Source organism: Macaca mulatta, chromosome 7 (genome assembly GCF_049350105.2).
Source record: "Macaca mulatta isolate MMU2019108-1 chromosome 7, T2T-MMU8v2.0, whole genome shotgun sequence".
Lineage (NCBI taxonomy): Eukaryota > Metazoa > Chordata > Mammalia > Primates > Cercopithecidae > Macaca > Macaca mulatta.
In genome coordinates this window covers 136,789,010-136,860,773 of record NC_133412.1, presented here as the reverse complement: position 1 = coordinate 136,860,773, position 71,764 = coordinate 136,789,010, and the positions used below count along the sequence as shown (strand labels likewise).

Sequence of the window (71,764 nt, the reverse complement as noted above, 5' to 3'; positions counted from 1 at the left end):
GTGCTGAAACTGCCTTTGCAAAATTATGACTGAGACAGTGAAAGAGATCTAACTTAATTGACTCCATCTTGCTTCTAACCTCCAAGTTGTCCTGTTCATTCCTAGGCGTAGGCTTAACTAACTTTGGGAGAAAGCTAGTTTATAGTTTAAAACAAAGATAACAGCCCTTTCCCAAAGCAGACCTTCTTCTTGCCTGGGGACTAGACTGCCTTTGTAGGACTAACATTAGCCACAAGATTAGAAATTATGGTTTCAGGAGTCTTGCAGCTGGAGCCTACAAGATTCTCACCCTTGCTAAACTGCTCCTAAGATCAGTGCTTGAAATATTTTGCAAGACCCTGTGCTTGGTCAGCTGGTACCACCCAGATCAATAAACTGGCTCATCTGATCTTGTGTTGCCCTCCTAGGAACTGACTCAGCCCAAGAAGACACCTTCGACTCCCTATGACTTCATCCCTGACAAATGGGCACTCCTGGCTCACTGACTTTTCCCCATCCACCAAGCTGAATGCTCAGTGAGAACAATTTGAGTAAATAATAAAACTCTGGTCTGCTGCACAGCTGGCTGTTCGTGAATTGCTCTTTCTCTATTGCAATTCCCCTGTCTTGATAAATTGGGTCAGTCTAGGCAGTGGGCAAGGTGAACCCATTGAGCAATTATAGCTCACTGCAACCTCAGATTTCTGGGCTCGAGCTATTCTCTTGCCTCAGCCTCCCATGTAGCTGGGACTACAGGCAGGTGCTTCCATGCCCAGCTAATCATTATTTTTTGTAGAGATGGATCTTGCTGTGTTACCGAGGCTTGTCTCATACTCCTGAGATCAGGTGATCCTCCTGCCTCAGTGCCCTAAAGCCCTGGGATTACAGGTATGAGTCACTGTGACCGGCCTTGTACTATCATTCTTATTGGATATTTTAATCTTTTTACTATCCTACATAAAATGTTCTGATTATGCAGTATATAGGGCAATGTAAGTAAATCAATCAGTACTTAAATCTCATTCCAGTTCTGCCACTGACTTCCCTCAACTATAAAATGGTGATAATTTATTTCAGAAATATTGTAAAGATCAAATGAAATAATGTATTCGATTTTATGAAAATGTATTACATAAACTATGAAGTATCATTATTCTTTGGCATTCTGGTATTCTTGGTAATTCAATGTATAAATGTATTTCATTTAACTTCCTTATCAGTTAAATATATTTTTTGAAGCAAATGTATTATAAAGCACCTACTTTTAAAAATCTAAAGTGGCTGGAAGTAGTGGTAAAGTAAAAAGATAGCAACAATTGGAATTATGAAGTTAAGAGATTATTCTGGTCATTGTGGATAGTAAGTAGAAATGGTACGAATTTATAGCACTCATCATTTATACATGAAAATAAATAATCAGGTTTACCAAATCAAAACAATGTGAAAAAGAAGAAAAAAACCAATAGTAACCTGTTATTGAAGTAATATCACACTTCTCGATATGTACATATTCTTGTTGTGGATATGATGTCTGTCTCTTGATTTGATGGTTGAAATAATCAGCTTTTGGCCAGGTGTAGTGGCTCACGCCTGTAATCCCAACATGTTGGGAGGCTGAGGTGGGAGGATCCCTTGAGCTCAGGAGTTTGAGACCAGCCTGGGCAACATGGCCAAACTCTTTTTGTATTTAAAAATACAAAAAGAAAATTAGCCAGGCATGGTGGTACACAACTATAGTCCCAGCTACTCAGGAGGATCACTTGAGTCCAGGAGTTTGAGGCTGCAGTGAGCTGTAACGTTCCTATTGTACTCCAGCCTGGGTAACAGAGCAAGACCCTCCCTCAAAAAAAAAAAAAAAAAACAAAAAAAAGTAAAAAATACAAAAAAAAAATTAAAAGTTTTCTTACTGAAAGATATTAAAGGGCTGGGCACGGTGGCTTACACCTGTAATCCCAGCACTTTAGGACGAGGTGGGCAGATCACCTGACATCGGGAGTTGGAGACCAGCCTGACCAGCATAGAGAAACCCCAACTCGACTAAAAATACAAAATTAGCCGGGCGTGGTGGCGAGCACCTGTAATCCCAGCTATTTGGGAGGCTGAGGCAGGAGAACTGCTTGAACCCAGGAGGTGGAGGTGGCAGTGAACCGAGATTGAGATGGCGCCATTGCAGTCCAGCCTGGGCAACAAGAGCAAAACTCTGTCTCAAAAAAAAAAAAAAAAAAGAAAAGAAAAGATATTAAATAAGACTTTGTTTTAAAAATCCAGGTGAGGTTTCTTATTCAATAAAATAAATAAATAAAATTAGCCATGTGTAGTGGTGAAGTGGCATCGTTATTTGGGGCAAATACCTGCAGTTACTCGTCTTGCGTCAAGAAGATTAAGGACATGGACACACACAAGGAGTGAGTTTAGGAGTTTAGGAGCAGAGGTGTAATAGGCAAAGAAAGAGAAAGGAGAACAGCTCTGTCTCTTGCAAGAGACAGGGGCCCCCGAAAGGGAATTCTGGGCTGGAATGGGAGTGCACCGAATTTTATAGGCAGGCTGGAGAAGGCAGTGTCCGATTTACATAGGGCCCACAGATTGGTTATACCAGGTGTAATGTTTACATAGAGCACGGGGAAGGCTTGCCACTGCACCCTAATCTTATTATGCAAATTGACTTTCCACTTGGCCGGCGCCCTGTTGTCCGCTCCTTTTTGTACACGTGACTGGCAAAGAGAAGGGAACATGGAGCCACCATTCTGAACATGCCTAGTCCCAGGTAGCCTTTTCCTATTGGCACAGCTGCTGGCATTCACCTGTGCAAGCTTCCAGCTTGCTTGTCTATGTCTGCAGCTCAATTTTACAGGCTGCTCTTTGTTAGAAAAGAAAATTATTTTGGGGCTGCCTTTTTTTTTTTTTCTGAGATGGATTTTCGCCCTTGTTGCCCGGGTTGGAGTGCAATGACTCAATCTCAGCTTATTGCAACCTCCGCCTCCCGGGTTCAAGCGATTCTCCTACCTCAGCCTCCTGAGTAACTGAGATTACAGGCATGCACCACCAAGCCTGGCCAAGTTTTTGAATTTTTAGTAGAGACGGGGTTTCTCCATGTTGGTCAGGCTGGTCTCAAACTCCCGACCTCAGGTGATCCACCCACCTGGGCCTCCCAGAGTGCTGGGATTACAGGTGTGAGCCACCACGCCCGGCAGGGCTGCTTTTCATTAAAAGGGAAACCTTACGGAGGACTTCCTTACCCTCACTATCTGCCTAAAAAATTTCTTTTTAACTCCTACATCAGTGGTGCACACCTGTAGTTCCAATTACTTCGGAGGCTGAGGTGGGAGGATTACTTGGGCCCAAGAGCTGGGGGCTGCAGTTGAGACTCTGTCCCAAGAAAAAAGAAGAAAAAAATAACAGCTTTTTCTAGCCTTAAGTTGAGAAACATCTAAGGTTGCTTCCCCTTGTTATCCTAAATTAGTAACATTAAAACTACAGTTTCCAAACTGCTGATTTGAAGCATATCTTCTATTTGCATAACCTAAGTTCTTCCACTTGCGGTATACTTTTCAGCAACAATATGGCAACCACTTCTGTTCCATAAATGTAAAAATACTAGAGTCCTTGTCCTATCACTGAATGTGAGTGTGTCAGAGTGAATGATGACACCTGGGTGTTGAAATGAAACTTAAATAGTGTTGCCATTGACGCCCAAAGAATACTAACACTTTTACTCTAATGGGAATCTGAGTATAAAATAAGGCCATTTTATTTGACAATGTTGAACTCAACCTGAAGGTTTAGGAAATCCCTTCATCTTTTTGTGTTCTAAAAAAATAGCTACTCCCCCATATGAGTTAGATAAGTTAGATAAGACTCAGGGATGCCTGCCTTGTTTAGCTATGACAGTGCCAGACACAGGCTCTCCAAATCTCCATCACAAATAACTAGCTGAAATGTTTTGTCCTCACTGATCGACAGAAACAAAAAGTGTTTATTTCAGCCTGGCCAACATGGTGAACAATCCCGTCTCTACTAAAAATACAAAAATTAGCCAGGCGTGGTGGCACGCCTGTAATCCCAGCTACTCAGGAGGCTGAGGCAGGAGAATCACTTAAACCCAGGAGGCAGAGGTTGCAGTGAGCCAAGACTGTACCGCTGCACTCCAGCCTGGGCAAAAAAGCAAGACTCCATCTCAAAAACAAACAAACAAACAAAAAAACTAACAGCTATTTACATAGCATTTCCATTGTATTAGGCATTATAATAAACTAGCAATGATTTGAAGTACATGAGGATGTGTGTAAGTTGTATGTGAATACTACACCACTTTATATCACAGACTTCAGCATCCGCAGATTTTGGTGTGAAACCAACTTTTTCAAAACTATGACAGTAAGAGAAATCTGACATAGACCACTCAGCCTTGCTTCTGACACCATGGTCGCTCCTGGGCATGGGCCAAGCTAACTCTGAGAAGAATTTATACTTTAACTTGAAAGCAAGGACAGTAATAGTCCTTCCCTAAAACTAATGCCCTCCTTGCTCAGGGACTAAAACCTACCTTTGTAAGACTAATGAAAGACCACAAGAATAGGATTGTGGGAGGGGCTTGAACTCTGCTATGCTTGAACTCTGCTAAAATGTAGGCGTAGTTTCCAACCCCCTACTGCTCAGGAGTCACTTGGCCAGAGGTCACAAGATTTGTGACTTCCGCAATTGCTTCTATAGATAACATCACTGTTGTAGAACCTCAGATTGGTTTTATTTTTAGATGTTTTTCAGATGGACCCCACCTGTACTTGTGACTCATGACTCAACTGCTCCTGTGGCCCTACCCAGAGGTGGACTCAGTGCATGAGGACAGTGTTCCTTACAAGTATGATTTCATCCCCAACCAGTCAGCAGCACCCATTTCCTAGCCCCCATTGCCCAGCAAATTGTCCATAAAAACCAGAGCCTCTGAGCCTTCTGAGAGACTGATTTGAGCGACAACTCCAGTTTTTTCCCATATGGGTCAGCCTCGTGTCAGTTATACTCTTTCTCTACTGCACTGCTGCAGTCTCACTGAATTGACTGTGTCTGTGCAGTGGGTGATTACAAGGTATGAGGGCAGTTGGGAGGGGGTACTAGAACCAATCCCCCATGGATACTGAGGGAGGACTGCAGCAGTCTTCTCCCCACCATAATAATTCTAATGGATTTGGTTTTTAGTTGGCATAGTCTCTTTGTATGTAGAATTCTAAAAATTGATTGTATATTATTTTATTCTAAAAGGAGATATTTTCCAAATACCCTACCTCTGCCTCTCCTATCCCTTGCCACTCCTCTTGTTTAGGACCTTATTAACCTCATCTTTCCCCATTACATTACTATCTAGATTCCTCAGCTCCCATCTTAATTTCTCCTTCCTTCCTTCCTTCCTTCTTTCCTTCCTTCCTTCCTTCCTTGCTTCCTTCCTTCCTTCCTTCCTTTTTTCCTTCCTTCCTTCCTTCTTCTCTCTCTTTCTCTCTCTTTCTTTCTCTTTTCTCTCTCCTCTCTCTCTTCTCTTTCTTTTTTTTCTTGTTGCTCAGGCTAGAGTGCAATGGTGTGATCTCGGCTCACTGCAACCTCCACCTCCTGAGTTCAAGCAATTTTCCTGCCTCAGCCTCCCAGGTAGCTGAGATTACAGGCATCTGCCACCATGCCTGGCTACTTTTTGTATTTTTAGTAGAGATGGGGTTTCACCATATTGGCCAGGCTGGTCTGGAACTCCTAACCTCAGGTGATGCTCCCTCCTCAGCCTCCCAAAGTGTTGGGATTACAGGCATGAGCCACCGCACCTGGCCTAATTTTTCTTATTGCTAGCAAATTAGTCTTCCTAAAGATTACTATGCCAATCCCAGCATTCTTTCATCCTCTTTTTGTTCCTTTTTGTAGCTCTCTGTTGCCAAAGAATAAAGTGCAATTTTGTAGCATCGATTTTAAATTTTTCTGCAATGAGGTTTAACTTCATCTCTTTCTCCCATGAACACTTTCAGCTGTTTTAAAAACCTACCTAGCTATTTCTAGTCTCACCATTGTTACCCTAATTAACAGAGGTTCTCTAAACAAAAATTATATTTATTTGGGAATAGGACATATTCCCTATGTGCCATAGTAATGTGCCATAGTAAATGATGCATAGATGTATATTCAAGGAGGTAAAGGAAGACAAAGGTTTTTGTTTTTGTTTTTGTTTTTTTTTAAACATATCTGTGCTTGGAAAAGATTTTTGTTTTTAATTTTTAAAATTTATTTTATTTTGAGACAGGGTGTCACTCTGTTACCCAAGCTGGAACTCAGTGGTGTGATCTCACCTCCCTGCAACCTCTGCCTCCTGAGCTCAAGCAATTCTCCCATCTCAGCCTCCTGAGTAACTGAGACCACAGGCACTCATCACCATGTCCGGCTAATTTTTTTGTATTTTAGTAGAGACGGGGTTTCACCACGTTGCCCAGGCTGGTCTCGAACTCCTGAGCTCAAGCCATCCATTTGCCTTGGCCTTCCAAAGTGCTGGGATTACAGGCATGAGCCATCATGCCTGGCTATTTTATTTTATTTTGAGACAATCTCACTCTGTCGCCCAGGCTGGAGTGCAATAGCATGATCTCAGCTCACTGCAACCTCTGCCTCCTGGGTTCAAGTGATTCTCCTGCCTCAGCCTCCCAAGTAGCTGGGATCACAGGCATGCACCACCATACCTGACTAATTTTTATATTTTGAGTAAAGATGGGGTTTCGTCCTGTTGGTCAGTCTAAGCCACCGCACCTGGCCCGTTTTGTTTTTTAAAACAAGTGATCGCATATTGATTCTAACAACTTCAACACTGTGTTCACTCAATCTCCTTTTCTATGTCTTGAATGGTTTGCTTCCAAAATTTCCCCTCTGGGCTGGGCACCGTGGCTCACACCTGTAATCCCAGCACTTTGGGAGGTGGAGGTGGGTAGATTGCTTGAATTCAGGAGTTGGAGACCAGCCTGGCCAACATGGTGAAACCCTGTTTCTACTAAAATACAAAAATTAGCTGGGTGTGGTGGTGAATGCCTGTAATCTCAGCTAACAGGGAGCCTGAGGCAAGATAATTGCTTGAACCCAGGAGGTGAAAGTTGCAGTGAGCTGAAATCGTGCCACTGCACTCCAGCCTGGGCGACAGAGTGGGACTGTGTCTCAAAAAACAACAACAACAACAAAAACCCCAAATTTCCCCCTCTAAATTTCTATTCAACACAAATGCTATTTCTTCCCTGTTTGGGAAATAATGTCTTTGATTATTCTATTATTATGCCCCTGATACTGTGGCTGTACTTCCATTAAAGCTTTTTTCTTTCTTTTTTTTTTTTTTCTTTTTTTGAGACACGGTCTCACTATGTTGCTCAGGCTGGTCTCAAACTCCTGGGCTCAAGCGATCCTCCCACCTCAGCCTCCCAAAGTGCTGGGATTAAAAGCATGAGCCACTGCACCTGGCCCATTCCCTTAAAGTTTTAACACAGTTGTTTTTCATTACAGTATGCTGTGTATATTTTTAATCTGCCCTTCTGATTAAGAGCTTCTTGAGGGCAAGACAGTGTCTTATTCCTCTCTGTATCTTCTCTAGCCCTTACCCTAAACTTTGCACTTGGTAAGTGTTCAATATTTGTTCTTTTCATTAAAATGAATGGAAAACAATTTCCTATTTGGCCTCACATAACATTTTGTGTAACATATGTTTATTATATCTAAGCTAAATATAATGTGAAAGTTCAAGACTCAGAAGTCAGTTGAATGTTGTTTGCTGTAAGGCAGAAGATGGAATTTCCTAAAATAGTGGTTACAAGTGAATAGAAAATATTGAACAGGTACTCTTAAGAATTCTCAGGAGTTGGCTAAGCTTGGTGACTCATCCCTGTAATCCCAGCACTTTGGGAGGCAATTGTTGGTGGATCACTTGAACCCAAGGGTTTGGGACCAGCCTTGGCAGCATAGTGAGACCCTGTCTATTTTTATAAAATTATAAGGGCCCCGTGCGGTGGCTCAAGCCTGTAATCCCAGCAGGCTGAGGCAGGCGGATCACAAGGTCAGAAGATTGACACCATCCTGGCTAACACGGTAAAACCCTGTCTCTAATAAAAATACAAAAAAGTAGCCAGGCGTGATGGGGGGTGCCTGTAGTCCCAGCTACTCAGGAGGCTGAGGCAGGAGAATCACCTGAATCCAGGAGGCGGAAGTGGCTGTGAGCTGAGATCGCGCCAATGCACTCCAGCTTGGGAGACAGAGCGAGACTCCACCTCAAAAAAAAAAAAAAAAAAAAAGAAAGAAAAAGAAAGAAAGAATATACATATATATTACATATATATATTTTTTTCTTTCTTTTTTCTTTTTTGTTTGTTTAAAGAAAGAGTTCTTGGGGGTAACATAGCTACTAAATATGAGTGTGGACTCTAGTTTCTGAGTTCTGGCTCTACTAGCTACTAGATGACCTTGAATATATTCTTTAATGTTTCCATACCTCAAATTTTCATATGTGGGATGAGGATAGAAATAATATCTACCATATAGTTGTGAGGATTAAGGTGGTTACTCTCTGCAAGGCACATCAGATAGTACCTGTCATATAAGTACTAATAAAGTTACCTTCATTATTAAAATTGGCTATCCAAAAAGAGAAAGTTTCACTTTCTTGTTGTTTTCTAGTGATCATTTAAGTGAAATAATTCCAAATAATTGATTACTAAACAGCTCCTGAACATACTGGTTTGACCAGAACCTGTGGCAAATGTCAAATAATCAGGTTCAAACAAGTTTTAATCATTCTTCAGGCTTCAATATCTTTGCAGGGGAGTTGAATGAGAATGGACTTCCAAAGTTTATTCACTGATATTTATTCAATAAACATTACTGGGCTGGGCGCCGTGGCTCATGCCTGTAATCTCAACACTTTGGGAGGCTGAGGCAGGCGGATCACCTGAGGTCGGGAGTTCGAGATCAGCCTGACCAACATGGAGAAACCCCATCTCTACTAAAAATACAAAATTTGCCAGGTGTGGTAGCACATGCCTGTAATCCCAGCTACTTGGGAGGGTGAGGCAGGAGAATCTCTTGAACCCGGGAGGCAGACGTTGTGGTGAGCCGAGATGGCGCCATTACACTCCAGCCTGGGCAACAAGAGCGAAACTCTGTCTCAAAAAAAAAAAAAAAAAATTCTGGGTTAGAAATACAGAAATCGAGGACACAGTTCCTGTCTTCAACTAACTCATGAACTAATATAGAAGACAGTCTTGAAGGACTCACCTAGGTGAGAAATGGAAGGAAGTGAGTTCAAGACAGAGAAATCACAACCATAAAAAAGAATGAAATAATGTCCTTTGAGGCAACATGGATGCAGCTGGAGGTCATTACCTAAGCAAATTAACACAGAAAAACACAAATAATGTTCTCACTTGTAAGTAGGAGCTAAACCTTGAGTACACATGGACATAAAGATGGAAACAACAGACACTGGGGACTCCAAAAAGTGACGAGGAAGGGCTGAAAACTAACGTGTACTATGCTCACTACCTGGGTGATGGGATCAGTTGTACCCCAAATCTCAGTGTCATGCAGTATAGTATACCCATGTAACAAATCTGAACAAGTACCTTCCAAATTATACGTATGTGTGTATATATATATACAGAGAAATAGTCTGAACACATGGAGCATGGAATATTCAGGGAACTTCATTTCAGAATAATTGAACATCAGGTGAGAATAACTGAATACAGCACAGTGGTAAGAAAGACAGGTGGGAGCAGGATGATGAAGACCTCGCATGTGAGGCCTGGTTAGCACCTGGCTTCCCTCAGCTTGCATACCTCATGGCTTTGGTCAGGAAAACAAAAAGCCAGGCGAAAGCCAGGCGAAAGCCAGGCACCATTGTGTGCACCTGTCACCCAGTTACTCAGGAGGCCTAGGCAGAAGGATTGCTTGGGTCCAGGAGTTTGAGGCTTCAGTGCCCTGTGATTGGCCTATGAATAGTCACTACACTCCGGCTTGGGCAAGAAGGCAAGACCCTGCATATATATTTAAAAGTCAGGTGGGTAGCCAAAGAGCCTCTGTGAAATCAACGTTATGTGTAAATTAGACCTCAAGTACCTGCTGTTCCTCAGGTATCTTGAGAAACCTAAATTTAGTCCTTCATGAATGCCAAACAAAAATCAGAATTTCATCTTAAGGCAAGGGGAAACATGGAAGGGTATTAAGCAGGGTAGAACTGTGAGCACGTTTACTTTTCAGAAAGCAGTTTTGAAAGCAGTGTGGAAAACAGATTTGAGGGGTGGCAAACAGAGGCAGAGGTACGGAGAAGAGAATGCATTCTGTCTGGAGATGCTGAGCTTGAGGTAATGGTGGACATTTGAATGGTTAAGATGTTAAGACCACAGTAAGACATCAGATTCAGTACTTCAAATACAGTTTCCAAGGTATATTCTGTTCTTAGCATACTCTCAGTCCAATTTCCTACAACTGCTATGATTATATGTGTGTGGTTGTTAATTCACATTATAGTTTAAGAAGTTTTAACATAAAGAATGTCATTTTAGCCTTTTTCCATAATCCTACAAGGCAGAGAGGACTATTCTCCCCATTTTGCAGTGAGGAATTATATAATACCTCTGAGGCTGTACATGATTTATTTGCCTAAGATCACAGAGGAATGAGGTGCAGTGGCATGCTCTCAGCTCACTGCAACCTCTGTCTCTTGGGTTCAAGTGATTCTCCTGCCTCAGCCTCCTGAGTAGCTGGGATTACAGGTGTGAGCCACCATGTCTGACCACAAACCTAGCTTTTCTGATTCAAGATAGTGTTTGCTCCATAATAGTGTACTATATACACTTGTAGTATAACCCATCAGTGTCTGTTTTGCTCCCAGCACTATGTTAGTAAAAACTTTTTTAAAATTAGAAGATCAGGTCAGGCCCTTGCCTCTGAGAAACAGCAGTATTGGCCAGGCACCATGGCTGAAACCTGTAATCCCAGTAGTTTGGGAGGCTGAGGCCAGTGGATCACCTAAGACAAGAGTTTGAGACCACCTAGGCAACATGGTGAAACCCTGTCTCTACCAAAAAACACAAAAAAACCGCCAGGAGTGGTGGCGGGTGCCTGTGGTCCCAGCTACTTGGGAGGCTGAGGTGGGAGAATTGCTTGAACCTGGGAGGCGGAGGTTGCAGTGGACTGAGATAGCACCACTGCACTCCAGCCTGGGTGAGAGAGTGAGAGAGACCCCGTCACACACACACACACACACACACACACACACACACACACACACACACACAGCAGTACTGGTTTTTGACAACACTGTACACTGACAATCCGATCTGGCTTCTGGTTCTAATTCTGCCTCTAACCACTTCTGTGATTATATTTTATTAGAAAATAACAGAAACTCAGCCCGGCACAGTGGCTCATGCTTGTATTCCCAGCACTTTGGGAGGCCAAGGCGGGCCAATCACCAGAAGTCAGAGTTCAAGACCAGTCTGACCAACATGGAGAAACCCCGTCTCTACTAAAAATACAAAATTAGCTGGGCATGGTGGCATGTGCCTGTGTAATCCCAGCTACTTGGGAGGCTGAGGCAGGAGAATTGCTTGAGCCCGGGAGGCAGAGATTGCAGTGAGCCGAGATCACGCCATCAAGCTCCAGCCTGGGTGACAGACCGAGACTCCGTCTAAAAAAAAAAGAAAAAAAAGAAAAGAAAATAACAGAAACTGAACTCAAACAAATCTAAGTCAAGAGGGGGATTTATGGGCTCATGAAATCCAAGGAGGAATTTAACAATCAGGTGTCAAGAAAGGCAGAGCTGCCAGTGTGGTGGCTCACGCCTGTAATCCCAGCACTTTGGGAGGCCGAGGCGGGTGGATCACCTGAAGTCAGGAGTTCAAGACCAGCCTGGCCAACATGGAGAAACCCAGTCTCTACTAAAAACACTAAAATTAGCCAGGTATGGTGATGGGCCCCTATAATCCCAGTCACTTGGGAGCCTGAGGCAGGAGAATCACTTGAACCCATGAGGTGGAAGTTGCAGTGAGCTGAGATCACACCACTGCACTCCAACCTGGGCAACAGATCAGACTCCGTCTCAAAAAGGCAGGGCTAGCCTGGGCATGGTGGCTAACGTCTGTCATTCCAGCACCTGAGGAGGCTGAGGTGGGAAGGCTGTAATTCCAGCGCTTGCCCAGGAGTTTGAGACCAGCTTGGGCAATATGATGAAACCCCATCTCTATGAAAAATACAAAACTTAGCTGCGTATGGTGGTGCGTGCCTAATGGGAGGATCCATTGAGCCTGGAAGGTTGATGCTACAGTGAGCCATGATCAAGCCACTGCACTCCAGCCGGGGTGACAGAGCCAGACCCTGTCTCAAAAACAAAAAAAACAAAAAACAAACAAACAAAAGGCGGGGCTGCAGAGATGAAACAAGGGGCCTGAACCTTGTTAGGAGTCTTTCCAAGTCTTGTATCTATTGCTTTTGGTATGGCAGTTTCACTCTCTCTCAACACTAACCAGCTTTCTCTAAAGGTAGGACATATGTCTACTATGTTTCTAAGTTTAGACTTAAAAGTTTTAACCATTGGAGAGAAACCACCCCAATCTCTCACAGTCCGAAAGTACAAAAATCTCAGGGAACCCACTCCCTGGCCCAGCAGAGGGTGGGAACCCAATCTGGGGTTACCCAGAGGAACGCATTCCACAGAGTTCTAGCAAGATCATCACAGGTGCCAATTTTCTTCGGTATGATATGAAAGATACAAACCTTAAATACGGGGGATGATATAGTTAGGTAGGATAGAAAGCCATTGTTCCAGGTAGGGGAAAGAAGCCTTGAGTTAGTGATGTAGGTAGTCTATGAATGAAAAGACAAGTCTGACTGGAGGACAAGGCTGGGTCCTTGTTCCCATAGGAAATAAGCATGAATTGCTAGGGTAGGAAGTGATTATAATGGACCAAAAAGCTAAACATAGAATTTGTTTTATTTGAAGCAGCCGTTATAGGTTTCTTGTATAGATTCAACTATGACTTCTGAAATCTCACTTTATAACAAAGAAATCTTGAATCACTTCCTAGAATACTCCTTCCTTGTCTTAACTGAACTTAGGTTAGGGTGGTAGCAGTGGGAATGAAGAATGGGTGAGGGAATTCAGAGAAGGAAAGCTAAAAAGACAACACGTGGTCTAATCTGGAACCTAGAAGGATGGCACTCTCAAAGACTATTTGACACAAGCATCTTGAAAGCAGGAGCTATATCTTATTAACATTGCATCTCCAAGAACCTAGCACAGTCGGCAAATATCACATTAATAAACTGAGTGACTCTCATAAAATGAGAAAATTAAGAAGATGACCTCTAAGCCCCTTCCAGCTCCACAAATCTTTGAGTCTGTTTCTCATCTTGATCTTAAAAGTCATGAAAGTCCTCGAATATCTACACACAAAAATGATAGGTTGTTAAAAAGGTTAAGATGGGTAGTGTTTGGTGGCTCACGCCTATAATCCCACCACTTTGGGAGGCAGAGGCCGGTGGATGGCTTGAGCTCAGAAGTTGGAGACCAGCCTGGGCAACATGGTGAAACCCTGTCTCTAAATAAACAAACAAACAAACAAACAAAACAAAAAATATGCAAAAGGGCTGTAAATTGTAGTATACTTACAAAAATGGGTATTCAAAAATATATTAAACACATTTTATAATGATTTTCACCAAGGACTAAAGTTTATTAAAAGTTTACATTCTTCAGAAAATTTAATTAACTAGAATATTCCATTTTCTTTTTTTGCAGGGTGGCCGGGGGAGCTTTCTGGTAAGCACCGTAAAGTCTGATGGGCAAATTCTAAAAGAGTTGTAACACTTAGAATATTCCATTCTGATTGAGAATTTTCTCCAGTATATTCATTATTATAAACATCAAAATATTAGGGGCAAATCAACACCTACTAAGATGTCTAAATGGTGAATGTGCAGATGTGACTGGAGATTTCAAGACCTGAACTTAAAAAAAAAAATCTTTTGAACCAGTAAGACATCTATATTTCCAATCATTGTTGGGGCGAAAAAAGGCATCAATCAGATTTTTTTTCACTGTTATAATAACTTTAATTTACCTTGCATTTTACAGAAGTCTATGAACGATTTTAAAAAAGCACTTCCTTACCCCATATCACGTTTCTCTGATAGTTGCTAAGTAGGCAATGAGTATGTCAACAGCTTGAGCATCAGCATCTTGCAAGGATTGCAGACCAACCAACTACTCACCAAACAACTTGGCAGCTTTTTATCTTGTTTTTAATACAATGGTATATCCACGGTAATGGCAAACCTGTCCAGCCACATCTCCACAACACGCTTTGCAAAATCAGTGATTAGCAAATTAGTTAGCTTTGGCACGGAGCTGTGCTCACTTGCCAGTGACAGCCTGGAAGCCAGTTTTGATACTGGCAACAGAACATCTAGAATGACAAGTTTCACGCTGTGGGAAATAGAGTCGCCTGTCGTTCTGCAGGATTGCGTCTGGTGATTGGCATGTGTGACAAGTGACATATTCCTTGATATATCTTCTCAAGACATTTTCTCTATTTCTGTTGGAATCTTTTTTTGATTACAAGTTGGTTATTACTATCTATAGAATCACTTGTACCCAATTCAGCCAATGAAAATGCAAGGAGATGTTTGGGCCGATGATGTAATAGTTAACAGATATCTGTAAAGTTGACAAAAGAAGTTTTCTTGGTTCCTACTCGGACGACCTGTGGAGGTTTCATGACAGATTTCCTTTTTTCCCTGGCAGCCATATCTAGATTCTTTTCCCTCAGGATGTTGAACACTCGATTCAGTAGCTCCTCATATGTGTAGTCTCTTTCTGAGCCTGCCCAAGCAGGGCCTGATTACTGAATGACACACCATCATCTTTTTTGCTGTCTTCATCTTCCAGAGCCTCACCTTTCTCTAGTATTTCATCCTTATCTGGGAACTTGACCTTCTTCTTTTTCTTCTTTTTATTGCCAAACATAATGTCAAGGTCATCCTCTGGTTCAGCTGATTCTTGAACACTACTTTCAATCTGAAGATCCTTTACACCTTCAGCTTCATCAATATCAAATATCTTTTCAGTTTTTTTCTTCTTTTTCTTTTGATTAAAGAAGTTCAAGTCATCTAGATCATCAGAAGCATATTTTTTCCTACTGTCCTCTTCATCAGCTCCAAGTCTTTGTCCTCAGTTGGCGCTGGCTCCACTTCTTTCATTTCTGAAGGCTGAGTTTCCTCTGTTTGGGTATCCCCTTCCTCATCTAACATAAAAGGCTTCTTCTTCTTTTTCTTCTTACTCTTAGTAGGATCAAAAATCATGTCGTCCCCAGACATGGCTGCAGTTTGAGTGAGCTCAGCATGGACCGGAAGTCAGATGGGTCAGCTGGAGTGCAATGGAGTGATCTGGGCTCACCGAAACCTCCGTCTCCCAGGTTCAAGCCATTCTCCTGCCGCAGTCTCAAGTAGCTGAGATTACAGGCATACAGCACCACATCCGGCTAATTTTGTATTTTTAGTAGAGACGGGGGCTTCTCCATGTTGGTCAGGCTGCTCTCGAACTCCTGACCTCAGGTGATCCGCCTGCCTTGGCCTCCCAAAGTGCTGGAATTACAGGTGTGAGTCACCATGCCCGGCCCAGTCAGATTTTAAGAACAAGAAAAATAGGACTGAGAAGAGAACTGTTAACAAAGAAAGAGGAAAAACGTCTTAGGGAGTAATTTTCTTAAAAAATATTACAGAGTTTGGGTAAAGGAAAACAGTATAAATGGTCTCTATGGTAAGGAAGAATTCCACGGTCAGCTCAGCCTATGTGGGCTAGAAATAAAGCAGGTGATGGGCCCATTTATTATCATTCATTTATTTTGTTCTATTTTTGCTTTTTGCCTGGGATACTTTTAGACCATTTCTGTGTAAGGTACTTTCCCTTAGAATTTTACCTTGGGAGAAGGTGATTCAAACGTTGAGGCATAAAAACCTTAGAAGATAGAAAACTCATTATCCATTAATGATAAAATTTTATTAATATACATCACACATTTTATTTACATTTGTGCTATCACAGAGATTGAGAATTCACAGGAAATCCTATTTTTGAGAAATATAATAAAACTAATCAAAGATGCAGGATAAAATCATTAGGTGTATATATAAAGAATTTAATTAACATAGGTTTAATTTTTCAAAAATAACTTATTCATAATGAATATTTATTGATGCCCATAATGTACTATTACTGATATCGACATATCACAAATATTCTAGTAACAGCCGAGTGCTATGGCTTGAACCTATAATCCCAGCTACTTGGGAGGGTGAGGCAGGATTGCTTAAGGCCAGGAGTTCAAGACCAGCCTGGGCAACATAGTGAGACCTGGTCCCTAAAAAAATAAAAATAAAACAATTCTATAATGGGCTGGGCACGGTGGCTCATGCCTGTAATCCCACCACTTTGGAAGGCCAAGGTGGGTGGATCATGAGGCCAGGAGATCGAGACCATCCTGGCCAACATAGTGAAACCCCGTTTCTACTAAAAATACAAAAATTAGCTGGGCATGGTGGCACAAGCCTGTAATCCCAGCTACTTGGGAAGCTGAGGCAGGAGAATCGCTTGAACCCGGGAGGTGGAGACTGCAGTGAGCCAAGATTGTACCACTGCACTCCAACCTGGTGACAGAGTGAGACTGTCTCAAAGAAAAAAAAATCTATAATATTAACAATTTATGGCAAATAGTTTGCAATATATACATTTTATCATTTAATAATAAAAAATTAAATTAGGTTCCAGATAGGCAAAAGAAAACAAGTTAATGACAATAAATATTCAGTTTAAAATGAATATTATAATTTTGTTAAGTAAAATAGTTGTAAACATAGATTACTTAGAATGTATATTTCTAAAGATAAAGTTCTTTGACCTCATTATAAAAGTAGTTGAATCAGTGATTTATCTCAATCCAACATAATAAGGTACAAATTTAATTTGCCTATGGAAGGTAAAATGTCCAAGTTAGCTAAGACTGCATATTGTTTCCTTACTACTTTTATGAAAGTTACATTAGAAATGACAGCAACATTTTACCTTTATAGAATATCTATGTCAAAAAAATTTTACTAATGTATAAAATTAAACTGAGGGCTAGGCGAGGTGGCTCACACCTATAATCCCAGTACTTTGGGAGGCTGAGGCGGGTGGATCACGAGGTCAGGAGTTCAAGACTAGCCTGGCCAACATGGCGAAACTGCGTCTCCACTAAAAATACAAAAATTAGCTGGGTGTGGTGGCACATTCCTGTAATCCCAGCTACTTGGGAGGCTGACGCAGGAGAATTGCTTGAAACCAGGAGGTGGAGGTTGTAGTGAGCCAAGATCACGCCACAGCACTCCAGCCTGGGCAAAAGAGCAAGACTCCATCTCAAATAAAAATAAAAATAAAAATAAACTCAAGCACAGAGAAGGATATAAGAAAATCAACATGTTAATTATGAAGCATGGATATGACACAGTTCTCATATCATGGGATATCTTTATTTGGCTTTTGCAGGAAAGACACTGAATCACACCCAGGTAGTATATCCCTACTTGGCAGCAATATTTTTTCTTCAAAAAAATGTTTATTCAGATTCTGAGAGAATGGAAAAAATAAACAAAAATTTAAAAAATTAAAATGTTACACTTTGTGATAAAAATACTTGCCGTAGAATGTTTATATTTGAATCTTTTAATATAGTTAATTTTTTTTTGTTTTCTTTTTACTTTTTTCTTTTTCTTAGAGGCAGGGTCTCACTACATTGCCCAGGCTGGTCTTGACCTCCTGGCCTCAAGCAATTCTCCTGCCTTGGCCTCCCAAAATTTTGGGATTATAGGCATGACCCATGGTGCCTGGCCTATAGTTAAACTTCAATTAAATTTTAAGGTATTCTATTAGGAAAATTTCAGAGGGAATATGGATAGAAACCACCCAAACTACTATTCTTTATACCATGGCTCTTTGGTATGTAGGTAAGACCATGTCCCGCTCATTAACAATGATTTATTGCACCAGTGTCAGCTCCTTCAAGTTCTATCAGCTTGTATTATTTTTCCTGTTTAGTGCAGTTATAGGTAAAATTTCCATTTCTCTATCATCTTTGTTCCCACTACTGTTAAAGAGAATATTGCATTCTGACAAAATATACCAGTGCTAAAGGACTCATAAATCAGCCATGTGATATAATGATCACCTCTACTTTGTTTTACATACTTTCCTCTTTCTCTGCCATCTCTGGGATAAACAATCCCTAGAATAGGAAATTCTTCAGATGAATCTGAATAATTCCCTTGTAAACAAATTATTTTGACAGAAAAGCACATACACAATCCCTCAGCCTGACGCTGTTCTCCCCTTCTCTCTATAAACCAAGATGCTCCTTGTCTTCAAATGCCAACGAATCATCTGTTTCACAGAACCATTCACAGAGAATCCAATGCCACCTCTCTGCTTACTCCATGGAGTGATTACTTTGTCTCATTTTCCAGAGCTGTTTAGTATACCTGGCTTTACACCTCCTTTGAATATATTTGTATATTTTTCTCATGTTTTCTCTCCTTCACTACATTGCTAATGCTTCAATATTAGATACAAGGGTTGGCCGGGCTTGGTGGCTCCTGCCTGTAATCACAGCACTTTGGGAGGCTGAGGCAGGCAGATTACGAGGTCAGGAGATTGGGACCATCCTGGCTAACACAGTGAAACCCTGTCTCTACTAAAAATACAAAAAATTAGCTGGGTGTAGTGGCAGGTGCCTGTAATCCCAGCTACTCGGGAGGCTGAGGCAGGACAATCACTTGAACCCAGGAGGCAGAGGTTGCAGTGAGCTGAGATCGCACCACCGTGCTCCAGCCTGGTGACAGAGCAAGACTCTGTCTCAAAAAAAAAAAAAAAAAAAAAAAAAAAAAATTAGACACAAGTTTGTTCCAACCAGGAATGGACTAGTAGTCCTTTGAATTCAAATGAAACATTTTAATTTTTTCCTAGTTCCAAAATCTCATTCAAATCTATCCCCTCCTTTCCAACCCCCCAGGACCAAGGTCCTAGTTCAGGCTCTCATTGTTTCTCACCTGATGACTACAATAATCTTCTAATTATTTACCTAGCCTTCACTCTCTGACCTCTGACAATTCGTCTTTGATTTCTTTCCCAGTTATCCTTCTAAAACACAGTTCTAATGGTGTCACTCCCTAGCCTAAAAGCCTTCCATGGCTCCCACTGTCTACAAAATTAAATCCCTGTGGTATTCAAGGATTTACAACCTAATACTATCCTCCCTTTGTAATCCCACTTCCAATCACCCTTGCTACTCTATGCTATAAGCTACTTTTTTTTTTTCATTTTTAAATTTTTACTGTTTGAGACAAGGTCTTACTCTGCTGTTCAGGCTGGAGTGCAGTGGTACAAATTGTAGCTCACTGTAACCTCTAACTCCTGGGCTCAAGCAATCTTTCCACCTCAGCCTTAAGAGTAGCAAGGGCTATAGGCATGTGCCATCACACTCAGCTAATTTTTTAATTTTTCTTTATTTTTGAGACTGAGTCTAGCTCTATTGCCCAGGCTGGAGTGCAGTGGCACAATCTTGGCTCACTACAACTGCCACCTCCCAGGTTCAAGCAATTCTCCTGCCTCAGCCTCCTGTGTAGCTGGGATTACAGGCGCCTGCCACGATGCCCGGCTAATTTTTGTATTTTTAGTAGAGATGGGATTTCACCATGTTGGCCAGGCTGGTCTCAAACTCCTGACCTCAAGTGATTCACCAGCCTCGGCCTCCCAAAGTGCTGGGATTACAGGCATGAACCACTGCACCAGGCCCCCATTAATTTTTTAGAAAATATTTTTGTAGAAATAGGGTCTTGCCATGTTGCCTAGGCTGGTGTCAAACCACTGACCTCAAGTGATCCTCTCACCTCAGTTTCCCAAAGTGCTGGGATCAAAGGAGTGAGCCACTGCACCTGGTCTCTATGGACTATTGTTTACCAAATACATTTTTGCCTATCACTATCTTCTTTCACTTTCTCTTCCCAAAATGGGCTTCTTCACCTATCCATATTTTGCTCTGTAAAACAATCCAGCTCAACAGGATCACCTCCTAACACCTTTCTTCCGTTCCTAGTCAAACTTGTCCTTCTCCTTTCCAAGGTATGCTGTTTATGTCTCTGTTTTACACTTGCCATCTGCTCCGTACTCTAGAAGTAGTCCTGTCTTTATCTCCCTTTTATACTGTGAACAGCTTGAGAGCATGGGTGATGATTTATTCCTATTTCTGTGGCCACAGCCTAGCAAGTGGAGTGGGAGGAGGAGAGTACCTGTCCCCGGGAAATGAAAATATTTTTCTCTTTTTTTTTTTTTTTGGAGATAGGGTCTCACTCTGTTACCCAGGCTGGAATGCAATGGCACAATCAGGGCTCACTGCAGCCTTGACCTCCCGGGCTCAAACAATCCGCCTGCCTCAGTCTCCTAGTTATCTGGGACTACAGGTGTGGGCCACCATGCCTGGCTTTTTTTTTTTTTTTTTTTGAGATAGAGTTTCACTCTTGTTGCCTAGGTTGGAGTGCAATGGCGCGATCTCGGCTCACAACTTCCGCCTCCAGGGCTCAAGCAATTCTCCTGCCTCAGCCTCCCCAGTAGCTGGGATTACAGGCATGTGCCACCCCGCCGCTAATTTTTTATTTTCAGTAGAGAGGGGGTTTCTCCATGTTGGTCAGGCTGGTCTTTAACTCCCGACCTCAGGTGATCCGCCCGCCTAGGCCTCGCAAAGTGTTGGGATTACAGGCGTAAGCCACTGCGCCCAGCCCTGCCCGGCTAATTTTGTTCATTTTTTGTAGAGGTGGGGTCTCCCTACGTTGCCCAGGCTGTTGTCATACTCCTGGACTCAAGCCATCCTCCCTCCTCGACCTCCCAAAGTGTTGGGATTACAGGCATTAACTACCACGCCTGAAGGAAAACATTTCTGGTGTCTTAAAGGCATGGGGCAATTTCAAGCCTGTTTCTTGGAAGTAGTTCACATTCTTTAATTACAGACCTTCACCTGACCATGGCCGGGTGTGGTGGCTCACGCCTGTAAACCCAGCACTTTGGGAGGCCAAGGCAGGAGAATCACTTCAGCCCAGGAGTTGGAGACCAGCCTGGGCAATATAGCGAGACTCTGTCTCATCTCTCTCTCTCCAGATATACATAAAAGACATTCACCTGACCTGAGGAATCCAGAGACCTTATAAACTGCTCTAGCTAGAAGTCAAGTTGGTAACTTGTGAGACAGGGAAGTTAAGCGTCTAAATTAACGTTATCAAACTTAAAAATCTATATACTGCATTCATCCTCTACATTTATTCTGTGCAAGCCCTCTAGGTATTAGAATCTATGAAAAGGAAATTTTACACTTAAGTCAAGAACACCTGTGCTCCCTTAACATATACCAAAATATTTGATAAATGATACAGTATTTTGAATTTGTAGGTGGCTGGGTTTTCTTTTGCAGACCACACCTGTTAATATCACCTGGCTCTGTCTTGGGATCTACATGTAGTCTTGCCAACACTGGTCAATTGGCACGTGGTTTTCCGAACATCAGTCGCCTGGGACAGCTCTGTAATTACTTGTTAATTACTTGAGTCGAATGATTCCGGACTCGTGGTGGTTGCTTCGCCTTCATTGATCATTCACCATTTGGTTCTGTGCCCGCAGAATGTCCGGCTGCTTGGTCACAGGCATTGCACAAGCTGGCACCAGGATCGTGGCCTCTTCAAGTCAACGTCTGGCTGAGGGAATCCGGCGACACTAGCCCGCGTGGAAGAAGGGCTGAAGGTAGAGCAGGGAAACACGCCGCGACGCCTGCTGGTGGTTATTACCGGGGACCTCAAAGCGGCCGCCTGCCGATCCTCAACGCCAAGCAGCCGCCGGATGCGCTCAGGGCTGAACCTCGCAGCCCGGCCCCTCAGGGATCCCGGGCGGGGGCGGGGCGGGGCGGGGCGGGGCGGGGCGCGGCGCGGCGCGGCGCGCGCGCCGAGGCCGCGGGCGGTGGCGGGGCGCGCGCAGAGAGGGAGGGGCGCGCGAGGGCGCGCGGCGGCCGCAGCGGCCTGTGGCGCCGTCACCCGGCGCACTCCGGCGGGTAGAGCGCGGTGCCGGTACTGCTGCTGCTGGCCGAGAGCGCGGGGACAGTTCGGGGCTGTGCCGGGGGCCGGCCAGCCTTCCCGGGGGTTCTGTTATCATGTCGCTGAGGCAGCGCCTGGCCCAGCTGGTTGGCCGTCTGCAGGACCCGCAGAAAGTGGCCCGTTTTCAGCGGCTGTGCGGGGTGGAAGCGCCGCCGCGCCGCTCAGCAGATCCAAGGGAGGATGAGAAGGCGGAGGCGCCCCTCGCCGGAGACCCTCGACTGCGAGGGCGGCCGCCGGGGGCGCCCGGAGGACCCCAGCCGCCCGGGAGCGACCGCAATCAGTGCCCCGCCAAGCCGGACGGCGGCGGCTCCCCCAACGGCGTGCGGAACGGGCTGGCGGCCGAGCTGGGCCCGGCCTCGCCGCGGCGCGCGGGCGCCCTGCGCCGCAACTCGCTGACGGGCGAGGAGGGCCAGCTGGCCCGCGTGAGCAACTGGCCGCTCTACTGCCTGTTCTGCTTCGGCACGGAGCTGGGCAACGAACTCTTCTACATCCTGTTCTTCCCCTTCTGGATCTGGAACCTGGACCCTCTGGTGGGCCGGAGGCTCGTGGTCATCTGGGTGCTGGTCATGTACCTGGGCCAGTGCACCAAGGACATCATCCGCTGGCCGCGGCCCGCCTCGCCGCCCGTGGTCAAGTTAGAGGTCTTCTACAACTCCGAGTACAGCATGCCCTCCACTCATGCCATGTCCGGCACCGCCATCCCCATTTCTATGGTCCTCCTCACCTATGGCCGCTGGCAGGTAAGGTTCCCTCTCGTCCTGTTCAGCCTGGGGGAGTTCAAAGAACTCGGAGTTCTCTTTGCTCTCTGCATTTATTTTAATTCGGCCGTTCCCCTCCAAAGCCTCTCTTTCCACAGGTTTTCACAATACCCTCAAACAGGCCCTTTCTGGGTTTTGAAAAATTAAGTGATTGGGGGAAACTAGAGACTTAGCCATTGAATTATATTTTAATATTAAATTCCCATTTAATGCCTTTCTTAGAACCCAAAGGACACACTTTTTCTAGAGTAATATATTGTCATTGGGCTTTGGTTGAGTTTTTAAAACGGCTTTAATTCTTGCAATGCACAGTGGAAGTTAATTTTTAAAATAATTAATCGCTATGTAAACTAAGACCCAGTTTCACCGTAATATATGGTGCCTTCCCTGAAACTGATTGTTTCGGAAAGAGGTAAAGTCATTAGCTTTACCGTGAGACAGTGTTTACAAAACCTTGCTGTAATTCCAAAACAAACGTGCTAGTTTCAAGCAATGAAGTAATCGATTTTCAGCGAAATTCCCTTTATGGAAGTTAACGGAGCACAGTGTGAGTTGTTTTTAAGGGGTGTGGTTGCTACTTTGCTGATAAAGTTTAATTATCTTCTGGATTACTGATCTGTAGTATCTTAACAGTTGTTGAGCTACAACTGTAATACTATAGTATTATTACCTCATTAACTCTAAAAATGCATGGTTTAGAAGTTATTCTTAAAGATAGGGCTCTTGATCAGACTAGTGGGTTTATAAAAATGGCAAATGTGACAGCAGGTTCAGCCTGACAATCAGGAAGAGTTTTTTTTTTTTTTTTAACCCTCTCTGAAAACTGCCAAGGGAAGAGTTTTTAATGGTAATCGTTTTTATTTTGCTTACTTCTTTTGTCCTTCCGATGTTTATCTGTCTTTGAATTGTAAGATTTGTTAATCCTGCAGACCAGTCCCTTATTTTAAGAATAAAGTGCGTAATTATGGAGGCTCTAAGGAAACAAACTTCCTCTATTTTTCCCCTTTACTTCACAAAATCATTTTACATTGAGAAATACACATTCTGTGTAAAACTCCATTATGGTAAGCTTACTTATCCCACATTAAATTTCAGTGTAGATAAAATTTTATCCCCATGGATAATTCTGTGTAGTGCATCTCTCTCACAGTACATGGAAAATACGCATTGTGCATAGTAAGAATGGCAGAATTAGGAGGAAAGAGTACCATGGGAAGTTTTTTTCTGTTTAACCAAAGGAGCTGTACGGTGATGTTCAGATTGTGAAGCAGTGCTAACCTGTTTTGCGTGATAGATAAATATCTCGAATTTTTCATTTAATCTAAGTATTTATGAATTTAAAATTTTCAGTGAGCTGTGTTTGGCCTGATGATGTTAGCTGATGATGTTTCTCTTATTTTCATGAGACTTTTAGGATTCTGTAACAATAGAGCCTTTTATGATGCCTTCTCAGTGAGTAGCTATTTTGTATGCTATTAGTATTAGCAGTCAAAGTAAGAGAAAATAGCTATTTTTGCTCTTTATTTGTTCTGGACACATACTAACGAAGTCTGAAAACAGTACTGCTGAATCGTTTATGGGATATTGATATCCTAACATTTCAGAGTTGTTTGAATTATCAGAATAAGCTTAGATTTTAGTTTTTAAACCTAGTTTATTTAAATCAAAGTTTAGGAATTTGAGTATCATAGAATTTTAGACTTTGAAGCAGACTGGATGTTAGAAATCACCTGGTTTCAAACTGTCATTTTACAGATGTGCAAACTGACCAGTTACATTAAAATTAATCTTGTAATGCTTTAAATTTCTTGTTTTACATTTTTTCACTCTAAATTTGCATAATTTTTTGGTTAGCTGTTCTGAAAGAAAGCTTCCTGACGGAGTCTTGCTCTGTCGCCCAGGCTGAAGTGCAGTGGTGCAGTCTCCGCTCACTGCAACTTCCGCCTCCCGGGTTCAAGCAATTGTCTGCCTCAGCCTCTGGAGTAGCTGGGATTACAGGCGCCCGCCACCATGCTGGCTAATTTTTTTAGGATTTTTAGTAGAGACAGGGTTTCACCGTCTTGTCCAGGCTGGTCTTGTACTCCTGACATCAGGTGATCCACACGCCTTGGCCTCCCAAAGTGCTGGGATTACAGGTGTGAGCCACCACACCTGGCCTAAGCCTCCCTTATATGAAACTTCTGTGTTTATAAATGTTTGTAATAATCCAGTACAAAAAACAAGATGGCTTTTTAACCTTTTTCCTTTTTTTTCCCTAAGACTCGGGGTCTCACTATATTGTCTAGGCTGGTCTCGAACTCCTGGGCTCAAGTTCCAAAGTGCCACCTTGCTCAGCCCCTTTTCCTTTTTTTTTAAGATCCTTGTTATCTATTGAAAACAAAAGTACCCTCCTTTGCTTCAGTTGTTTGGGTCCTCTGCTCTGTCAATTAGTATTGTACTGCATTGGAGGCTTGTATAGAAAGCCTTTCCCCTAGAAACTGGGCGAAGAATTAAACAATGAAAGCCTGGTGTTTTTCTAAGAAGTTTTGGTTGGCAGTCTTGCCTATCTCCTGTGCCTCAGCTGCTTATTTGGTACAGGTATGGTTACTTATATATGCCTAGGATGCTGAAACATCTTTCGAAACTGAGTTCTCTTACATATACCATTCCTTTGTCTTGGCTTTACTGCTTCACTCCTCCCTACTACTTAATGTTTCTCCCCTCATTGAAATTTGCTCAAGATTCACCACCCAGAAAATTTTAAATTAACCCTTTCTGTTTCATTATTCCTCACTTACACTTGAAATGACAGTATATGGCCAGGTGTTCACCCCTGTTCACCCCTGTAATCCTAGCACTTTGGGAGGCTGAGGCGGGAGGATCCCTTGAGCCCAGGAGTTGGAGACCAGCCTGGGCAATATAGTGAGACCCTGTTTCTGCAAAAAAAAAAAAAAAAAATCAAAAATTAGCTGGGCATGGTGGCATATGCCTATAGTTCTAGCTAAAATTAGCTGGGCATGGTGGCATGTGCCTGTAGTTCTAGCTACTAGGGAGGCTGAGGTGGGAGCATCACTTGAGCCTGGGAGGCTGAGGCTGCAGTGAGCTGTGTTTGCACCACTGCATTCCAGCCTGGGTGATGGGTCAAGACCCTATCTCAGAGATAAACAAAGACAAGTGTACAAACTCGGGGGTTGTTTAAAAATGCAGATTTCTACATTTCCCAGGGTAAGTTTCCCAGTGATTCTGATCCATTAGATAAGTGAGGAGTTGTATTTCTTCAAGATTGTTGTCTCAGCTTCTTTGAAATTCCAGTCTTTGATTTTTTTTTTTTTTGGAAAACGAAATCTCTCTTTGTCGCCCAGGCTGGAGTGCAGGGTCGTGATCTCAGCTCACTGCAAACTCTACCTCCTGGATTCAAGCAATTCTCCTGACTCAGCCTCCTGAGTAGCTGGGACTACAGGAGCACACCACCACTCCCAGCTAATTTTTGTATTTTTAGTAGAGTTGGGGTTTCACCATGTTGGCCAGGATGATCTTGATCTCTTGACCTCGTGGTCCACCCCCCTCAGCCTCCCAAAGTGCTGGGATTACAGACATGAGTCATTGCGCCCCACCTGAATTTTTTTAAGGTACCGTTATAAGACAAAGGAGAGTTTGGAATAGTGTAGCTCCAAGTAGTTACTTAAAGAGTTTTCTGCATATATTTTATGGTGATGGATAATAGAAAATGTTATGACCTTTTTCCAGGGATTAAATAACTTGAGATCCATTGCGTAGGATAATGATTATTGCTCTCATATTATTCATTGGAATTTTTTGTGGCCCGAATTGGAAAACAAATTAAGAAAAAAAGGAGCATCTGATATAAAGACAATAAATAGTCCTTTGAAGAATAAGATAAACAATATGACGTTCCTTTTCCATTTATGTTTGCATGTTCTTTTCAAAAATAAAATTTCTTAATTTTTAAAGCTCTGACTTGAATTAATTTAATTTTAAAATAATATGGAATATAATCAGTTCTAATTGTATACTTTGTTTAATTATAAGGTTTTAGATTAGTTTCTTTTTTTTTTTGAGATGGAGTCTCGCTCTTTCGCCCAGGCTGGAGTGCAGTGGTCAGATCTCAGCTCACTGCAAGCTCCGCCTCCCGGGTTTACAACATTCTCCTGCCTCAGCCTCCCGGGTAGCTGGGACTACAGGCGCCTGCCACCACGCCCGGCTAGTTTTTTGTATTTTTTTAGTAGAGATGGGGTTTCACCGTGTTAACCAGGATGGTCTTGATCTCCTGACCTCATGATCCGCCCGTCTCGGCCTCCCAAAGTGCTGGGATTACAGGCTTGAGCCACCGCGCCCGGCCGATTAGTTTCATTTTTTAAAAATTAGTCTTTTTTTTTTTTTTTTTTTTTTGAGACAGCGTCTCATTCTGTCGCCCAGACTGGAGTGCAGTGGCACAGTTCCGGCTCACTGCAGCCTCAACCTCCCAGGCTTAAGTGATCCTCCCACCTCAGACTCCCAAGTAACTGGGACCACAGGCACACACTGCCATGGACAGATAATTTTGTTTGTTTGTTTATTGTAGAGACAGGGTTTTGCCATGTTGCTTAGGCTGGTCTTGAACTCCTGGGCTCAAGTGATCCTCCCACCTTGGCCTCCCAAAGTGCTGGTATTACAGGTGTCAGCAACCTTGCCCGGCCAAAAATTAGCCATAGCACTTACTTTGTAGACAACTCATTGCCAACTAGTCTTTCACTTTATGTGCTTTTACTACTTTGTATTTTAATAACTTATATTTTATAATATTAATTATATTAGTAATGTTATGATAACATTGTTAATATTTATTTATTTTGAGACGGTGTCTCACTCTGTTGCCCAGGCTGGAGTGCAGTGGTGCAATATTGGCTCACTGCAACCTCCGCCTCCTAAGTTCAGGTGATTCTCCTGCCTCAGCCTTCTGAGTAGCTGGGATTACAGGCACCCACCACCATGCCCAGCTAATTTTTTTTTTTTTTTCTCAGTAGAGACGGTATTTCACCATGTTGGTCAGGCTGACCTCAAACTCCTGACCTTGGATCTGCCCACCTCGGACTTCCAAAGTGCTGGGATTACAGGCATGAGCCACCGTGCCTGGCTGTTAATATATATTTTTAAGCACTTACTATGAATCTGAGATTGTTTGAAATGTCTTTTACCTAATTCACTCTTCTGTAATAATATCCCAATGTTTGATCCTATTATTAGCATGGGTTTACAGATGAGGAAACTGAGGTTCAGGGAGGTTATATTATATAACTTAAGCAAAGTAACATAGCCAGTAAGTGACAGGGCCTCAGACTGACTCAGGAGCTTATATAGAAAATTCATTTTAAATCACACTTTGTGTGTGATTTTTAAGTATGCTTGCAGTAATATTATTTTTGAAATATATGATTGGTTCTTAAAATACAAGAATAGCTTTTATATACTTTGAGAAGATAATTTGTGTTTGTGTATATACATGCATATGCAACATCCGCAAATATTTGTGTTTTAAACATGTATTAAGATGTTGACTGAAATCAAACGCTGATTTGTCACCTAATATAAATAAAAAATTTGATAAACACAGTAAGAGCTTTGGAAAAGAAACACACATAAGAATATTCTGTCAAAACGTGGTTTACTGTAAATAGAGGAAGCTATCTGTGAGGTCATGAAAAGATAAATGGAAGAAAGGCAAAGAGTAAGAGTTACAAAAGTAGGTCACAATAAAGACCAGAGGAGGCTGCAAGATCCAAGAAAAATTGATCACTATGGTAATTCTGGAAAGAAACACAGTTTATTAAAAAATTGAATTGGTTTGCCTCTTTTTTACTGAGCATGATACTTATGTTTGAAATTCACATTTTCCTGAGTTTATAAGTGCTTATTACTAATTCTTTTTTTCTTTTTTCTTTTTTTTTTTTTTTTTTTTTGGATACGGAGTTGTCTTCTTGTCACCAGGCTGGAGAGCAGTGGCATGATCGTGGCTAACTACAACCTCTGCCTCCTATGTTCAAATGATTCTTCTACCTCAGCCTCCTGTGTAGCTGGGATTACAGGTGCGCACCACCACACCTGGCTAATTTTTGTATTTTTTTTTTGAGATGGAGTCTTGCTGTGTCGCCCAGCCTGGAGTGCAGTGGCACGATCTTGGCTCACCCACCACATACCCATCTCTTCTAAAAATACAGAAATTAGACTGGGTGCTGTGGCTCACGCCTGTAATCCCAGCACTTTTGGAGGCCGAGGAGCATGGATCGCCTGAGGTCAGGAGTTCAAGACCAGCCTGACCAATATGGTGAAACCCTGTCTTTACTGAAAATACAAAAATTAGCTGGGTGTGGTGGTGGGTGCCTGTAGTCCCAGCTACTCGAGAGGCTGAGACAGGAGAATTGCTTGAACCTGGGAGGCAGAGGTTGCTTGAACCCTGGTGACAGAGTGAGACTCCGTGTTAAAAAAAAAAAAAAAGAAAAGAAAAAAAAACATGAAGAGGAGAGAACATTTCTTTCTCTGCCCCACAGCTTCTAGGGTCTTTTTTTCTAAAGGATTCAGTATTAGACTATTTCTTGTTTAGCTTCCCAGAGAAGTCCCAGCTACTCGGGAGGCTGAGACAGGAGAATTGCTTGAACTGGGAGGCAGAGGTTGCTTGAACCCTGGTGACAGAGTGAGACTCCGTCTCAAAAAAAATATGAAGAGGAGAGTACATTTCTTTCTTTGTCCCACAGCTTCTAGGGTCTTTTTTTTAAAGGATTCAGTGTTAGACATTTCTTGTTTAGCTTCTCAGAGGTAGTCCCTACTTTTGCAGACATACATTTATGTAGTTGTTTGTTTATTTTGAGACAGAATTTTGCTTTTGTTGCCCCGGCTGGAGTGCAATGGCACGACCTTGGCTCACTGCAACCTTAGGCTCCCAGGTTCAAGCGATTCTCCTGCTCAGCCTCCCAACTAGCTGGGATTACAGGTGCCCACCACCACGCCCAGCTAATTTTTTGAATTTTTAGTAGAAATGGGTTTTCAACGTGTTGGCCAGGCTGGTCTTGAGCTCTTGACCTCAGGTGATCCACCCGCCTCGGCCTCCCAAAGTGCTGGGATTACAGGCATGAGCCACCGCACCCGGCCTATATAGTTTATTATTCATACACAAGGTGACGTACTGTGCTGCTCTGGATCTTGCTTTTATCACTTAGTAATGTATTGCGAAGACCTTCTTTCCCCTCCCTCCCTCCCATTCTTCCTTCCATCCATCCATCTTTCTTTTCCTCTTTCTCTTTCCTTCCCATCCTTCCTTCCTTCCTTTCTATTCTTTTTTTCTTACCATTTTTGTTTTTACATAGGTTTCACCATGTTGCCCAGTTTGATCTCAATCTCCTGGGCTCAAATGATCCCCCTGCTTCGGCCTCCCAAAGTGCTGGGATTACAGGCATGAGCCACCATGCCCAAACTTTTTTTTTTTTTTTTTTAGATTCAGGCTCCCTCTGTCGCCCAGGATGGAGTGCAGTGGTGCCATCTTGGCTCACTGCAGCCTCCACCTTCCGTGTTCAAGCAATTCTCCTGTCCCAGCCTCCCAAATAGCTAGAATTACAGGCACCCACCACCATGCCCAGCTAATTTTATTTATTTATTTTTTCGTGTTTTCAGTAGAGATGGGGTTTCACTGTATTGGACAGGCGGGTCTCCAATTCCTGACCTTTAATGATGCACCCGCCTCTGCCTCCCAAAGCTCTGGGACTATAGGCGTGAGCCACCGTGTCTGGCCCTTTTTTTAAATTCCAACAATTAATGAATACTAATTATGTATCTGTGTTATTTTAAAATGCCTTACATAAATCTTTTTTTTTTTTTTTGAGACCGAGTTTCATGCTTGTTGCCTAGGCTGGAGTGCAGTGGCATGCGATCTCAGCTCACTGCAACCTCCACCTCCTGGGTTCAAGTGATTCTCCTGCATCAGCCTCCCTAGTAGCTAGGATTACAGGCGCCCACCACCATGCCCAGCTAATTTTTCTTTTTGTTTTTTTTCTTTTTGAGACAGAGTTTCACTCTTGTTGCCCAGTCTGGAATGCAAAGGCCCGATCTCAACTCATTGCAACCTCCACCTCTCAGGTTCAAACAATTCTCCTGCCTCAGCCTCCCGAGTAGCTGGGATTACAGACATGCTACCACGCCCGGCTAATTTTTGTATTTTTAGTAGAGACGGGGTTTTGCCATATTGACCACGCTGGTCTTGAACTCCTGACCTCAGTGATCCACCTGCTGCAGCCTCCCAAAGTGCTGGAATTACAGGTGTGAGCCACCATACCTGGCCTAAATTAATTCTTTTAATACTCATGAAATCCTGTATTTTCACTAGTTTGCCAAAGAAACTGAGGCAGAGGACGGTTGACTAACTTGCCCAAGATTACTCAGCAAGTACATACCTTACAGAGCCTGGATTCAAACCCAGGCACTTTGACTGCAAAATGATGCTATACTACTGGATCATGTTGCTGCTTCTCTCTGTCTCTCTCTCTCTCTCTATATATATATATATATATTTTTTTTTTTTTTTCTTTTCTTTTTGTTTTTTGAGATGGAGTCTCACTTTGTCACCCAGGCTGGAGTGCAGTGGTGCGATCTCAGCTCACTGCAACCTCCATCTCCCGGGTTCAAGCAATTCTCCTGTCTCAGCCTCCTGAGTAGCTGGGATTATAGGCACGTGCCAACATGCCTGGCTAATTTTTGTATTTTTAGTAGAAATGGGGTTTCACCATGTTGGCCAGGCTGGTCTTGAACTCCTGACCTCAAGTGATCTGCCCACCTTAGCCTCTTAAAGCGTCCATATTAATACATTCTACATTTTATATATATATATATATATATACACACATATATATATATATGGAGAGAGAGAGAGAGAGGGAGAGGCAAACAGAGAAGGAGAGAGAAAATGCTATATAATTTTTGTCACATTTGCATGCTGTTCCAATATATTAATATGACATAATTTAATAAGTTGACTATTTCTATACATATATTTAGATATTTATTTATTTTCCCAGAGCTCCCCTCAAGAAATATTCCAATACCTTTAGTTTTCCAGTCGTTTGCTAGTATAATGACACAGTGACTGTTTGTTGGAACACATTACTATGTCAAAGAATATATAGGCATTTAAATTTTAACAGATAACGTAAAATTGCCTGTCATAAAGACTACTAACTTACATTCCTCCCGGAAATGTATGAGAGTATCTGGTTTCCTATGCTCTTACTGTTGCAGTATGTTATCAAATTTATTGATCTTCCTCAAAATAATTTTTCTTAAATTTTTAAAAAATAATTTTTACATGGCCGGGTGTGGTGGCTCATGCCTGTAATCACAGCACTTTGGGAGGCTGAGGTGGGCAGATCACCTGAGGTCAGACATGGAGAAACCCTGTCTCTACTAAAAATATAAAAATTAGCTCGGTGTGGTGGCAGGCACCTGTAATCCCGGCTACTCAGGAGGCTGAGGCAGGAGAATCGCTTGAACCTGGGAGGTGGAGGTTGCAGTGAGCCAAGATCATGCCACTGCACTCCAGCTTGGATGACAGGAGCGAAACTCCATCTCAAAAAAAAAAAAAGTGTATGTGTATATATATATAAAAAATATATATATAAAATATATATTATATATAAGTAATTTTAACGTTGTATTTAATTTGAATTAATCTTATGAGTGAAGTTGAAGAACATTCCATAGGTTTATTGACTACTTATGTTTCCTTTTCTGTGAGCTGTCTATTCAAAGCGTTTCTCTTATTTTTTTCAGTTAGATTATTGGTATTTTACTTACTGATCTTTACAGACTTTAAAAAATATTTTATTTCTATGGATACCTAGTAGGCATATTTATAGGGTACATGTTGATTTTTAAAAACTGTATCTTTTTTAGTGGTTGCTTCACCTTAAAATAATACTACACTAGTTCAAGTATAGCATCAGAACCTTGCAACAGTATGTTTCCACTTTTCCCCGCCCTGCCTTCGTCATGCATTTATATCTACATATGTCCTAAGACACACAATTCATCATTATTATTTTTGTATAATGTTCCAATATATGATATAGAATGTCCTAATATGGTTTTGAAATTATAAAACCTAATATGGTTTTATAATTTTTCTCCTACCTAAAGAGCCTCTTTTCACATTTTTTCTACTACAGATCTGCTGGTGATAACATTTCCTTAGCTCTTTTATTTGAAAAATATTTTGAATTAATTTTTGGAAAAATATTTTCATGAGATACAGAATTCCAAAAACGAAGAGATACAGAATTCAGAATTCTAGGTTGATAGTTTTGTGTTTTCTCTTGGCACTTCTTTTTTTTTTTTTTTTTTTTTTTTTTTTTTTTGAGACGGAGTCTCGCTCTGTCGCCCGGGCTGGAGTGCAGTGGCCGGATCTCAGCTCACTGCAAGCTCTGCCTCCCGGGTTTACGCCATTCTCCTGCCTCAGCCTCCCGAATAGCTGGGACTACAGGCGCCCGCCACCTCGCCCGGCTAGTTTTTTGTATTTTTTTTAGTAGAGACGGGGTTTCACCGTGTTAGCCAGGATGGTCTCGATCTCCTGACCTCGTGATCCGCCCGCCTCGGCCTCCCAGAGTGCTGGGATTACAGGCTTGAGCCACCGCGCCCGGCCTTTTTTTTTTTTTTTTTGAGATGGAGTCTTGTGTTCTTCCCCAGGATGGCATGCAGTGGCCTGATCTTGGCTCACTGCAACCTCCACCTCCTGGGTTCAAGCAGTTCTCCTGCCTCAGCCTCCCAAGTAGCTGGGACTACAGGCGAGCACCAACATGCCAGACTAATTTTTTTGTAATTTTAGTAGACATAGGGTTTCACCATGTTGGCCAGGCAGGTCTCAAACTCCGAACCTCAAGTAATCTGCCCGCCTCAGCCTCCCAAAGTGTTGGGATTACGGTTGTAAACCACTGTGCCCAGCCACTTTTGGCACTTTAGTACTATGTTGTACCATTGCCTTCTGGCTTGCATAGTTTTTGGCAAAAATCTGCTGAAATTCTTATTTGTGATCCCCAGTACTTAATATGTATTGTTTATTCTGGCTGGTTTTAAAAATTTCTCTTTTTCCCTAGTTTTGAGCAATTTAAAAATGATATGCTTTAACATGCTTTTTTCTTTATATTTCTTCTGCTTTGAGGTCATTGAGCTTGAATCCATGGGTTTGTAGTTTTCATTATATTTGGAAGATCTTCAGCATTATTTTTAGAATGTTTTTCCTCTCCCTTCCCCACTTCCATTCTCTTCTTTTGAAATTCCAATTTCAGGCTGGGTGGGATGGCTCACGCCTATAACCCCAGCACTTTGGGAGGCCGAGGCTGGCGGATCACGAGGTCAGGAGATCAAGATCATCCTGGCTAACACAGTGAAACCCTGTCTCTACTAAAAATACAAAAAAATTAACTGGGCATGGTGGCAGGCGTCCCAGCTACTCGGGAGGCTGAGGCAGGAGAATGGTGTGAACCCGGGAGGTGGAGCTTGCAGTGAGCTGAGATCATGCCACTGCACTCCAGCCTGGGTGAGAGTGATACTCCATCTCAAAAAAAAAAAAAGAAGAAATTACAATTTCATGTGTTTTAAACTGTTCCTTCACAGGTCACTGAAGCTGTATTCTTTCTTTTTCTTTTTTCCAGCATTTTTGCTTTCCCTGCTTCCCTTTTTACAGTTTCTGTTGCTGTGGCTTTAAGTTCACTTACCTGTTCTTTTGCAATCTCTAATTTTCTGGTAATTTTATCAAGTAGGATAGTGTATAATTTCAGATTCTGTGTAGTTTATATCTAAAAATTGCATTTGGGTCTTTTAAAAAATCCTCTATATTCTTGAGTAAGTTCAGAAGATTTTTAAAAGTTATAATTGGGTCCTGGGCACAGTGACTCACACCTGTAATCCCAGCACTTTGGGAGGCCAAAGCAGGCGGATCACCTGAGGTCAGCAGTTTGAGACCAGCCTGACCAACATGGAGAAACCCCATCTCTACTGAAAATACAAAAATTAGCTGGCATGGTGGTGGGTGCCTGTAATCCCAGCTACTTGGGAGTCTGAGGCAGGAGAATTGCTTGAACCCAGGAGGTGGAGGTTGCTGTGAACTGAGATTGTGCCACTGCACTCCAGCCTGGGTGACAGCATGAGACTCTGTCTCAAAAAAAAAAAAAAATTGGCCGGGCGCGGTGGCTCAAGCCTGTAATCCCAGCACTTTGGGAGGCCGAGACGGGCGGATCACGAGGTCAGGAGATCGAGAGACGATCCCGGCTAACACGGTGAAACCCCGTCTCTACTAAAAAAAATACAAAAAAATAGCCGGGCGAGGTGGCGGGCGCCTGTAGTCCCAGCTACTCGGGAGGCTGAGGCAGGAGAATGGCGTAAACCCGGGAGGCGGAGCTTGCAGTGAGCTGAGATCCGGCCACTGCACTCCAGCCTGGGTGACAGAGCAAGACTCCGTCTCAAAAAAAAAAAAAAAAAAAAAAAAAAAAAAAAATTATTGGGTATAGAGTCTCACTGTCACCCAGACTGGGGTTCAATTGAGAGATCTTAAACCCAAGAGCCTCGAACTCTTCGGTTTAAGGGAACCTCCTGCCTCAGCATCCAGAGTAGCTAGGACCGCAGGTGCTAGCTACTTTTTATAAAAAAATTAACTAAAAAAAAAAAAAATTAATTAAAAAATTAATTTTTAAAAAATTTTTAAATTTTTTTAATTTTTAATTTTTTGGTTTGTTTTTTTGAGTCAGAGTCTTGCTCTGTTGCCCAGGCTAGAGTGCAATGGTGCGATATTGGCTCACTGCAACTTCCGCCCCCTGGATTCAAGTGATTCTCCTGCCTCAGCCTCCGAAGTAGATGGGATTACAGGTGCTTGCCACTGCGCCCAGGTAATTTTTGTATTTTTAGTAGAGATGGGGTTTCACCATGTTGGCCAGGCTGGTCTCGAACCCCTGGGCTCATGCTGTCCTCTCACCCCGTTTTCCCAAAGTGCTGGGATTACAGCACCTTGCCCAGACAATTTGTAAGATGTTTTATAGCAGTCTTAAGGTATTTATCTTCTAATTCCATCATATTTGTCCTCTTTCTCTGTTTCTAATATTTCTCCTGATTATAGATCATATTTTCCTAACTCCTTGCTCGGTAATTTTTATAGAGTTTTGGATTTTGTTGTATTTTTTTATATAGTCTTGGACTTTGTTCTGGTGTGCAGTTAAATTACTTGTCAGTTTAAATCCTTCTAGGTTTGATAGGATGGTCCGGAATAATCGTAGGCTAAGGCTAATTTAGCCTCACTGCTTACATGATAACCTTCCAACCATTCCACCCAATTCCCTCTTCACTGCTTGATGGGAAAGCAATTGCAAGCTTATATGAGCTTTGGGAATTGTTTGGCCTGCTCCTTTCCAGTAGTTTTTTCTCCACTCTGGTGGACTTTCTCCCCATGCATGCACAGATTAGTACTCAGCCAGCAACTTCATGAGTTCCCTCTACACATCTCCAGGGCTCAGTCTCTGAGATTTGTCTCTCCAATACTCTGTCCTGCAAATTACAGCCTTTTCAGCCTCTGAGAATACTAGTCTTTCTCCCCTTAACTCAGGGAAACTGCTGGACTCAGTTTTGATTCTTCCTCCTGTGCTCTACAGCCTGGAAACTGCCTATAGCAGCAGGATAATGCAATCACAGGGCTCATTGTTTCCCTTTTCTCATGGATATGAGTTTCACAAGAAAAACTCTCAAAAAAAAAAGGAGGATTTATTCAAAAAACATAAACACACAACAGAATGCTTCATAAGTCACTTTATTTATTTATTTATTTCTTTATTATTATTTTTTTTTTGGAGACGGAGTCTCGCTCTGCCACCCAGGCTGGAGTGCAGTGGCCGGATCTCAGCTCACTGCAAGCTCCGCCTCCCGGGTTTACGCCATTCTCCTGCCTCAGCCTCCTGAGTAGCTGGGACTACAGGCGCCCGCCACCTCGCCCGGCTAGTTTTTTGTATTTTTTAGTAGAGACGGGGTTTCACCGTGTTAGCCAGGATGGTCTCGATCTCCTGACCTCGTGATCCGCCCGTCTCGGCCTCCCAAAGTGCTGGGATTACAGGCTTGAGCCACCGCGCCCGGCCCATAAGTCACTTTAAACAATAAAATAGGCAATAGTAACATTTTTATAAGCATACTCAGGTATACTAATGACAGTTGCACAGGTACAACAGTTATGAGCAGATGAACTGTATTCATAAAGTAGGTCATTGGCTGGGCGTGGTGGCTCACGCCTGTAATCCCAGCACTTTGGGAGGCTGAGGCAGGCGGATCACCTGAGGTGAGGAGTTCGAGACCAGCCTGGCCAACATGGTGAATCCCTGTCTCTACTGAAAATATAAAAAATTAACTGGGTGTGGTGGTAGGCGCCTGTAATCCCAACTACTCAGGAGGCTGAGGCAGGAGAATCACTTGAACTCAGGAGGTGGAGGTTGCAGCGAGCCAAGATCACACCATTGCACTCCAGCCCGAGCAACAAGAGCGACACTCCGTCTCAAAAAGCAAACAAAAAAAAGGAGGTCGGCCGGGAGCTCATGCCTGTAATCCCAGCACTTTGGGAGGCTGAGGCAGGAGGATAACTTGAGCTCAGGATACTAGCCTGGGCAACATGGTGAAACCCCATCACTACAAAAATACAGAAAGTTAACCAGGCATGGTGGTGTGTGCCTGTAGTCCCAGCTACTCTGGAGGCTAAGGTGGGGAAAATCACCCGAGGCTGCAGTGAGCTGTAACCACATCACTGTACTCTAGCTTGGGCAACTGAGTGAGACCCTGTCTCAAAAAAAAAATAATAATAATAGAAGGAGGTCAAGGCTGGGCATGGTGGCACCTGCCTGTAATCCCAGCACTTTGGAAAGCCAAAGCAGGAGGATCACTTGAAGCCAGGAGTTCGAGACCAGCCTGGGCAAAAAATCAAGACCCTGTCTTTACACAAAATTTAAAACTTAGCCAGGTGTGGTGGTATGTACTTGTAGTCCCAGATATGGAAGCTGAGGTGGGAGGATCACTTGAGCCCAGGAGTTGGAGGCTGCAGCGAACTATGATCATGCCACTCTGTCTTAGCCTGGGAGATAGAACGAGACCCTGTAAGTAAAAAATGAAAATTAAAAAAAAATAAAGAGTTAAAAAAAGTGAAGTACAAACATGTATCACTATGGCTGGTAATTGTGTGAACTCTACTTTATTAACTGTGATCATCATCTGAAATACCATGATAGACAACCTGAGCCTTTTGATGAGATCCATCAAAAACCACATGGGCCAGCTACCACACGTGCAGTCACCCAAAGAGTCAAGATCTCAAGAAATTTTATCTTTCACAAATGCAGATGTACATCACTTCATTTATTAAGTTTCTACATTTTTACCTTGAGAACCAGGGAAGCTGATGGTGTAACTCCCAGTCCATGGCTGAAAGCCTCAGGATCTGGGTGGTTGCTGGTGTAAGTATGTGCTGGAATCCAAAGACTGGTGAGCCTGGAGTTCTAACATCCAAGGCAGCAGAAGAAAAGCCTGTCCCAGCTCCCAGAGAATCCAGTTCACCTTCTGGATATGTTCTCTCTGGGCCTCCTGCAGATTAGATGGTGCATGCCAACACTGAGGGCAGATCTTTCCCATCTAGTCCGCTCTGACTCATACACTAATCTCCTCTGGAAACATGCTCACAGACACACCTAAAATGATACTTTACCAGATTTCTAGATATTTCTTAATCCAGTCAAGCTCACACCTAAAATTAAGTCCAAAAATTCAGACCTTTTCAACTTCACACCCATATGTGTAAACTATACACAATTTCCATGTAAAGACAATAGCAAGAAAATACTTCACCTAACATGATACAGCTACCCCATGTACATCAAAAATGTGCTAATTTCTTCCCTAGAATTTGGCTTTCAACTTCCAGGATTTTAATATTTTGGGTTTGTAATTTTCAGGATTTTAGATATTAGAGGTTTTAGACTTTAGAGATTTTGATCTTTCAGGATTTCAACATTCAGGATTGTGTCTTTTGGGATTATGACTGACACCAGTTCTGACATAGACTGTTTAGGCCACAGAGCCTAAATAGTTGCTATAAGGCTCTTTACAAAAAGCTTTGCTAAGTCCCTGACTTAGATAGTGTCAATGGCAGTAGAGAGAAATGGGTGAATTTGATAGATACTAAGAGGCAGAATTGACAAAACATGGTGACTTATTGGATATATCAGTAAGAAGGAAAAAAGTATTGTTCTGAGGTTTCCTGCTTGGCAAGCTGAGAAGTAGGAGTTTGGTTTATAGAAATAGCAAATATTGAAAGTCGTTCAGATTTGGGGAAAGTGGCAAGGGCATGGAGATGACTTCAGTTTTAGGTATGTTGAGTTTGAGGTGTCTGTAAGTCATCTGGAGCTGTCCAGGAGATGGTTCTATACATGAAAGATCAGGACTGGTTTCGTGTCATCAGCATATAGGTGCAATATGAGGTGGTGAGAGTGGATAATATTGCCCTGAAAGAGTACACACAGAAGAAGAGAGGGTCTGCTGGGCACAGTGGCGCACATCTGTAATCCCAGCACTTTGGGAGGCTGAGAAGGGTGGATTCCTTGAGCCCAGGAGCTGAAGACCAGGTTGGGCAACATGGTGAAACCGCCCCACCCTTTTTTTTTTTTTGAGACAGTTTCGTTCTTGTTGCCCAGGCTGGAATGCAATGGCACGATCTCGGCTGACTGCAACCTCCACCTCCAGGGTTCAAGTGATTGTTCTGCCTTAGCCTCCTGAGTGACTGGAATTACAGGCATCTGCCACCATGCCTAATTTTTTGTATTTTTAGTAGAGATGGGGTTTCATCACATTGGCCAGGCTGGTCTCGAACTCCTGACCTGAAGTGAGCCACCCATCTCAGCCTCCCAAAGTTCTGGGATTACAGGCATGAGCCACTGTGCCCAGCCAAAACCCCATTCTCTATGAAAAATACAAAAAAAAATAGCTAGGCATGGTGCCATGTGCCTGTAGTCCCAACTACTTGGAAGGCTGAGGTGGGAGAAACACCTAAGCCTGGGAAGTTAAAACTACAGTGAGCCATGACCGCGCTAACTGCACGTCAGTCTGGGGGATGGAGTGAGATCTTTTCTCAAAATAAATAGCAGAGGGTCTAGGAAAAGAATCTTTAAAGATATCAATATTCAAAGAATGGATAGAGTAAAAAGAACCTGAAACAGTCTGGATGTGGTGGCTCATGCTTGTAATCCTAGCACTTTGGGAGGCCGAGGCTGGAGGATTGCTGGAGCCAGGAGTTCAAGACCAGCCTGGGCAACATAGTGAGACCCGGGTGCTACGGGAAAAAAAAAAAAAAAAAATTAACCACGTGTTGCGGCTCATGCCTGTAGTCCTAGCTGCTAAGGAGGCTGAGATGGGAGAATCCCTTGAGCCCAGGAGGTCAAAGCTGCAGTGAGCTTTGAAGGCACCACAGCACTCCAGCCTGGGCAACAGAGTGAGACCTTGTCTCAAAAGAAAACAGAAGAAAACCTGTAACAGAATATGAAAAATAGCAGTTTGAGAGGTAAGACTATATCTTAGGGATAGTCTATGTATGTGCTGGGGGTTCTAGTAAAAAACTTATTTGGACTAGCTTAAGCAAAAAGAGGACATTTATTTGAAGGCTAGAAGGGGCATCTCATGGAAGCCAAGGGTAAGAAAGTGCTTTTGGACCTTCTGAGGGATTGGAACCAGACTCTGGACCCCTATCAGAACTAAAGGTCCACTCTCAATCTTTGTTTCTTAGGGTTGCATGGTCTCTTATTTCTGCTGCTTTCTTCTCTCTCTCTGTTTTCATACACACATGTCTGCCTCACTCATAGTTCTATTTTTATAAGTTCAAGCACACAGTAGAGACTCTCTTTCTGACTTTATTTGCAGCTACTTTTAGAAAAAAGAATCTGATTGGCTCAGCATAGCCAGTGGTTTTGCTTCCCTAGGGCCAAGTGTCCATTCCTGATCCAAGTAGCTGTGGTCAAGGGAACAGGATCACAAGGGATGGGCATATCTCCAGGGCCACACTGCTGGGTCCAAGTGGGGGATGTTTTCAGAAGAGAGGGGTGTAGATTGGACAGTATCATAAAAAGAATGTAGTACTGGCCGGGCGCGGTGGCTCAAGCCTGTAATCCCAGCACTTTGGGAGGCCGAGACGGGCGGATCACGAGGTCAGGAGATCGAGACCATCCTGGCTAACACGGTGAAACCCCGTCTCTACTAAAAAGTACAAAACACTAGCCGGGCGAGGTGGCGGGCCCCTGTAGTTCCAGCTACTCGGGAGGCGGAGGCAGGAGAATGACGTAAACCCAGGAGGCGGAGCTTGCAGTGAGCCGAGATTGCGCCACTGAGCTCCAGCCTGGGTAACAGAGCGAGACTCCGTCTCAAAAAAAAAGAAAAGAAAGGAAAAAAAAAGAATGTAGTACAGAGGGAAGCTACAAGTTAACATTGTTATTCTGCTAAGAGAACAAGCAAGATAAGTACTGAAATTTATAGAAGACTTAGAAAAATTTAAAAATTAAAAAAAAGAAAAAGCTAATGTTAATTTTTCATTTCCTTACAATTTGGAAATAGTTGGGACCATATTATATGTGGAGTTTATTTTTATTTAATATTATACGTGATTATTAATTTTATATATCAGTTTATTTGGGTAAAGCTACTCAGATTTTTTTTTTTTTTTTTTTTTTTTTTTTTGAGATGGAGTCTTGTTCTGTTGCCCAGGCTGGAGTGCAGTGACCTGATCTTGGCTCACTGCAACCTCTGCCTGCCAGGTTCAAGCGATTCTCCTGCCTCAGCCTCCCCAGTAGTTGGGAATACAGGCGCCTACCACCACGCCTAGCTAAGTTTTGTATTTTTAGTAGAGGTGTGGTTTCACCATGTTGGCCAGGCTGGTCTGGAACTCCTGACCTCAAGTGATCTGCCCGCCTTGGCCTTCCTGGGATTACAGGCCTTGACCACCATGGCCAGCCAAAGTACTCAGATTTTTTATCAAAAATGATCAGAACATCTAATCTAGATGTTTTTCTGAAGGTAGTTTTTAGATGAGTTTAACATTTAAATCAGTGGACTTTGAGTAAAGCAGATTACCCTCCATAATGTGAGTAGGTCTTATCCAATTAAATGATGGCCTTAAGAGAAGAAAGACTGACCTCCCCCAGAGAAGAGTGAATTCTGCCAACAGAATGGTTTCAGACTTGAGCTACACATTAACTTTTTCCTGGGTCTTCAGCCTTTTGGCCTGCCCTGCAGATTTTGGACTTGCCAGCCTCTACAATTGCATGACCAATTACTTAAACTTTTCTTTGTATATGTAGATATACATATCCTATTGGTTTTGTTTCTCTAGAGAACCTCGAGTGGTACATTATGTAATGAATTTTCCCACCAATATAAATTCCTAGAAAACAATCTTTAATGGCCAGGCACAGTGGCTTATGCCTATAATCCTAGCCCTTTGGGAGACTGAGGTGGGCAGACCACCTGAGGTCAGGAGTTCAAGACCAGCCTGGCCAACGTGGTGAAACCCTGTCTCTACTAAAAATACAAAAAATTAGGTGTGGTGGCACACACCTGTAATCCCAGCTACTCGGGAGGCTGAGGCGGGAGAATCGCTTGAACATGGGAGACAGAGTTTGCAGTGAGCCAAGATTGCACCATTGCACTCAAGCCTGGGCAACAAGAGTGAAACTCTGTCTCATAATAATAATAATAATAATAATAATAAAATCTTAATGAAATAAAATCTTAATGAAATTTTTAAAATGTTCCTATGAAATAGTTTTTATACTGTAGGGTTATGATTATTATAGGTCTTAGTATCCCCATTTATAGATGAGGAAACTAAGATGTAAAGAGATTATGTGACTAGCCCTAGCCCATGGTCCTACAACTAAAGAAGTAGCTTTTAGGGTGTCTGCCTAGTTTGCAACTCTCTAAAAGCTCCCTTACCTATAGGGAGGCTGTATTTTCTTTACAAGATCTCGTCCCTTAGGATTTGAGAACAGGTACAGAGTCTGAGCTGGTTTTCTCAATGAGGAAGTAAATTCAGAAGCCTTTGTCATGTGGACTGAAAGGCAGAGAAGCTGGTCAGCAGAAAAAGAAAAATGAAGTGGAAATACGGAAAGAAAAGATGGTCCTGTGACTGTTCTGTTTATAGTTGTGGTTTCTTCTCCAAGCTTAGCCTCATCCCACCTTAGGGTTCTGCGAGACACTCTCTATCCTTTTAATACATCTCCTTTTTTCCTTCTTAAAATAATCTAAATTGGTTTCCGTTATCTACATGTTTGGAGTTCCAATATAATGCATGAAGTAAATGGTGATAGGTCTATATAGTTCTATAAACTCATATTTTAACTACTTCATTGTAACCAATAAATTTGATTTATAATTATCGTATGTTATCAATAATTTTATGACAAACATTTAAAAATATGAATCCTTACCCATGTTTCTATATCCTTAGTGTAGAATTCTAGGATTGCTGGGTCAATATATATGAACATTTAGAGCTCTTCTGTGTGTTGACAAAATGCTTTCCATAAAGGTTGTATCAGTTTTCATTACACTAGTAATGTATGAGAACAAGGCATGTCTATCTTTAATGTGCCATTATTGTCATCTGTTTACATGTGTACTGTTCATTCCTAGAATTGAACAAAAATTCTTTCCTGTGCCTGCCTCCCATATTTAAGTTACTCTGAAAATTTTAAATTGTATTAAAGACAGTTTTTGTAATTGTTTTAATTGCAAGTGATTTTATTGACTTAATTTACTATCTTCAATGAATGTAAATGGAATGTGCTAAAATATACAAAATAATTCTTATTATGTATAACAGTGAGAAAAGTATATCAGAAAGATAAAAGCCCTTTTGTAGAATAACTGAAGGAAACGTTTAGATAAATTTTCTTGTGATGAAAGATGTGCAGTGAAAAGATTAGATAGTGGTATGAAATTTAAAACATCTAGGATGTCATGTGATCTGTTTTGGGTTTGGTACATTTTTATGTATTTGAAAATAATGTGAAGGACTTGTAATTTTTACTTTCTACTCTCTTTATAATATCTACAGATTTAATTTCAGCAAAAACATTCTTATTAGAGGAAATATGTAAGTGCCACAGATACAGCTCAACATTCTCTATGAAAATGAAAACAGAAGCCAGGAAACCCCTGCCAAACTTAAAATTGTTATCCATTTGTGTAATGATAAAAGTATAAAGTAAGAAGCATGATAAATTGGAAAAAGAATTAGAATTAGAATAGGTCACTAGAATATAATACTAAATGTTACTTAGCATCCATAGGTCTGTTCTTTAACTGTAAAGAGAGAAGGATAGAATTAATAGCTTTTTTTTTTTTTTTTGAGATGGAGTCTCACTCTTGTTGCCCAGGCTGGAGTGCAATGGCATAGTTTCAGCTCACTGCAACCTCTGCCTCCCGGGTTCAAGTGCCTCCTGAGTAGCTGGGATTACAGGCCTCCACCACCACACCCAGCTAATTTTTTGTGTTTTTAGTAGAGACAGAGTTTTACTACGTTGGCCAAGCTGGTCACGAACTCCTGACCTCAGGTGATCCACCCACCTTGGCCTCCCAAAGTGCTGGGATTACAGGTGTGGACCCACCATGCCCAGCTGGAATTAATATCTTTAAGATCTCTTCTACCTCTAATTAAATGAAATTTTTATTTAACCTTCATTCTAAGAAAAACTTAAAAAATATTTGGGTGATACTCTGCTTGATCCTAAGGATAAAAGAAATGAAATAACACACTTTGAACAACTTTATATATGAAGGGCAGCATAGTATAGTAGTTAAGAGCTCAAGACTCAGGAATCAGACTTCCTGTACTTGAATCACAGATCCATAACCTGATAGCTGGTTGACTTTGGGCAAAAACTTGACCCCTCTGTGCCTCGGTTTCATCTATAAAATGAGATGAATTAGAATAGCTACCCCATACAGTTGTTCTGATGATTACATGGATTAATATTTATAAAGATTTTAGAATAGCACCTGGTATGTAGTAAATTGTATGTCAAATAAAAATATTAACTTCTCAGTAAATAATAAATCCATATTCATTTCTCCTAGTGTCTGCCTAGAATTGAATTTTGGCTTAAAAAAAAAGTCTAGCCAAATTAACGGTCAGAAATAAAGGTTTGCTGGCTGGGCGCGGTGGCTCACGCCTATAATCCCAGCACTTTGAGAGGCCAAGGCGAGCAGATCATCTGAGGTCAGGAGTTCGAGACAAGCCTGGCCAATATGGCAAAACCCCATCTCTACTAAAAATACAAAAAAAAAAAAAAAAAAATTAGCCTGTGTGGTGGCGGGCACCTGTAATCCCAGCTACTCGGGAGGCTAAGGCTGGAGAATCATTTGAACCCGAGAGGCGGAGATTGCAGTAAGCTGAGACCGTTGCACTCCAGCCTGGGGGACAAGAGTGAAACTCCGTCTCAAAGAAAAAAAAAAAGGATTGCTGCTATAGCCAGTGAGTACCAAGAAAAAAAGAAAGATTGGGTTAGGTAGGAATAGAAAAGAAGTGGAGAGAGTTTCTGATATATATTTGTATCAGAAAGGTCAGTTAGAGAAAGGTCAGTTAGATTGCTATGACTGAGGAATGGGGGAAGAGATAGTCCCCCTAGTTCTGACTTTTTATAAAATAGAAACTAAGCTCTTATAGAATTGCTAAATTTACTAATGTGGAAAAGACAGAATTTGAGTTTGCCATTATAATGCGTTTCGCATTTTGAAAATTATCGTACTTAATGAGCTTACCACACTCACTTTTTCCTGAGTGCCAAGGCAGCTATACAACTGTTGTCACCACAGACTAGATTTGTTCTCAACCCTGGAGGTTTGAATAAGGATAAAAAAAAAAAAATCTGCACAGAATCCACACAAGACATTGGAGAAGTTTTCTTGAGCCTCGAAGATGATGAGGCTGGATTATCCAAGACATAAAAAAATACTTCAGTAAGGGCCTGGTGCAGTGGCTCTTGCCTGTAATCCCAGCACTTTGGGAGGCCAAGGTAGACAGATCACCTGAGGTCAGCAGTTCAAGACCAGCGTGGCCAGCAGGAGAATCGCTTGAACCCAGGAGGTGGAGATTGCGATGAGCCGAGATCGTGCCATTGCGCTTCAGCCTGGACAACAAGAGAGAAACTCCATCTCAAAAAAAAAAAAAAAAAAAAAAATCAGTAGATAATGAAGAAGTACTAATGACTTGGAAACTGCCTGGAAGTCTATATTTATTGGTTTCTGGAGAGGGAATCAGGAATTTCTTCCCCATCATCTGGAATGCTGGGGCCTGCCTGTAGCTCTGACATGTTACAAGCTATAACGTGTAGCCATACTCTTTCATCACAGATCCTTTCCTTAATAGGAACTGGAACACGGGTCCTGTTTTTTTAACGTAAGATTATATCAACTAGTATGGTAGTAAATAGCACTTCCCTTATTATGGTTTTTGATATAAAATATATTTTTTATTTTATTTTGAGACAGTCTCGCTCTGTCGCCCAGGCTGGCGTGCAGTGGCGCGATCTCAGCTCACTGCAAGCTCCGCCTGCCAGGTTCACGCCATTCTCCTGCCTCAGCCTCCCGAGTAGCTGGGACTACAGGCGCCCACCACCTCGCCCGGCTAATTTTTTTTTTTTAATTTTTAGTAGAGATGGAGTTTCACTGTGTTAGCCGGGATGGTCTCAATCTCCTGACTTCATGATCCACCCGCCTCAGCCTCCCAAAGTGCTGGGATTACAGGTGTGATATAAAATATGTTTTTAATTATAATGTGTATGTGGTGAGTTCAGTTGCTAAGTTGATTCTTTGTAACTTAAGAGTTCAAAAAAGAAACAGTAGTAACACTGACATCAGATGTGAATAGGTCAAAACCATAGATTGAGAATGTTTTAAATTATATTTTTCTCATTTAATGTGTACATTAAATGATTACATATGGATCAGTTTTTTTGTTGTTTTTGTTTTGTTTTGTTTTGTTTTTGAGAAGGAGTCTCACTCTGTCGCCCAGGCTGGAGTGCAGTGGCATGATCTCATTCATTACAACCTCTACCTCCCGGGTTCAAGTGATTCATTCTCCCACCTCAGCCTCCCAAGTAGCTGGAACTACAGGCGCATGCCACCAGGCCCAGCTAATTTTTGTATTTTTAATAGAGATAGGGTTTTGCCACGTTGGCCAGGCTGGTCTCAAACTCCTGACCTCAGGTGATCCACCCATCGCAGCCTCCCAAAGTGCTGGGATTCTGTTTCTTAAGTTTACTCAAAAGGATTTTCAGATTGCAGTTTATTATGGTGGGTTTCACAGATGCTCTTAGAACTAGGGGTTAACACAGCCCATGTTTCAGGCCAGGAACTGAATGATACTTTGGCCTTTGACACCATGTTTTCATGAATGTAATATGGTAAGACTGGTGGCTGAAGGCTTATGTTTACTTCATTCAACAAGTATTAATTGACTGCCTACTATGTGCCAGACACATAGTAATACAGGCAGGAGAGAATTGCTGGTGGCTTAGAGCAGGTAATAATGGTAGCGTTAGAAGTGGTCACATTCTGGATATGTTTATTTTTGTTTTTGTTTTTGTTTTTTTAACTTGAGGTAAAGCTTCCATAAAACTAATAATTTTGAAGTGAATAATTCAGCTCTAGTACATTCACAATGTCATACAACCGTTGTTTCTATGTAGTTCCAAAACACTTTCATCACCCCAAAAGGGAACCCTCTACCCATTAAGCATTTGCTCCCCCTTTCTCTCTCCCCCCTGACTCCTGGCAGCCATCCATGTTGTGGCTCTATAGGTTTACCTATTTTGGATATTTCATATAAATGAAATTGTATAGTATGTGACCTTTGGTGTCTGGCTTTATTCACTTAATGTTTTTGAAGTTCATCCATGTTGTAGCATGCATCAATACTTCATCCCTTTTGTGTTGACTACTACTACATTGTTTGTATATACCACAAATTTTTTACCCATTCATCTGTTGATGAACACTTGGGCTATGCCTGCCTTTTGGTTATTGTGAATAGTACTGGTATGAACATATGTATAAATGGTATAAATGTATCTGTTTGAGTACTGGTTTTCATTTCTTTGGGGGATATAGTTAAAAGTGGAAATGTGTAAGTCATATGGTAATTCCGTGTTTAACTTTTTGAGGAACTGCTAAACTGCTTTTCATAGCAGCTGCATCATTTTACATCCCAACAGCAATGTACAAAGCTTGCAGTTTCCCCACATCCTCACCAATACTTGTTACTTTCCTGTCTTTTTTCTTTCTGTTAATTATTATAGCTATCCTAGTGGAGTATGAAGTTGTACCTCACTGTGATTTTGATTTTCATTTTTCATTTTCATTTCCCATTTTTTGAGACAGGGTTTCACTTTGTCACCCAGACTAGAATTCAATAGCATGATCTCAGCTCACTGCAACCCCCACCTCCCGGGTTCAGACGAGTCTTCCACCTCAGCCTCCCGAGTAGCTGGGACTATAGGCATACATCACCACGCCTGGCTAATTTTTTGTATTTTTCGTAGAGACAGAGTTTCACCATGTTGGCCAGGCTGGTCTTGAACTCCTGACCTCAAGTGATCTTCCCGCCTAGGCTTCCAAAGTGCTGAGATTACAGGCCTGAGCCACCACACCCAGCCGAGTTGTAAGTTTTGATGAAATTCCAGTTTACCTATGTTTTTATTTTGTTACACATGTTTTTGGTGTCATAGTTAAGAATCTGTTGCCTAATCCGGAGTCATAAAGATTTATCCCTGTGTTTTCTTTTCAAAAATGTTTTTTTAGATTTTCTTTCTTTATTGAGTCAGGGTCTTACTCAGCCTGGTTGAGGCAGAGTAAGGTTGTCCAGGCTGGTCTTGAACACCTGGGCTCAAGCAATCCTTCTGCCTTGGCCTCCCGAAGTGCTGGAATTACAGGTGTGAGTCACCACACCCGGCCCCTGTGTTTTCATCTAAAAGTTTTTAGCTCTGATATTTAAGTTGTTGACCCATTTTCAGTGCATATATGGTATGAGATAGGAGTCCAGCTTCATCATTTTGCATATAGATATTCAGAAGTCCTAGCACTATTTGTTAAAGAGACTATTCTTTACCTATTTTTTTTCTCTTTTTTTTTTTTTTTTTTTGAGACGGAGTCTCGGTCTGTCGCCCAGGCTGGAGTGCAGTGGCCAGATCTCAGCTCACTGCAAGCTCTGCCTCCCGGGTTCCCGCCATTCTCCTGCCTCAGCCTCCCGAGTAGCTGGGACTACAGGCGCCCACCACCTCATCTGGCTAGTTTTTTGTATTTTTTAGTAGAGATGGGGTTTCACCGTGTTAGCCAGGATGGTCTCGATCTCCTGACCTCGTGATCCGCCCATCTCGGCCTCCCAAAGTGCTGGGATTACAGGCTTGAGCCACCGCTCCCGGTCTTCTTTACCTATTTAATGGTCTTGACATTCTTACTGAAAAATCAGTTAACCATAGGTATATGGGTTTAGCTTGGGGCCCACAATTCTATTTCACTGGTCTGTATGTCTGAACTTATGTCAGTACCACACTGTTTTGAATACTGTAGTAAATTCTGAAATCAGAAAATATGAGTCCTTCCACGTTGTTGTTCTTTTTTAGTATTGTTTTGGCTCTTCAGGATGTTTTGCAATTCCATATAAATTTGAGGATCAGCTTTTCAGTATCTGCAAAAATGCAATTAGAACTTTGACAGAAGGGCTGGGCATGGTGGCTTAGGCCTGTAATTCCAGTGCTTTGGGAGGCTAAAATGGGAGGATCACTTGAGCCCAGGAGTTTGAGCCCAGGAGTTGAGCCCAGGCAACATAATGAGACCCCCATCTCTATAAAACATTAAAAAATTAGCAGGGTATGGTGGTGCACACCTGTAGTCCCAGCTACATGGGAGGCTGCAGCAGGAGGATCGCATGAGTCCAGGAGTTGGAGGCTATGGTGAACCACTCCTAGATTATACTTCAGCCTGGGTGATAAAGCAAGACTCCACTCCCCACCCCCAACCAAAAAAAAAAAAAACTTCAATAGGGATTACATTGACTATAGATCACTTTAGATAATAGTGCTATCTTAACATATTAAGGTTTTTTTTTTTTTTTTTTTTTTTTTTTTTTTTTTTTTTGAGATGGAGTCTCGCTCTGTCGCCCAGACTGGAGTGCAGTGGCGCGATCTCGGCTCACTGCAAGCTCCGCCTCCCGGGTTCACACCGTTCTCCTGCCTCAGCCTCCCGAGTAGCTGGGACTACAGGCGCCCGCCACCACGCCCGGCTAATTTCTTTTTGTATTTTTAGTAGAGACGGGTTTTCACCGTGTTAGCCAGGATGGTCTCGATCTCCTGACCTCGTGATCCGCCTGCCTCGGCCTCCCAAAGTGCTGGGATTACAGGCTTGAGCCACCGCGCCCGGCCAACATATTAAGTTTTAATGTATTATGTCTTCTAATCCATAAACATGAGATGTCTTTTCATTAATTAGGTCCTTTTCTTTTATTTTGAGACAGTCTCTCTCTCGCTCTGTTGCCAGGCTGGAGTGCAGGGGTGCAATCTCAGCTCACTGCAATCTCAGCCTCCCGGGTTCAAGCAGTTCTCCTGCCTCGGCTTCCTGAGTAGCTGGGATTATAGGCGCACGCCACCATGCCCAGCTAATTTTTGTGTTTTTAGTAGAGACGGGGTTTCACCAGGTTGGCCAGGATGGTTTTGATCTCTTTTTTTTTTTTTTTTTTGGAGACGGAGTCTCGCTCTGTCGCCCAGGCTGGAGTGCAGTGGCCGGATGTCAGCTCACTGCAACCTCCGCCTCCCGGGTTCACGCCATTCTCCTGCCTCAGCCTCCCGAGTAGCTGGGACTACAGGCGCCCGCCACCTCGCCCGGCTAGTTTTTTGTATTTTTTAGTAGAGACAGGGTTTCACCGTGTTAGCCAGGATGGTCTCGATCTCCTGACCTCGTGATCCGCCCGTCTTGGCCTCCCAAAGTGCTGGGATTACAGGCTTGAGCCACTGCGCCCGGCCAGGTTTCGATCTCTTGACCTTGTGATCTGCCCGCCTCGGCCTCCCAAAGTGCTGGGATTATAGGTGTGAGCCACTGCACCTGGCCTTAATTAGGTCTTTAATTTCTTTCAGTAATTTTTATAGTTTTCAGTGGACAAACCTTTCACTTCCTTAGTTAAATTTATTCCTAGGTATAAGTATTGTATTCTTTAGGATGCTACTGAAAGTGGAATTATTTTTCTTACTTTCATTTTAGGATTTTTTAATTGCTGGTGTATAGAAACACAGCTGATTTGTGAGTGTTGATCTTATACCCTGCAACTTTGCTGAATTCATTTATTAATTCTAATATGTTTTCTTTATGGATTATTTGGATTTTCTGTCTTTAGGATCACTTCATCTGTGAATAGGGATGTAGTAGCCCCCCTCATCAGCAGAAGATATGTTCCACGACCCCCAGTAGGTGCCTGAAACTGTGGATAGTACTCAACCCTATATATACTTTTTTTTCCTGTACATATGTATCTGTGGTAAAGTTTAATTTATAAATTAGGCATAGTAAAAAAAAAAAAATCACTTTATCTAATTTATTATTTCTTTAGTCATTAAGATCTGTAATCTTTTTTGTCTGCTTACTGATGAAATTCTTTACTTTGACACTTAAAGGTTCAGAATTCTGTTATTCAATGGGGAGTAAATATGAAAGTCATCATGTCAAAACTAGATCAAGTGTTCCCCAAAATGTTTTTTTTTTAAATTTATTTTTTTTTTTTTTTTTAAAGACATAGTCTCATGTCATCACCCAGACTGGAGTGCAGTGGCGTGATCTCAGCTCACTGTAACCTCCACCTCCCAGGTTCAAGCGATTCTCATGCCTCAGCCTCCCAAGTAGCTTGGACTACAGGTGCGTGCCACTATACCTGGATAATTTTTGTATTTTTAGTAGAGACGAGGTTTCACCCTGTTGGCCAGGCTGGTCTCGAACTCCTGATCTCAAGTGATCCGCCTGCCTCGACCTCCCAAAGTGCTGCTGAGATTATAGGCATGAGCCACTGTGCTTGGCCCCAAAATTTTTTTTCCATAAAAAAATCTAGAGAACCTATCATAAAGGTAGAGACTAATGACCAAAAAAAGTCAATCAATAAAAATGACTTATTTTGTTTTCTTTAATCACCTCATCCCAGTGAAATCTGAAGGTGCCATGGAGCAGAGGAAAAGAAAGCCTCAGCTTCTTTAGCCTCTGCATCTGGCTTGAGAACATTCCAACTCTCCTTTTTAAACTCCTTGGACATAGTAAAATTGAATAAATGTGGGTTAAGTCATACTTGGTTTCATTGCTCCTGTTGAAAAGCTCTACCTTTCCCCTCCCTACCTTCAGCTCTAGCTTCTGAGACTCTATAGGTGATTTTTTCTTCAGTCTGTTGTGTATGAAGAACTCTTATCAGTAATTTTGTACATTTTTACTTCCTTATAGGGTCCAAGTTAAAAAAGAGAAGGAAGCGTAGAAAGATTTTTTTTAAGTTGATTTTTTTCTTTTTTTTTTTTTTTTGCTGTCAACAGCTTTTTAAAAATTAGACTTTAAAGATTTTTAAAGACTTTAAAGGTTCAAGTCCCTGCTGTAGAGACAGACACCACTGTTACCTCTCACCCAGATTATACCAACAGCCTCCTAACTGGTCTCCCTGTTTTCAGCTTGCTCTCTTAAAATTTAATCTCTACATAGCAGCTTTACTCAAAACCCTGCAGTGGCTCCCCATTTGATTAACAGTAGAAGCCAGATTTCTTATGGTGGCCTCCCAGGCTCTACTTGATCTGGCCATGCATTACCTCCCTAACCTCTTCTACTTGCTCTCTCTACTATGGCCACAGCTAGCTAGCCTCCTTGCCAGTCATACTTGGTGATCAGATACTTTGTTCACTGATTCCCCTGCCTAGTATATGCTATTCCCACAGATAATCTGCTTGGCAAGTATACTCACGTCACCTCCATTCCGTCTTGCCTCAGTCTCAACTTCTCAATAAAGCCTATGCTGACTATCTTCTATTTAATACTGTAACCTGTCCCATTTACACTCTGAAACTCGACCCTATTTTTATTTCTGTTTTAATTAAGATAGGCTTGTTTATACTGTGGCAATGACTTAATCCCCAAATTGCAATGACTTAACACAACAAAATCTTGTATCTTGGCCAGGAGTGGTGGCTCATGCCTCTCATCTCAGCATTGTGGGAGGCCAAGGCGGGTGAATCGCTTGAGCCTGGGAATTTAAGACCAGTCATGGGCAACATGGTGAGACCCTGTCTCTGCAAAATATTAAAAAAAAAAAAAATTAGCTGGATGTGGTGGCACACCTCTAGTCCCAGCTACTCTGTAGGCTGAGGTAGGAGGGTCGCTTGAGTCTGAGAGGTGGAGGTTGCAGTGAGCCAAAATCACACCACTGCACTCCAGCCTGGGCAACAGAGCGAGACCCTGTCTCGAAAAAAAAAAAAAAAGGTTCTTGTGTTACAAATCCATTATGAGTTGGCAAACAGCTTTGTCCACTTTGACCCACAAGGACCTAGGCTGATGGAAGCTTGCCCATCTTGTGATGCATCTCAACATGTGGTTTCCCAGGGTCACATCTATAGGAAAGAGAGAGTTCAAAGGAAGATTGAAAGTGGCGTAAGTCACTTATACATATTTACATATCATATCATTTGCATACTTTTGTGTTTATTATTTAGTGCCTCCTCTAGCAAGAGTAAAAACTTACGCTCCCAGAAAAGAATATAATTATTCTCCCAAGGATATTTAGAATGTAAAATTAGCAAAACTTGATTATTGGTTGAATGCAATGGCTAAGGAAAGAATTCGGGATAATTCATGTTTCTCATTTGGATTACATGGTTTTTGGTGTTTCCAAATGAAATAGGGAATATCAGAGGAGGAACAAGTGTGGGTGATAGGACATGAGTTTGGTTTGAGGTGTAAATGGGTTTACCGCCATAGGGACCTCAAGGTGGAGATAATGTGCAGAGTTGGATATATGCTTCTTAAACCCAGGGAAATGGGTAGGTCTTCAGCATGCCTAGTAATAGTTAAAAAATAAGAAGGGGGGCCAGGTGCATTGGCTCTCTGCGCCTGTAATCTCAGCACTTTGCGAGGCCAAGGTGTGTGGATCGCTTGAACTCAGGAGTTTGAGATCCCATCTGTAGTCCTAGCTGCTTGGGAGCCTGAGGCAGGAGGATCGCTTAAGCCTGGGAGGTTGAGGCTGCAGTGAGCCATGATTGTGCTGCTTAACATCAACCTTGGTGACAGAGTAAGACCCTGTCTCAAAAAAAAAAAAAAAAGAAAGAAAGAAAAAGGTAAGACTGTCAGTAACTACTAAGGACAGAATCTTTCTTTATACTAATGTTTAAAGAACAAAAAGAGGAAGATACGCTCTTGTGTGGGAAATGCAACAAAAAAATGGTGAAAGGGGAACCAGGAGAGTATGAAGCTATGACTATCAAGGATATTTAGAGTTTCAAGGAGAAAGTGAGGGACCACGTTAAATGTAGTAGATATGTAAACAACAACAACAACAACAACAACAAAACAACTCTGCCTGTAGTTCCAGCTACTCAGGAGGCCAAGGCAGGAGGATCACTTAGGTCCAGGAGTTGAAGGTGGTAGTACGCTATTATCACACCTGGGAATAGCCTTAGTACTCCAACCTGGGCAACATAGACCCTGTCTCTCTAAAAAACAAAACAAACAAAACAAACCACCAAACAACAACAATTGTGTACTAAATATTTTCTACTCTTGTTACAAGCTTACTTAACTCCTTTGCTCTTTTATTTCAACCCAACTTCCCTAACCACCTTGGCTTCAGTTTCACTGAGAAATTTGAAGTCATCAGGCATAAACGGCCCCAAATGTGCCCTCCCTTCTTCCCTTTACAAACTTACCACCATGCCCATCCATCCTTTCCTCTTTCCCTCCAATCTCAGGACATTTCACAGCCAACTCTTCCACTAGTGCCATTGATACCAAGAATTGTCTACACTTTCTGTTTATGCTTTTTCCCTTTTATGATTTCTGTTCCTAGTATTCCACAAAAATTTTTCTCAGTAAGGGGACTATTTGAAATTTTAGTCGATGGGCGAAAGTGAAAAGCTAAGTACAAAATGTTGAATACTGAATACAAGGTAGGGGAATAGCAATATAAATTGCAGATAGCAGTCACTGATGAAATGAGAGGGAGATAATGCCAATCCTCCTCCCCAGACAACTGAAGACATTTACATGGACCAGATTCAGGTACTATTCCAGAGGCCCTTTCATTTTGGCGGCCATATTGAAAGTATGTCTCTTACCTGTCCTCCTCCTTCTATACCATGCCAGTGATTGAATCTTCATTGTAGAAGCAGAAATGAGCCAGTTCCCACAATAAAGAATGTAGACACATGAGATTTCATTCATCTGTGCAAAAGTATTTCTTGAATGTCTGCTATGTGCCATACTCAGGGTTAGGTGCTGGGAATATAATGGGGAGTAAAAACACAAATTTCTTCTTTTAGTGGAGTTTACAGAATAGTGATTTGATTTGTCTTTTATTTGTTTATATCTAACTTAAATTTGTTTAACTGATTTTCCTTTTATTCCCCTTTAGTATCCTCTTATATATGGACTGATTCTTATTCCCTGCTGGTGTTCTCTAGTTTGCCTAAGTAGAATTTACATGGGAATGCACTCCATTCTGGTAAGGAAAATGTTGTCTTCTTAATACTTTATTTTTTATGACATTGACAGTCAATTTTATAATTTTTAATCATTTGCAAACTTACCTGGAGCCTAAATGAGAAAATATTGTAAGTCTTCTGACTTTGTTTTGTGAAAATATCAACATGATGGTTTATGAATATTAATGTAGTAGTCACATATTTCATAGAAACAGTTTCCAGCAATCACAATAGCCAAGTATAATAATCAAAATAAAATTTCTTCCTCCTTCCAGTCTCACTTTTATTTTCCTTCGCAGTCTTTTCTGTGTCTCTCCTATCACTGAGTCAAAACCAGCAATGTGACTACAGAAACCAAGGAGAGCTCCTAAGTATTGTTGAAGAAGCAGTGACTAGAAACTATGTGAACTTAAACTTTCCAGGTGCCATTTGTATTTGCATATTAAACTCTGCTTTTCTTTCCCATCAGTATGTTAGGACTCACAGTGGACATTGTGTTTTGAGAATGCAATTCGGTTCCCAAAGCAGCAGCACAGGGACCCTGTACTATTTGCAGCCACACCCATTCACTTTTCTTCCTCTCTATCCCTACTGACACCCCCTTAGCTCTGGCCTGCAACATATCTGACCAGATTACTGTGATAGCATCTTAATTAGTAGCCAGCTTCCAGTTTGACACTGCTCCACCAGTATTGTCTGTTTAATAGACTTTCCAAAACACAAATATCATTCCATACTGAATTATTAGGTTTCCTCCAATGCAAAGGGTTTCTTACCTCCATAATTTTACAAATGCTATAACATTTACTTGGAATGTCCTTTTCACTTTCTTTACCTTAACTATCCCATTCATTCTTCAAGACTCACTATAGATGTTCTTAACCCCTCAAAGCCTTATTACCTTCCCCATCTTCTCTTTCTCAAGACTTGTGAGGTGACCCTTCCCCACTTATCCTAAATTGCAATTGCTTTTTTCCTTATCTGTCAAGTATACTAGACTCCAAGTTCCTTGAGAACAGCAACTGTGTGTTTTAACTCTACCTTTAGCATCCAACATGGTGTCTCATGAGGCATCTATGAATGAATTATGTATTATCATGGAGATAAAGGATCAGAAAAAGAGGTGGAGGAATTCATGGAATTCTAGTTTTTAATGGGTCATATCAGTTTTTTTCTTGTCTGTAACAACTTAAGATTTTTAGAATTTTTTTCTCATATTATTTCATTTGCTTATTTCATAGCTATAGAAATGTTGGTTTCTGTTTCTCAAATTTCTTGTTTCCAGCACCTGCTCCTTCACAGATAAATTTCTAGAAGTCTCAAACACTTTTATTTTGTTGGGAGGCAGGGTGTGCTGTAATTTTTCGGTTGGTCATTGCTTCTAGGTTTTTAAAATTTTAATTTTAGATTCAAGGGGTACATAAGCAGATTTGTTTGCAAAGGTATATTGTGTGGTGCCAAGATTTGGGCTTCTATTGATCCTATGACCCAGATGGTGAACGTAGTACCCAACAGGAAGTTTTTCAGCCCTTTCCTCCCGCTCTCCCTCCTTTTGGAGTCCCTACCAAACACTTTTTTTTCTTTTAGAAGCAGAGTCTTGCTCTGTCGCCCAGGCTGGAGGGCAGTGACGCAATCTCGGCTCACTGCAGCTGTCTCCCAGGTTCAAGCGATTCTTGTGCCTCAACCTCCTGAGTAGCTGGGATTACAGGCATATACCACCACACCTGGCTAATTTTTGTATTTTTAGTAGAGATGGGGTTTCACCATGTTGGCCAGGCTGGTCTCGAACTCCTGACCTCAAGTGATCCGCCCGCCTCAGCCTCCCAAAGTGCTGGGATTATAGATGTGAGCCACTGCACCCAGCTCTAAACACTATTTTAATAAACAAATTATTTGTGTTGGACTTTTTGTAATTATTTGTATTTAATATGAATTGTGAATTTACATACAATTCTTTCTTACTGATCTCACCTAATTTTATAATCAGATTAAGTATCATGTTTTTATGTAAAATCAAATACTTGTTGCAAGAAAATGTTTTCTATCTTCTGTGTCTTGTTAGAGTTATTCTGTTCCACCCCTAAAGCTAGCATCACTACTTCTAAAAAAAACTACCAAATGGTTATGCATCTTTAGTGATAAGAAGTGATTTCCTGATATTTCTTGGAGAAAAAGATATTAGATAATATCCCTTGACTCTTTGTCATCATATAAGGAAGAACAAGAATCTATGTGATTACATTGAGTATATAATCTCAAAGATACTGGTTTTGTTTGTTTGTTTTTGAAATGGCATCTTGCTCTGTCACCCAGGCTGAAGTGCAGAGGTGTGATCTCAGCTCACTGCACCTTCCATCTCTTGAGTTCAAGAGATTCTTCCAAGTAGCTGAGATTACAGGTGCACGCCACCGTGCCCTGCTAATTTTTGTATTTTTAGTAGAAACGGGGTTTCACCATGTTGGCCAGGCTGGTCTCGAACTCCTGACCTCAAGTGATCCGCCTGCCTCAGCCTCCCAAAGTGCTGGGATTACAGGTGTGAGCCACCATGCCTGGCTGATACTGTTCTTTTTTAAAAATGAAATGTTTAGTTGGGTTAGTCAAATATCCAGGATGGACAACATCTGTTCTTTTTTGTTTGCTTGCTTTTTTAGAGACAAGGTCTGTCTCTAAAACAGACAGCTCTGTCACCCAGGCTGGAGTGTGATGGTGCGAACATAGCTCACTGCAATCTCAAACTCCTGGGCTCAAGCGATCCTCCCACCTTAGCCTCCTGGGTGTCTAGGACTACAAATATGCACCACCATGCCCAGCTAATTTTTAAATTTTTTGTAGAGATAGGGTCTAGCTATGCTGCCCAGGCTGGTACTAAACTCCTGGTCTCAAGTGATCTTTCCACCTCAACTTCTCAAGGTGCTGAGATTACAGATGTGAGCCACTATGTCCAGCCTAACACTAAGAGTTTTAACAATGGTTATTGTTAGGTTAAAAACTGCTTGTTATTGTTTATCTATAATTTTTACTTTTTCTGTAGTGAGCATGTATTAAATGTGTATTTTAAAGAAAGAAGATAGATACTTCAAAAGTCATCCCTAATCATAGCTTTTATAATAAAAAACAATGCATTATAACAATACTTTTTGTTGTCAGAAACTCCATTGTCATCACTATCATGTTTAAACTGGAACCAGGACACCTGAAATACATTATAGTTAAAATAAAAACAAAAAAGCCATTATGAGATAGGAGACCTGAATTTCAGTCTCAGCAAATCACTAGCCTTTCTAGGTTTGATCACTAGAAATGAAAAAAAATTTCAAATTTAATATGTAATGAATCTTCATTAAATGTATGGCATTTAATACATTTAAATACCATATTGTCTACCATAAATTGATGATAACCTGGAGTATTCCTTTTAGATCTGTAATTAACAACTTTTAGGGTATAAGAGTTATTTATAATGATAAATAGCTAAAATTATTTGCTAAATTTCCTTTTAGAAAATTTGCTACTTTGAGCTCTTTGTTACCTTTAACATTAATTGTTCTTTATTGCATACTTTGTGCTGTAATACTTAAAACCACTTAGTTATGTATTTTAATGTTATCCATTATATTGATATGATTGATAGCCAACATGATTATGTCGTAAATTTGAATGTTTCTTTTTCTGATTCTATTGGATAGAAGTTCAATATACCCTATCTAGGGAAATATAAACAATTTAAAACTCGAACAGAAAAGGAAGCAGATTTGTATAGTTTCGTAGCAATCTAAGTTTTGTTTTGTTTTTTTTCCTGGTCAGACGAGGTGTGGAACAATCTTAAGTTTAATACTCGTGGAGCTATACACAAAAAGTAGAGGACAGCAAATATTGGATTTTTTATGTCAGTTGATACATGAGAAGTTATTATTTTAAAGAATTCTTAATGTTAAAGGGATCAAACATAACCATTTAAAGATATTTAATGAATTTTTTCCTTTTTTTTTTCTTTTTTTCTGAGACAGGGTCTTCTGTTAACCAGGCTGGAGTGCAGTGGCATAATCTCTGCTCACTGCAAGCTTTGCCTCCTGGGCTCAAGCAATCCTCCCACCTCAGCCTCCCAAGTAGCTGGACCACCATGCCCTGCTGATTTTTGTATTTTTTCTTTTTGGAAGAGACAGGGTTTGGCCATATTGCCCAGGCGGCTTTCAAACTCCTGAGCTCAAGCGATCCACTTGCCCTGACCTCTCAGTTTGCTGGGATTATAGGCATGAGCCACTGTGCCTGGCCAATTTTTTCATTTTTTAAGGTACTATAAGAGAAACGTTTTACAGGATTGAACATATGCTTATATCTATATTATGAAAAATACATAATTTAAAAAAATACCTGGCTGGGCACAGCAGCCCACACCTATAATCCCAACAATTTGCAAGGCCAAAGCGGGAGGAGTAGTCCCAGCTACTCGTGAAGTCAAGGTGGGAGGATTGCTTGAGCCAGGAAGGTTGAGGCTGCAATAAGCTGTGATTTTGCCACTGTACTCCAGCCTGGGCAACAGAGCAAGATCCTATCTAAAAATAAAAATAATTAATAAAAAGCTAACTGTAGAACTGTTAACCCTTCCTTTCACTTAACCTTAGAGTAAATATGTATGACTTTATACAAATAACTCATCAATTGTCATTTGTCTAAAACATCTGACTTGATATAAATTCTATGTGAAAAGTACAAATTTTAGAATATTTTCACTTTAGCATATAACATGAAATTTTAAATCACTCATGAAATTTAAGATAAAAAGTAAAGCAACAGCTTTTATTTTTGTAGCCAAAATCCTATGGGTATTTCCCAAGACTTGTACCTTTAATTACAAGGTAGACAAGTAAGGGTAAGATAGCAAAGAAAGGGAATATAACCTCATAAGATTGAATTATTTTGGCAATTTGTGCTCTGGAATATGAAGAATTGGCCAGGTGCAGTGGCTCACGCCTGTAATCCCAACACTTTGGAAGGCCGAGGCAGGTGGATCACTTGAGCCCAGGATATCTGGATCAGCCTGGGCAACATGGCAAAACCCCGTCTTTATAAAAAAAAATAATAATAATACAAAAAGTTAGCCAGGTGTGGTGGTGTGCGCCTGTGGTCCCAGCTACTTGGGAGGTGGGAGAATCATTTGAGCCCAGGAAGTCGAGGCTGTGGTGAGCCATGATCTCCCCTCCAATCTAGGCCATGGCCATAGAGTGAGATCCTCTCTCAAAAAAAGAAATATGATGAATAGAGGTTTGACAGTCACATCATTTGAGATCTCCATATCCAAATGCGTGGGCAGAGTTTGAGTCACTTGTGGAATCTTTGAGTAACTGAAATAAAATCCAGTTGATCAGAATTCTTTGGTAATTTTTAGTATGTATCAGTGAGTTTTGTCGGAAGACATCCTGTTCAAAAAAAAAATGTCGAGGCTGGGTGTGGTGGGTAATGCCTAAATTCCAGCTTTGGGAAGCTGAGCGGGGTGGATCACTTGAGCCCAGGAGTTCAAGACCAGCCTGGGCAACATGGGGAAAGCCTGTCTATACAAAAAACTGCAAAATATTAGCCAAGTGTGGTGACTTGCACCTGTAGTCCCAGCTACTTGGGAAGCTGAGGTGGGAGGATCAATTGAGCCCAGGGGGTTGAGGCTATAGTGAGCTATGATCATGCCACTACACTACAGGCTGAATGACACAGCAAGACCTGTATCAAAAAAAAAAAAAAAAAAAACATTTAGTTTCTTTTTACTCCCAATATTTAATTTCTGATTCTCAAAATGTTAATTTTTGTAACAACTGTGTTAAATACCTTCAGTGTAAGAGGTTAAATAAGCAGGTATGTGACCTTACTCCAGTTTTGATTATTTAAAAACTGGTTGATTAAGGTAACCATAAATTTCCATCATATTTGCACACTTTTGAAAGGGAAAAAGGTGCTTTTAATACCTGTCCTGGGGACAAGAGCAAAATGGCACTCTTAAAAGGCAAGCTGTTTCATGTTGATTGTTATGATTAAATGTGACAATAATTGTAAAGTATTGAAGCAGTGTTTTTAGTACAGAAGGTTGTTATTCTCCAAAAATGCCTTAGGCCTGGTTCAATAAATTATATATCATCTGCTTCTCTTATAGAGCTCTTGTCAGGCAGGATTACGTAGTCAATGTGATGAGTCTAAAGAATACCTTAACTATCTTTTTCTTTCTTCCTTTCTTCTTTTTTTTTCTTCCTCTTTTTGTTTTTTATTTTTAAAGAATTACCTTAACTGTCTTAATTTAACTAACCAAACATTTATTTCCTGCTTATTTTTCATGCACTGAAAATGTAGGTATAAATAAGGCAAAGTCTTTGCCTTTGAGTAGTCACAATCTAAATATGCAATATGTAATAAAACAACGTAATGCAGTTGTTTTCAACCAGGGGTGTATATTAGAATCACCGGGGAGATTTTTTAGAAATACTGATGCCCCACCCCCACTTCAGTTCAATTGTAATCTCTGAATATTGTCCCAGGCATCAGTATTTTTTTCAAGTTCTCCACTTGATTTTAATATACAGCAAGGGTTATGAACTTTTGGTCTCCTGGAGAAACAGACAAGCAAAGAATGGAAAACTGTCATGGCAGGTATGTGGAGGATGCAGTGGAATCAAAGAAGAGAAAATTTCTTATTACATGGTAGGAAAAGAAAGTTTATGGAGAAGGTAGATGCCTGAGGAGAATCTCAAAGAATATATAATAGTTTGCCTGAAATATAGGTAGGAAAGATAATTCTAAGACAAAAAGAAATAGTCTATAAATGCATTTTGGGATCTAGCATTAAATGAAACTTAATGATAGGCAAAATTCAGTTATGAAATGCTTTATATGTCCTTCTAAGAGTTGGAATGCACACATGATATTTATTGCTTTAGTCGATACTTTCTTAAACATTTTGTTAATTGATCACCTCTCAGCCTTTTGGCTAAGATTAAGCGTAAACATTTTGTTAATTGATTGTGTAATATCTTTCCTTGACCTGTTATAAAAGGAATCATTTATTTAAATAAAGAGAACACAATTTTAATTTTAAGTAACTTTACTTACTATTGTAGAAGAGGAGACTATCAGCCAAAACGTGTTTTATATCTAAATAAATTTTTAAAAATGTTTTTCATGGCTGGACACAGTGGCTCACACCTGTAACCCCAGCACTTTGGGAGGTCAAGGTGGGCAGATTACGTGAGGTCAGGAGTTTGAGACCAGCCTGGCCAACGTGGTGAAACCCCCTCTCTACTAAAAATACAAAAATTAGCTTAGTGTGGTTGGTGGCGTACACCTACAATCCCAGCTACTTGGGAGGCTGAAACAGGAGAATTGCTTGAAGCTGGGAGGTAGAGGTTGCAGTGAGCTGAGATGCTGCCACTGCACTCCAGCCTGAGGGACAGAGTGAGACTCAGTCTCAAATAAATAAATAAATAAATAAATAAAAATTTTCTTATATCTGTAATGTAATACATCATTTAAAAAGAGGAAAGATATTCATTTGCAAGTAATTTGGTAGATTCTGCTAGATTAAACAAATTCATGTGGAGGATTTGTTCATTCGTCCATCCAAAAAATATTTGAGGTTGAACAAAAAACATAATCTATTTCCCCAACATTTTATAGTTGAATGTTCAACTGTATTCTCTTTCATAATTATCTGTATCTTCTTCTCCAACTATTCTTTTTTTTTTGTGAGTCAGAGTGTCACTCTTGTTGCCCAGGCTGGAGTGCAATGGCACAATCTTGGCTCACCGCAACCTCCGCCTCCCAGGTTCAAGTGATTCTCCTGCCTCAGCCTCCTGAGTAGCTGGGATTACAGGCATGCACCACTATGCCCAGCTAATTTTTGTATTTTTAGTAGAGACAGAGTTTCTCCACGTTGGTCAGGCTAGTCTTGAACTCCTGACCTCAGGTGATCCGCCTGCCTCGGCCTCCCAAAGTGCTGGGATTACAGGCGTGAGCCACTGCACCCAGCCCTCTCCAGCTATTCTTATATTCCAAAGTATTCTGATTTGGAGTTATATATCTTTTTGAACAATGGCTTCAAGCACTGTAACTGCGGACCCTGTCATTTCATGACACAGTTTTTATTGCATAGAAAAGGAATAGCCCAGCTGGGCACAGTGGCTCACACCTGTAATCCCAACACTGTGGGAGGCCAAGGCAGGTGGATTGCTTGAGCTCAGGAGTTGGAAACCAGCCTGGGCAACATGGCAAAACCTTGTCTACAAAAAATACAAAAATTAGCCTAGCAGGGCATGGTGATGCATGCTTGTAGTCCCAGTTACTCAGGAGGCTGAAGTGGGGAGGACAACTTGAGGTGGAGGTTGCAGTGAGCTAAGACTGTGTCACCGCAGTCCAGCCTGGGCGACAGACCCTGTCTCAAAAAACAAAACAAAACAAAACAAAAAACAGAAGCATTCAAGTTCAACCGTAATCAATTAACTAATCTAAAACCTGAAAACAACTTAAATGACCATAAGTGGGAAAACCGATAAATTGTATAATCATGCAGCAAAATATTACATGATTGTGAAAGTGAATGACCAATAGCTACATATAATATAATGAATGAATCTTAAGTGTAAAAAGCAGATCAAAATAGACTGCTATACATTTTAGCAAAGCTCAGAAAGAAGCAAAACTAGATAATTTTTTTTTTTTTTTTTTTTTTTTTGAGACAGAATCTTGCTCTGTCGCCCAGGCTGGAGTGCGGTGGTGTAATTTCAGCTCACTGCAGACTCCACCTCGCGGGTTCTAAGCGATTCTCCTGCCTCAGCTTCCAGAGCAGCTGGGATTACAGGCACGTGCCGCCACACCCGGCTAATTTTGTATTTTTAATAGAGATGGGGTTTCACTATGTTGGCCAGGCTGGTCCGAACTCCTGACCTCAGGTGATCCTCCCACCTTGGCCTCCCAAAGTGCTGGGATTACAGGCATGAGCCACCGTACCAGACCAAACTAGATACTATTTTGCTTGAAGATATGTGGTAAAACTATTTTAAAAAATAGATATTTATGGCTGGGCCCAGTGGCTCATACCTGTAATCCTAGCTCTTTGGGAGGCCAAGGTAGGTGGATCACTTGAGCCCAGGAGTTCAAGACCTGTCTTGGCAACCTGGTGAAACCTGGTATCTACAAACACAAAACAAAACAAAATAAACAAAAAATCCCAGGTGTTTATTAAGCCAAAATTCATGCTTGCAAATTGCCTCCAGGGAGGAATGCAGAGTGATAGGTTGAGAAACAGCACAGTAGATTTGACAATACTTGTAATATTATAGTTCTTTTGTTGGGAAGTGATTTCATAGATAGGAATTTTATAGTTTCATATAGATTCTATGTGTATTTTGCTATGTATTAAATCCTATGTAATAAAACATTTTAAGACAAAAACATTAAGCAACTAGTCTGTTGCTTACCTTTATTGAATATTGTACAGAAATGACCCAGAAATGACCTGGCCGTGGGCGGGCGCAGTGGCTCACACCTGTAATCCCAGCACTTTGGGAGGCTGAGGCGGGCAGATCACGACATTAGGAGATCAAGACCATCCTGGCTAACACGGTGAAACCCTGTCTCTACTAAAAATACAAAAAATTAGCCAGGTGTGGTGGCGGGCGCCTGTAGTCCCAGCTACTGGGGAGGCTGAGGCAGGAGAACGGCGTGAACCCAGGAGGCGGAGCTTGCAGTGAGCCTAAATCACGCCACTGCACTCCAGCCTGGGCGACAGAGCGGGAAAAAAAAAAAAAAAAAAAAGAAATAACCTTAATGACCTGGCTGGGCACAGTGGCTCAGGCCTGTAATCCCAGCACTTTGGGAGGCCGAGGTGGGCGGATCACGAGGTCAGGAGATCGAGACCATCCTGGCTAACACGGTGAAACCCCGTCTCTACTAAAAATACAATAAAAACAGCCGGGCATGGAGGCGGGCACCTGTAGTCCCAGCTACATTGGAGGCTGAGGCAGGAGAAGGGCGTGAACCCGGGAGGCGGAGGTTGCAGTGAGCTGAGATCGCGCCACTGTACTCCAGCCTGGGCAACAGAGCGAGACTGTGTCTGAAAAAAAAAGAAAAAAAAATGACCATTTTTTTTGAAGACCACTAGTATCCATGAGAAAAGTGGTTTCAGTGTAGTGGTGAGTTTAGAGAAAAATCGGAGGCAAGGAAGTAGAGACAGTGAATATAAGCATTGATAAGTTTTTCAGTAATAGAGAGTAGATCATAGGGTTTTGTTTTGTTATCAGGTAGAAATAGGGAACATTTTTGTATGTTGTCAGGAATGATTCAGAAAGTTATTTAATAGCTTTGTTTCCTCAAGTAAACCATCTATCAAATCTACACAGTTGCTCCTGCCTAAAACTAGGAACCATCTTTGATTCCTCTTTCTTGCTCTTTTTCACATTCAATCCATCATCAAGTTACAATTGTCAATTCTTTTTTTTAATTTTTGTTTTGTTTTGTTTTGTTTTTTTGAGACATTGTCTCGCTCTGTCACCCAGGCTGGAGTGCAGTGGCACCATCTCGGCTCCCTGCAACCTCTACCTCCCGGGTTCAGGCAATTCTCCTGTCTCAGCCTCCCAAGTAGCTGGGATTACAAATGCGTGCCACCATGCTGAGCTAATTTTTATATGTATGTAGTTATGTATTTATTTATGTATTTTCAAGATGGAGTTTCGCTCTTGTCCAGGCTGGAATGCAGTGGCACGATCTCGACTCACCACAACCTCCGCCTCCCGGGTTCAAGCGATTCTCTTGTCTCAGCCTCCCGAGTAGTTGGGATTATAGGTGTGCACCACCACACACAGCTAATTTTCTTTTGTATTTCTAGTAGAGACGGGGTTTTACCATGTTGGCCAGGCTGGTCTTGAACTCTTGACCTCAGGTAGTCCACCGCCTCAGGTTCCCAAAGTGCTGGGATTACAGGTGTGAGCCACTGCACCCGGCCTCACTTTTTATTGTTAAGAGACGAAGTCTCACTATGTTGCCCAGCCTGGTCTCCAACTCCTGGGCTCAAGCAGTTTCGACAAAGTGTTGGGATTATAGGCATGAGCCCTTGCACCCAGCTTCTATCACTTTTGAAATGAAATCTCCTCTCTTACCTAGCCTACAAAAGCCTTTGCACTTGATATTCTCTCTACCTGGAACACATTTCTTCTGCCTCTAAATATAGGCTCCCTTTAGAATCAGATCTGTACTCAAGTGTCACCACCCTCAGACAGGCTTCCTTAATCAGTACTCTAATCGGGTCCTTCATCATACTATTCTATTGTCCTGTTTTAGTTTCTTCATAAGATTCATAACAATCTGAAATTGTAGTATTTATCTGCTTTCTTATGTGGTTATCGACAGTCTCGCTCTGTTATTCAGGCTGGAGTGCAATGGCATGATCTTGGCTCTCTGCAACCTCCACTTCTGGGTTCAAGCGATTCTCATGCCTCCATCCCCAGGTAGCTGGGACCACAGGCTGGAGCCACCATACCTGGCTAATTTTTGCATTTTTAGTAGAGACAGGGTTTCACTATGTTACCCAGGCTGGTCTTGAACTCCTGGCCTCAAGTGATCCGCCCGTCTCAGCCTTCCAAAGGGTTGGGATTACAGGCGTGAGCTACCGCGCCCAGCCACATTCTTGTCATTTTTTAAAGCAGTGTATCCTCAACCCCTAAAATAGGGGTTGGTACTCATAAATGTTTGTTCCATGAATGAATGAATGAGAAAAGAAAATTACCTTGGCTGTATATCCTCTGTGGTCATGGAGATAATTACATATATAAACATGAAAATGAAAACCATTTCTTTGAATAATAAGTTTACTTTTCCCCAGAAATCAAAACTACACAATTTTAGCATAGTTTGTTGTTCAGAATTTGAATATAAATTTGTGGGTGTTATATATGTAGTTAATTTATAAAAGGGTAGAATTATGAAAATATAAATCTTTTTACTATTAATGCAGTTTTTGGTGCCTCCTATATGGTTCATTAATAAAGTTTACTTTGAGAATTTGACAACTTTAAAAAATTTATATATATTCAACATTTGAAATGTTAAATATAAATTATTTTTTAAATGCCAAAAATGTTCAGTATTATACTAAACAGCAATACTTTTATCTTTTCCTAGGATATTATTGCTGGATTCCTATATACCATTTTAATCTTAGCTGTCTTCTATCCATTTGTGGACCTGATTGACAACTTCAACCAAACTCACAAATACGCTCCGTTAATCATCATCGGGCTTCATTTAGCTTTGGGGATCTTTTCTTTCACTCTTGACACCTGGAGCACGTCCCGAGGAGACACAGCTGAGATTCTAGGAAGTGGTGCTGGAATTGCATGTGGATCTCATGTTACTTATAACATGGGTCTAGTATTAGATCCTTCTCTAGATATATTACCTTTAGCTGGGCCCCCCATTACTATGACTCTGTTTGGAAAAGCCATATTGCGGATCCTCATAGGGATGGTATTTGTACTAATAGTCAGAGATGTAATGAAAAAGATCACCATTCCTTTAGCCTGCAAAATCTTCAATATACCATGTGATGATATTCGAAAAGCAAGACAGCACATGGAAGTTGAACTTCCTTATCGGTATATTACCTATGGAATGGTTGGTTTCTCCATCACATTTTTTGTTCCTTACATATTTTTCTTTATTGGTATCTCTTGATGGAGAAATATTGTTTATGATAAGAAAGGAGGGTATCAGTTACTGATACCTAAAAATATATTCCAGGTAAAAGCCAGGTCAGAATTAGACTTTTGCAGGAATTTAACTTAAATAATTATTTAAGTAAATTCTTAAGAGTCAGTGCATTTTATCATTGCACATCCAGATACTGATTTAGGTGAGCTGAGCTATTTCAATACTAAGAAAATGATAAGTATCCATTTAGAATGTTCATGTAATGTTTGGAGAGTTTTGTATTATGGATTCAACTTATATATAATATATATAAGGTACATAATATGCAATTATATATCTGATGTATATTATATATAAAATAATATACCTAAGTGTTTTTTTAAACTATGGGAGTGTATTATAAAATCGATAATAATATGCAAACAGTTGTGCCTGTGTATTTGAACTAAATACAGGTATGTTGTTATTAACAGATATATTTAACATTTATTTACTGTGGGAGCCGTTTCCTAATTGAATTGCGTAATAACTAGAGCAGAATGCATATGCTACTATACGTTGATTTATTGCCTGTTTTTACACTGCCATTACCTTTCATGTTACCCATGATGTTGAACATGGGAGGCATTTTTAATGGACCAAATTTTTGAAAAAATAAGTTTTTGGATTCTTTTAAGTTCTGTATACTGTTTTGAATGTACTTTATTTGCCACTATTCTGGACGTCAGTTTAATAATTCAGGTACTGAATTTTATTGCTTGCTAATTGTGCCTTTCTGTTGCTCAATTAAGAAATGCTATGTATACTGTGATGTAAAAATAAGACATTAACTTTATCTTAAATTACATATAATCAAGCAAATATTTTAAAACATGTTGTCAAGGCGACAGGCATAAAAGTAAATTGCCCTTAACTCTTTAGCCTTTATTTGGAAAGAAATGTGGAATGGGCTAAACTTTCTCACCAATTTATTATAAAGCTAAATGGATAAATACTTCCCTTTTTGTAGGTATTTTTGTGTGCATTGTAAGTTATAGGAACAGGATATATTTTTTGTACATTGTCTTGATTGTTTATATTGCAGGTAGGTATTTCCAGTGAATGGAAACGTAGTTGAAATTTATAGATGGGACAATGCACATACTTCATATGTAAAGAAAGCATTTTTCTAAATAATTTGGAAAGGATTGGATTTAGCACTGTTAACTTTTAATACCCATTTATTGGCTACTTAAGGTAAATTATAAAACCTAAAATTAGTATCAGTATTTTAGATCCTATTATTTTTTCAACTTTCTATTATTTTCACAGTGGAACATTTGTGTATAGTATTAAACTATTCATTTTTCTGTCTGTGCCTTTATATTTTGAAGTGTGGTTGTACTTATGTTAGCATTAAGTGTATTTATAGAAAGTTTTTCATAAAGAAGAGGATTAACTTTCCATATAAATGAATACCAGGTATGAAATTACTGATTTTAGTGCAATATCTATATGATTATCCAGAACTATCACTTCAGATGTTTCTATTTTGGGCACCATAACTATTTGAACTCATATTTTTATAATTCTGATTGAGAATTTAGGGGCATGGTAATTTTTATCGAAACTGAAGCTGATAATTTTAAGTAAAGCAACTAAATTTACACTTATTAGTTAAAAGGAAACCAAGGCATGTAGGAAAATGTCGGCACCTTGGAAAATGTGAAAAGAGCTTTACTTTCAAAATGTATGTTTAATGAGTTGAATTTTGGGGACTGTTTTCCATAATTTGGGCCAATGCTATCCTGTTGATTTTTATGTCTAGCTTAAAAAGTATTTGAAAATGTTCCATTTCTTTGTGTTTTATTATTTTCTGTCCTATGACACTTCTATGCTAAGTGTATTTTAAAATAAAAGCCAAATTGAAGATTGAAGGTTTTGCTTTGTTTTGTTTGCCTTCCGGGAGGCAAAAAAAAAACTGTTTTATCTGGTAGAGATTTAAAAAATATGTCTTAGATTTTCATTCTAGCACATATTTCCTCTGAAGCGTTTTGTTCAAAATCAAAGTGCTGTTTTGGCAATAGAAGACATTGAAGAAATTCTTTGAGGTACAAACTGACTTTGCCTCCATTTATGATTACTTCTAACATTGTACTTTTAGTAAAAAGTTTCATAATATTTCTTTTAAAAAGCTTATGCACAAAACCAAAAAATTTTTAAAAATTTAAAAGGATTTAAAAAGGAAATAAAAAGTAAAAAAGCTTATGGACAAAAATGTTTCAGTAAAATGTGACTAATAGTATTGTAGGTAGTTTACTGCTTTTCCGTGAATGTCAAGGATTAATCATAAAACTAGGAACAGGTACTTTTTCAAGCAGAATAAAACATATGGACATTTTACTTTATAATTTTTTTTTTTTTTTTTTTTTTTTTTTTGAGACGGAGTCTTGCTCTGTCGCCCAGGCTGGAGTGCAGTGGCCCGATCTCAGCTCACTGCAAGCTCCGCCTCCTGGGTTCACGCCATTCTCCCGCCTCAGCCTCCCGAGTAGCTGGGACCACAGGCGCCCGCCACCTCGCCCGGCTAATTTTTTGTATTTTTTAGTAGAGACGGGGTTTCACCGTGTTAGCCAGCATGGTCTCGATCTCCTGACCTCGTGATCCGCCCATCTCGGCCTCCCAAAGTGCTGGGATTACAGGCTTGAGCCACCGCGCCCGGCCCTACTTTATAATTTTAAATGCCATGATGTATGAACTACAAAATCCAGGTCTGCCAGAAACTAATTATATGACCTAATATAAAACAATGCTACTTCAAGATTGACACAATTATTTTTATTTTATTTTGTAGCTTTCTTTACAAGTAGTGTTTATTAAATATATGTTTCAAAGACAATATAAAAATGAATTCAGTGAAATGAATAGAATTTAAAAGCAAATTTTCCCTCACCCTCCCTGTCATTCCCTTAAAGGCAGATTTTAACAGAGCATTAAGTAAAGATGAGTAAATACTAAAGCGGTTTTTTAAAATATATAATCACAAAAATTTTTAAAGGCTACTCAAGTGAAGCAGTGGGAGTGGAGAAAGATACAATCACACAATTTTATATGACAAAGGTTTTTTATTGGTAAAACTATTTTATTCTTGTAGATTTAAAACCTAACATGTGGCCAGATTTGGTGGTTCATGCCTGTAACCCCAGCATTTTGGGAGGCCAAGGTGGGAGGATCACTTGAGGCCAGGAGTTTGAGACCAGCCTGGGCAACATAACCAGACCCCATCTCTACCCTCCTACGCCAACACACACACCAAAGGTTAGCTGGACCTGGTGGCATAGGCCTGTAGTCCTAACTACTTGGAAGGCTGAGACAGGAGGATGC

At 41.2% G+C, this 71,764-nt stretch overlaps 1 protein-coding gene, 3 long non-coding RNA genes and 1 pseudogene across 5 annotated transcripts; 2 read left to right on the top strand and 3 right to left on the bottom strand.

Moving 5' to 3' along the window:
* Nucleotides 1–14,098: 14,098 nt before the first annotated feature.
* Nucleotides 14,099–15,661, bottom strand: LOC706546 (eukaryotic translation initiation factor 2 subunit 2 pseudogene; annotated as a pseudogene).
* Nucleotides 15,662–22,081: 6,420 nt separating this feature from the next.
* LOC144330287 (uncharacterized) lies at nt 22,082–38,130 on the bottom strand. Its single transcript, XR_013396326.1, has 3 exons — nt 37,681–38,130; nt 26,050–26,371; nt 22,082–24,854 (listed from the first exon to the last, which is right to left on the bottom strand). It is a non-coding gene; the product is annotated as an uncharacterized LOC144330287 (long non-coding RNA).
* On the top strand, nt 22,122–70,320 carry SGPP1 (sphingosine-1-phosphate phosphatase 1). 2 transcript variants are annotated; one of them, XM_015143868.3, is made up of 3 exons: nt 22,122–22,934; nt 55,657–55,746; nt 67,877–70,320. In XM_015143868.3, exons 1-3 carry the CDS (start codon nt 22,251–22,253, stop codon nt 68,426–68,428), a joined length of 1,326 nt encoding a protein of 441 aa, XP_014999354.1. In that variant the 5' UTR covers nt 22,122–22,250; the 3' UTR covers nt 68,429–70,320. The 2 variants fall into 2 exon arrangements, with proteins under 2 accessions (XP_014999354.1, XP_077797257.1); XM_077941131.1 differs by lacking the exon at nt 55,657–55,746.
* LOC144330284 (uncharacterized) lies at nt 41,668–47,630 on the top strand. The gene is made up of 2 exons (XR_013396323.1): nt 41,668–42,430; nt 47,207–47,630. It is a non-coding gene; the product is annotated as an uncharacterized LOC144330284 (long non-coding RNA).
* On the bottom strand, nt 50,515–54,372 carry LOC144330286 (uncharacterized). The gene is made up of 2 exons (XR_013396325.1): nt 53,464–54,372; nt 50,515–50,548 (listed from the first exon to the last, which is right to left on the bottom strand). It is a non-coding gene; the product is annotated as an uncharacterized LOC144330286 (long non-coding RNA).
* Nucleotides 70,321–71,764: the final 1,444 nt, after the last annotated feature.

What these genes read in the sequence shown, in the direction of transcription:
- SGPP1 (XM_015143868.3), top strand. Translation starts at nt 22,251, where the DNA reads ATGTCGCTGAGGCAGCGCCTGGCCCAGCTGGTTGGCCGTCTGCAGGAC. An exon ending in TCACCTATGGCCGCTGGCAG is followed by an intron (nt 22,935 to 55,656) that starts GTAAGGTTCCCT and finishes ATTCCCCTTTAG; the next exon opens with TATCCTCTTATATATGGACT. An exon ending in TGGGAATGCACTCCATTCTG is followed by an intron (nt 55,747 to 67,876) that starts GTAAGGAAAATG and finishes ATCTTTTCCTAG; the next exon opens with GATATTATTGCTGGATTCCT.